Source organism: Ovis canadensis, chromosome 26 (genome assembly GCF_042477335.2).
Source record: "Ovis canadensis isolate MfBH-ARS-UI-01 breed Bighorn chromosome 26, ARS-UI_OviCan_v2, whole genome shotgun sequence".
NCBI lineage: Eukaryota > Metazoa > Chordata > Mammalia > Artiodactyla > Bovidae > Ovis > Ovis canadensis.
In genome coordinates this window covers 23,761,136-23,833,224 of record NC_091270.1, presented here as the reverse complement: position 1 = coordinate 23,833,224, position 72,089 = coordinate 23,761,136, and the positions used below count along the sequence as shown (strand labels likewise).

Here is a 72,089-nt window from a genome sequence, read left to right as displayed (position 1 = left end):
ACACGACTGAGCAACTAAACTGAACTGATTGTGGTAAAGTCAATATATTTCTCTTTCAGGAAATATGAGAGAGAAAAGACAAGGCATAAGCAAGATGTGTTGAATTTTCAAAATTTTGAAGGAATGAAAATACTTCTGCAGAAAGATAGGAAGCTGAGCATATAAATTTTAGATTTTTCATGCTTAAGTCACTATTACAGTTATCATCTTATTCTATTTATACCTTTCTTGTTTCCATTATTCACATCTTGTATATTTGGGCCTAAGTAATTTACATATTTGCTTATCAGTTAGGATGTTGTAATAATCTCAAACTGTTTTCTGAGGGAAATATTGACCTTGGCTTCAGGTACTCACTTTGACAAATTCTGTTGGGAATTAAAAAGTAATCTGTTCAGATACAAGTCAATTTGTCTTCTTAAATTAAATATAAATATAAACTCAAGTCCTTTAAAATCTTACCACTTTTCAAGTTCCATACCAAGGACAATAAATCTGTCCTTAATTTAAACCATAAAAAAGAACTCTATTGTAGGCACTTACTAAAAAAATATATCCTGAAATTTGCTGCTGCCTAAGTCTTAATAGGAGTTTGATAATACTCATAGAATACCAGTTGCAGAGTATATAAAATATTTTATAGGGTATTTCATAAATATTAAATTTATCCCTGGATGAAACTGATTAATTTGAGAACCAAGCAGACTACTGCCTTGACTCAACTTGTAATCAATTTTTACTAGAGAATTTCACCTTGACATAATGCCATGAAAAATGACTACATTTGGTCATGAAACTGTGTCTGAGGACACTACTATACAACGTAACTTTGGTTGTTTGAGGATTTCTCTTAAGATGTAGTGTCACAAGTACCTATTTTCTCCTAAGAGAAAAAAGTCTTACAAAAAAGTGCTCAATCTTATATCCAATATTCTTTTTTGTGTTACGTGGTAGCTCAGGGCCAGATCTGAATCCTATCGCTATATATGCATAAATTAATTTTACCTCTTACATTATCAGATTTTCTATTCAAATTTTACTTGTAACATGATAATACCTATTTGTCTTCCCTGACAATGTTTATTTTTGTCTGCCTTGGAAAATCTAGTGGTTGGCAGATCAGGGACACAGAGGGGTTAATGTGGGGAGAGCATTTAGAGCTAAAGATGATCTGGAACAAGTCAGTAAATACATTCATTGGGAAGCTGGATATGCAGAATGGGAATGGGGAGAGGCATCCTGGAGATAGAGTCACCATCCTATGATTAAGAATCAAAGTTATGTTAGTGAGGTTCTCCAGGGAGACAGAGTAGAATTAGAATTAGTGGAGGACTGTGTTTTGGGGGAAATTGATATTTAAGGGATTGGCAGACAGAGCTGACTTCATGATATAACTTAAAAAACAAAAAGACCAAAGAAGGAAAGTCTAGACAAAATCAAGTTTCAAGAAGAAAGGGGCTCTTAAAAATATCACCCAGTAGACAAAAGTTCAAGTAGGAGGAAAGGTGAATGGGGTCTATTGCACGATGAGAAGAATATGTATAACTTAGACCACAGTGGTTCCATGTATTGGTGACAAAAAATGCTGATTACATGAATGTGAAGATAAATTAGGTACTCAGTGCATTTATTTACAGAACCGCTTGAAGACAATTAAAAAACTAGACTGAGATCAACATAAAAAAGAAAACTTTTGACCACTATAACATGAAATCGATACAAAATTCTCCTAATAAGATATGATTTAAGATCCTTTAAAAGTATAATCTAGGTACCTATTACTCAAATACTGCATACAGTAGGCCAAAGGAGAAACATCATAACCACTTTAGTTTCAAGAAGACATTAATGTCACTAAGTTTCTCTCATAAAAATTCTGAGTAAATCTGAATGAACTTAGATTTGAAGGAAAATTCCTTAACACTGAAACAATAATTCAATCCCAAAGCCCGATAATTCAATACCATATTTAATAGCAAATATAACCTGGTTTTATAATATCAAACCACTGAAATAAAGTAATACATATTAACAGAAAGAAAGCTGAATATAATTCCACTTGCTGGAAACACAACTATTTTCTCAAATAAAGAAGACTGAGGGTTTACTTTCCATGGAGGCTTCATTTGGTTACCATTTAATGTTGGCGTAGATAATTCTGTTCCTGTTTTTCTGGCAAGGGCTGAAAGACTTAATATCATCTCTTCTATTATCATGCCAGCTTCAAGACTCTTTTTAATAAATAACTTACTTTAATCATTTAACATGCAAATGTTAACTATCTTGGAGAAACTCTCATACTGTAATTTACTCTCACATTATTGAAAATTTTATGGCCATATTTTGTAATATCTTTTCACGCAAGCAACATGTGTATGTGTCGGCAAACGGGGCTACCATGTAATTTTAATTTCTGAAATAAAGTTGTCATGAAGAACATCCCTTTCCAATATTGATTTTAGCCATATAAGAAAATACCTAAAATTACCCTTTCCTAAAATTACCCTTAGCTACTATTTCAGCGCGCTGCAAATCTATTTAGAGATAACTTTTTGAGTTCTTCTCCCACTTCCTTATATAAAGTTTTTCTAATCTCCAGGAGCACACAGTACATGACAAATGTACTCTATGAAGTCAGCATATTTTAAAATTAATTTTACTAATTAAGGCCAATATATAATTTGTAGAACAGACTATAGGATCGATCAGACTTTTATTAATAGCAAACTAATGTATTTAAACTTTGTTTACTGATTGAGAAAGTAAAATGCATACACATTGTGGTGAGGGGGGTCATTCTGGAAATGCAGACTTGGGTGTTGCCAGGATGTCACTATGAAATCTGAAAGGTATTTGTTTTGAATTCTGTCACAGTCAATTTAAAGATAGAAAAAAGTCTCCCAGATAGAAGGGAGATTTTTGACATAAATACTCTTTGCCCTTTGTACAGTATATGTTTTTGAAGACTTTAATAGAGCAGAATGTGAGAAAGATACAAGAAATGTGTCTTCTGGCCCTGAGGTCTAGGAATGTTTTAACAAATACATACACTTTAATTAGTTAAGAGTTTTCTCACTTTCTCAGTGTTAACATTTTTCTATTTGTAAGCTGCTCTGAAGATTCAAGACATGAGGATTTTTGCAAGAATACTGAGACAGGAAGCCAGGTATTTCTGCTGCCGGGATGGAGTGAGAGACATCACTGAGCTACCTGCATGAGTACACCTACTGAGAGTCTGTGGTCTGGGTGTGCAAATGCTGCTGTCTGACTGTATTAGCTGCAAGGTATCTGACTTTGAGCAAGTTGCTGCAACTTCCTCATCCATAAAATCGGGTGGTAGTATCTATGTTTCAGTATTACTGTGAAATTTGATTTATATATGCATTCTCAGTCGCTTCTTTGCCACCCTATGGACTGTAGCCTGCCTGGCTCCTGTGTCCATGAGATTCTCTAGGCAAGAATACTGGAGTGAGTTTCATTTCCTTCTCCACGGGATCTTCCCAAACGAGAGATCAAACCTGTGTCTCCTGCATCTCCTGAATGCAGGTAGATTCTTTACCCACTGAGCCACCTGGGAAGCTCCTTGAAACATATATAGTAATCTACATATTACATATAAAGTTAATTTACATATATAAGATTATATGTGTGTGTACACACACACATATATACATAGCTTTAAATATAGCCTTATAATTGTTGTTCAGTCACTAAGTCATTTCCAACTCTTTGTGACCCCATGGACTGCAGCATGCCAGGCCTCCCTATGCTTCTCTATCTCCTGGAGTTTGCTCAGATTAATGTTCACTGAGTTGGTGACGTTATCTAACCATTTCATCTTCTGTTGTCCCCTTCTCCTCCTGCCATCCATCTTTCCCAGCATCAGAGTCTTTTCCAATTAGTCAGCTCTTTGCATCAGGTGGCCAAATATAGGAGCTTCAACCTCAGCATTAGTCCTCCCAATGAATATTCAGGGTTGATTTCCTTTAGGAAGACTGATTGGATTTCCTTGCAGTACAACAGACTCTCAAGAGTCTTCTCCAGCACCACAATGTGTAAACATCAATTCTTCAGTGCTCATCCTTCTTTATGGCCTTATAATAAGCACTAATAAATTATCTGTTCTAAATGGTGTTGATTCAGTCTAACTTCAGATATTGGTTAGTGATGGAAGAAAAAAAAGAGTGAGTAAAATTTCTGGTGATCTAATAAGATAACCTGAATGGTCTAGTGGTTTTCCCCACTTCCTTCAATTTAAGCCAAAAACTGGCAATATGGAGTTCATGATCTGAGCCACAGTCAGCTCCCAGTCTTGTTTTTGCTGACTGCATAGAGCTTCTCCATCTTTGGTTGTAAAGAGTGTAATCAGTCTGATTTTGGTGTTGACCATCTGGTGATGTCCATGTGTAGTCTTTTCTTGTGTTGTTGGAAGAGGGTATTTGCTGTGACCAGTGCATTCTCTTGGCAAAACTCTATTAGCCTTTGCCCTGCTTCATTCCATACTCCAAGGCCAAATTTGCCTGTTACTCAAGGTGTTTCTTGACTTCCTACTTTTGCATTCCAGTCCCCTATAATGAAATGGACATCTTTTTGGGGTGTTAGTTCTAGAAGGTCTTCTAGGTCCTCATAGAACCATTCAATTTCAGCTTCTTCAACATTAATGGTCAGGGCATAGACTTGGATTACTGTGATACAGAATGGTTTGCCTTAGAAATGAACAGAGATCATTCTTTCTTTGAGATTGCATCCAAGTACTGCATTTCGGACTCTTTTGTTGACAATGATGGCTACTCCATTTATTCTAAGGGATTCTTGCCCACAGTAGTAGATATAATGGTCATCTGAGTTAAATTCACCCAATACAGTCCACTGTAGTTCACTGATTCCTAAAATGTCGATGTTCACTCTTGCCGTCTCTTGTTTGACCACATCCAATTTGCCTTGATTCATGGACCTAACATTCCAGATCCCTATGCAGTATTGCTCTTTACAGTATCAGACTTTACTTCCATCACCAGCGATATCCACAACTGGGTGTAGTTTTTGCATCTCTTCATTCTTTCTGGAGTTATTTCTTTACTGATCTCCAGTAGTATATATGGCACCTACTGACCTGGGAAATTCATCTTTCAGTGTCCTATCTTTTTGCCTTTTCATACTGTTCAAAGGGTTCTCAAGGCAAGAATATTGAAGTGGTTTGCCATTCCCTTCTCCAGTGGACCACATTTTGTCAGAACTCTCCACCACGACTCGTCTGTCTTGGGTGGCCCTACAAGGCATGGCTCATAGTTTCACTGAGTTAGACAAGGCTATGGTCCATGTGATCAGATTGGTTAGTTTTCTGTGACTGTGGTTTTCAGTCTGTCTGCCCTCTGATGGAGAAGGATAAGAGGCTTATGGAAGCTTCCTGACGGGAGCTTACTAATTGAAGCTTTCTGATGGCAGAGACTGACTGAAGGGGAAACTGGGTCTTGTTCTGATGGGTGGGGACATGCTCAGTAAATCTTTAATCCGTTTTCTGTTGATGGGTGGAGCTGTGTACCCTTCCTGTTATTTACCTGGGGCCAAACTATGGTGGAGGTAATGAAGATAATGGTGACCTCCTTCAAAAGGTCTCCTGCATGTACTGCTGCACTCAGTGCCCCCGACCCTGCAGCAGGCCACCACCGACCCGTGCCTCCACCAGAGACTCCTGGACACTCCCAGGCAAGTGTGGGTCAGTCTCTTGAGGGGTCACTGCTCCTTTATTCTAGGTCCTGGTGCACACAAGTTTCTGTTTCTGCCTGCAAGAGTCTATTTTCTCAGTTCTGTGTAAGTTCTGGCAGCTCTATGGTGGGGTTAATTGTGATCTCCTCCAAGAGCGCTTATGCCATATCCAAGTCTGCTGCAACCAGAGCCACTGCCTCTGCAGCAGTCCACTGCTGACCCATACCTCTACAGGAGATAAACACAGTTCTGTATCAGTCTCTGTGGGGAATTATACAGTGGAACTATACAGGATTATACAGTGGAAGTGACAAACAGATTCAAGGGAATAGATCTGATAGAGTATCTGAAGAACTAGGTGCAGAGGTTCATGACACTACAGGAGACAGGAATCAAGACCACCTCCAAGAAAAAGAAATGCAAAAAAGGCAAAATGGCTGTCTGAGGAGGCCTTACAAATAGCTGTGAAAAGAAAAGAAGTGAAAAGTAAAGGAGAAAAGGAAAAATATACCCATTTGAATGCAGAGTTCCAAAGAACAGCAAGGAGAGATAAGAAAGCCTTCCTCAGTGATCAGTACAAAGAAATAGAGGAAAACAATAGAATGGGAAAAACTAGGGATCTCTTCAAGAAAATTAGAGATACCAAGGGAACATTTCATGCAAAGATGGGTACAATAAAGGACAGAAATGGTATGGACCTAACAGAAACAGAAGATATTAAGAAGAGGTGGCAAGAATACACAGAGGAACTATCCAAAAAAGATCTTCATGACCCAGATCATCAAGATGATGTGATCACTCACCTAGAGCCAGACATCCTGGAATACAAAGTCAAGTGGGCCTTAGGAAGCATCACTGCAAACAAGGCTAGTGGAGGTGATGGAATTCCAGTTGAGCTATTTCAAATCCTAAAAGATGATGCTGTGAAAGTGCTGCACTCAATATGCCAGCAAATTTGGAAAACCCAGCAGTGTCCCAACGGGACTGGAAAAGGTCAGTTTTAGTCCCAATCCCAAAGAAAGGCAATGTCAAAGAATGCTCAAACTACCACACATTTGCACTTATCTCACACAGTAGCAAAGTACTGCTCAAAATTCTCCAAAGTCAGGCTTCAACAGTATGTGAAATGTGAACTTCCAGATATTCAAGCTGGATTTAGAAAAGGCAGAGGAACCAGAGATCAAATTGTCAACATCCTTTGGATCATCAAAAGAAGCAAAAGAGTTTCAGAAAAACATTTATTTCTGCTTTATTGACTATGCCAAAGCCTTTGACTGTGTGGATCACAATAAACTGTGGAAAATTCTGAAAGAGATGGGAATACCAGACCACCTGACCTGCCTCTTGAGAAACCTATATGCAGGTCAGGAAGTGACAGTTAGAACTGGACATGGAACAACAGACTGGTTCCAAATAGGAAAAGGAGTATGTCAAGGCTGTATATTGTCACCCTGCTTATTTAACTTCTATGCAGAGTACATCATGAGAAACGCTAGACTGGAAGAAACACAAGCTGGAATCAAGATTGCCGGGAGAAATATCAATAACCTCAGATGTGTAGATGATAGCAAATTTATGGAAGAAAGTGAAGAAGAACTAAACAGCCTCTTGATGAAAGGGAAAGAGGAGAGTGAAAAGTTGGCTTAAAACTCAACATTCAGAAAGCTAAGCTCATGGCATCTGGTCCCATCACTTCATGGCAAATATATGGGGAAACAATGAAAACAGTGACAGACTTTATTTTGGGGGGCTCCAAAATCACTGCAGATGGTGTCTTCAGCCATGAAATTAAAAGAAGCTTACTCTTTAGAAGAAAAGTTATGACCAACCTAGATAGCATATTAAAAAGCAGAGACATTACATTGCCAACAAAGGCAATGTATGGTTTTTCCAGTCAAAGCTATGGTTTTTCCAGTAGTCGTGTATGGATGTGAGAGTTGGACTATAAAGAAAGCTGAGCACCAAAGAATTGATGCTTTTGAACTGGGTGTTGGAGAACACTCTTGAGAGTCCCTTGGACTGCAAGGAGATCCAACCAGTCAATCCTAAAGGAGATCAGTCCTGAATATTCATTGGAAGGACTGATGCTGAAGCTGAAACTCCAATGCTTTGGCTGCCTGATGCAAAGAACTGACTCATTTGAAAAGATCCTGATGCTGGGAAAGATTGAAGGCAGGAGGAGAAGGGGATGACAGAGGATGAAATGGTTGGATGGCATCACCAACTCAATGGACATGAGTTTGAGTAAACTCTGGGAGTTGGTGTTAGACAAAGAGGCTTGGCATGGTGCAGTCCATGGGGTCGCAAGGAGTCGGATATGACTGAGCGACTGAACTGAACTGAATAAGATAACCAGCGCTTTGCCAGCTTCCCCAAGCATTGATTCCTTCATTATCATCCCATGGTAGCTTTCTCACAAAAGGCTTGTGATGCTGGGCATTTTCTTCAGATTTGAGTGTTAACAACTGACGTATGTATTTTGATAGTTACATGACCCCTTGGATGGGAATGAAGTCTTAGCACTGCATTCTTTTCTAGAGTTCCTCAAAATGTTTGTCTTCTGTGTTCTTTCTTTGTAAGTTACTCTCAAAATAATACCAATGTGACTTTCTGTCCCTTTGAAATTACTTCATGGATGTCTTGAAGCCTAAAGGATATTTATTTCTGCTACATATTTTAAAATCTATTAATTTTACTAAGATTAGTCTTGGAATTAATGCTTCCAGGTAACTTTTTCCAAGTGCATATTTTGCCCTTTTAGCATACACACTCTTGTCTTTATTTCTGAGGAATTATCTTAGGCTATAGGTTTAAAAGAATCTCCTCACTCTAAAAGGCCCATTGAGCCCCTCTGTAGTAAATTTCTCTCCCCATTTCCAGACACATGAAACGATTTCACTACACATTTGACATCTCTAGAAGTTTTTAAAATGACATGACAAAGTACATGACATTTTGTATTTGATTTTTCTCTTTTAACATAAATATTTTTGAGATTTATTGTTTATAGATAATAAAAGAGTGAAACAAAATGGGCAATATAATTTCAAGAAATGTTAAATGCTACAAAGAAAATAAGACAAGTCGAAAATTAGAGTATGTCTTTCTCACTGTACGAAAAGATCAAGGGTTTCTTCAAGTTGAAGATCTGGGGAAACTTTTCTGAGGAAGTGGCATTCAAGTGGAGACATAAATGTCAAGTAGAGAGTTGGACAGAATATTCCAGACACAAGTAATAATAAGCACAAAGATCAAAAGTCAAGGAAGAAAAATGACAAAGCTGCAATGGCTAGAGGGTAGTTACAGAAATAACTGCATTTGCCAAAACAAAAATACTTATAGAGAGGCACTATTTTACATTATGCAAATCTTGTTTGGCTAAAATTGAAGAAAGCTGGATCCTTACAACTGCTTCCATATTCAATTTTTATATCTGTTTCCATATTTTCCATATGCATAATTTCACAGTTCAAATAGTCTGAAAAACTCCCCAGAGTTTAAGAAGGAGTGAAAAAGCTTAAGGAAAAGAGTGAAAAAGGTAAATAATATCCTTATATTTTTATGAATATACTTTTGACTTTACAGAAGCCTAGAGAAATCTCATGGACAGCCACAGACTCCCAGGGCAATCTGTGTGAACCACTGAAGCAACCTGTGTTGACTATTCACAGTGTTAGATGTGCTTCCTATGAATCACCTCATGCAAACATGAAGATGGGAAAAGCATCTGAGAATGGTGAGAGGTCTCTGCAAGAGCTAAGCTCAGAAAGTATGCTCCCGAAGTCCACTCTGGCCACTGTCCCATTTCACTCTTCCTATTTAGACACAAATTGTAAGCAAAAGTTTTCCCTACTTGGTACTTTTATCTTTCACTTCCTACATATCGTTAAATACACTATAGTGTGAAGTGTGCATTTTACCACCACAAACACTAAAAGACATATAAAATGAATTTAATGCTAAATTTTATGCTAAGTGTAACACCTCTGAGTTTCACAAGCAAGGTTTTACTCATTTTTTGAGTTAATCATTTAAAAATATTTATTATTTAAGCAAATACTTTATATCTCTGTGATAACACAGTAAGTGGGGTCACAATTTCCACAATGTAAAATATGGGGACATGATACAACGCAGTTAAATGAAATACTTTTGGTCTGTATGAACTATGACCAACACCAAAACTAACGGTAGTAACATGCAAATGTGTATGACTTACATGAGAAAGAAGCATTAATACTATAAAAATTAGAAGTAGAAAAATACCTGAGGATGTTTCAATGATGATAATCCATTATGTTTTATCCCAACATGATATCAGAACCCAACTCATCATTGATAGTTTTTTTTTTTAGTTTTTTTTTTTTCTTAACACTTGTAGGCTTTGCCTCATTACATTCCTTACTGAAAGGTTTATAATGAATTTAGAGGAATAAGAATTTTTCATTAAAAAGTAGTGATTTCTGAGAGAACCTAATGAGGATATTTGGGAAACAGAATCTGCAGCCTCAGATAAAGAGTATATTATCATCTTACACGTAAGAAAAATGTAAACATATAAGGATGGTTTCTTGGAGTTCAAAAAGCTTGTCCACAATGATGCTGGGACAAGCTCCAGGCCTCTAACTCCTACTCAAATAAATTTTCTATCTACTAATGTTTGTTTCTATTTTTTTGCACATTCTCTTTCCTATCATGGTTACTGTTGTGTCTTCTTTTCTCTTGATAGATATTGATAGCTAGATAGATATAGATATATAACCATACACACGTACACACACATATGACCCACGACTCTGGGAAACTCACATGAAGGAAGTCTTACTTATTAGAAAATGAAGTTTCAACTTTTCTCAGATTTACAGGGCATGGAACAAATCAGGAAGAGGTCATTTTCCTACGACATAAATATAGTACTAGGGTCCCACACATTCTGAATATAGTTTGAATTAAAAGCACGCTTGGCAGGCTTCCAAAGTGTGAGAATATCATTTATTTGGTAACTTTCCATACACTTATTTCTTTACTCAATAAATAAAAATCTAAGATAAGATTGTCATTTTAATGCATCAATAATAGCATAAAAATAGAGGAATCAAGAAGGAAATAAACGTCTTTGTGGCATGATTTTAAAGGTTCTAATAGGAAAGATATTTTGAATCTGCTAGTCAAATGATTGGTTTTTTTAACAAATGAGAAAAGTGAAGTGAAAAAAATTATGATGTGTAAATTAAAAGTGATAGTTATTAAAGAGAAACAAATATGCTTTTTCATTACTATTGATATACAACTATATGATAATACATTTCAGTACAGTTAAGTTCACTGTTCACTCAGTCGTGTCCCACTCTTTGCGACTCCATGAATTGCAGCACGCCAGGCCTCCCTGTTCATACCAACTTCCGGAGTTCACTCAAACTCATGTCCATCAAGTCAGTGATGCCATCCAGCCATCTCATCCTCTGTCGTCCCCTTCTCTCCCTGCCCCCAATCCCTCCCAGCATTAGGATCTTTTCCAACGAGTCAACTCTTCACATGAGGTGGCCAAAGTATTGGAGTTTCAGCTTCAGCACCAGTCCTTCCAAAGAACACTCAGGACTGATCTCCTTTAGAATGGACTGGTTGGATCTCCTTGCAGACCAAGGGACTCTCAAGAGTCTTCTCCAACACCACAGTTCAAACGCATCAATTCTTCAGCGCTCAGCTTTCTTCACAGTCCAACTCTCACATCCATACATGACCACAGGAAAAACCATAGCCTTGACTAGACAGACCTTTGTTAGCAAACTAATGTCCCTGCTTTTGAATATGCCATCTAGGTTGGTCATAACTTTCCATCCAAGGAGTAAGCGTCTTTTAATTTCATGGCTGCAGTCACCGTCTGCAGTGATTTTGGAGCCCCCTAAAATAAAGTCTGACACTGTTTCCACTGTTTCCCCATCTATTTCCCATAAAGTGATAGGACCAGATGCCATGATCTTCATTTTCTGAATGCTGAGCTTTAAGCCAACCTTTTCACTCTCCTCTTTCAATTTCATCAAGAGGCTTTTTAGTTCCTCTTCACTTTCTGCCATAATGGTGGTGTCATCTGCATATCTGAGGTTATTGATATTTCTCCCAACAATCTTGATTCCAGCTTGTGCTTCTTCCAGCCCAGAATTTCTCATGATGTACTCTGCATAGAAGTTAAAAAAGCAGGGTGACAATATACAGCCTTGACGTACTCCTTTTCCTATTTGGAACCAGTCTGTTGTTCCATGTCCAGTTCTAACTGTTACTTCCTGACCTGCATATAGGTTTCTCAAGAGGCAGGTCAGCTGGTCTGGTATTCCCATCTCTTTCAGAATTTTCCACAGTTTCTTGTGATCCACACAGTCAAAGGCTTTGGCATAGTCAATAAAGCAGAAATAGATGTTTTCCTGGAACTCGCTTGCTTTTTTGACGATCCAGCGGATATTGGCAATTTGATCTCTGGTTCCTCTGCCTTTTCTAAATCCAGCTTGAACATCTGGAAGTTCAGGGTTCACATATTGCTGAAGCCTGGCTTGGAGAATTTTGAGCATTACTTTGCTAGCATGTGAGATGAGTGCAATTGTGTGGTGGTTTGAGCATTCTTTGGCATTGCCTTTCTTTAGGACTGGAATGAAAAGTGACCTTTTCCAGTCCTGTGGCCACTACTGAGTTGTCCAAATTTGCTGGCATATTGAGTGCAGCACTTTCACAGCATCATCTTTCAGGATTTGTAATAGCTCAACTGGAATTCCATCACCTCCACTAGCTTTGTTCATAGTGATGCTTTAGATTCCTCATAAATAGTCGGTGAAATAATTTATTTACCTGCTCCTATGACAACTGACAAGTAACAAGCACTAGTCTCTTCTCAAAGAGAAATTCATATTCTAATTCCAGAACCAATTATGTTATATGTTGAATTGTTATGTATAATTAATAGGGCTTTTTAAAATTTAGTCTCAAGGCATCCCCTAGGATACCTCAGGTCTAAAAATTCATGATGTAAGACTTCAGTGTGTGTAGATAATGCGTCAGTCAGTACTGACAGTGTTTACTCAGTGGAAATCAAGTATTTGGTGAAATAAAGAATTACTAGGACAGTAAGGTGTAATTAGGTGCCTGTGGAAACTTTCATACAAAGTTTATGGGATACTGGCAGCAATGGCGATGCCTTCAATAAATATTTAATGTCTTGGCTCCTGAGATTAATGACAACATGAGCATATTTCTACATGGGCAACTGATGTTAATTCAGAGAATTCAGCCAAAATGGTTACTATTCACTCTTATTGGTTGCCTAGTATTGACTGACCTAATGTACAGCATTTTACATTGTTCAACCCAGGTCTTAATTGCCCACATGACGAAATAGGACTTTGTCTAATTCATACTTACCTACCTTAAACAATACGCCAAACAAAATTGACATAATCCCAGACAAAGAATAATCCAAATTTATTCATAGATCCATTGTTGGTGCATGAATTCTTTTGGAAAATTTAGATCATATATATATACATATATATATATATATACACATATATATATATACTTCTTTTTTCTACATTAGCTAGAGTTTAATTTGAATGAAAACTTGATATTAAGATGTAAAATATTACATGTATTAAACTGCATACCTAGTTTTTAAATACTACTTTATTTTCATTGTATGAATATGATATGATTGTTATTCATGACTCAAAAATCAAAAGCATATTGGCACATGATATGTTAAGAATAACTGTGATTGGTACATAATCCTCTATAAATTCTAGGGAATAGGTCATATTTAATTAAAATATATTGCTGGGAAATGTACAGAGAATTTGAAGCCAGTAAAAGAAGACAAGTAATGTATTTACTAAAGCTAGTGATTTGAATCATTCTTTTCTCCTTTGCCAATGATTGGCAAATAGCAATGAATTCTGATCTTGTATTACTTTTCATTTTCTCCTTTGGGAATTACTTTAAAATGGTAATATAATAATATGATATATAATCATGACTGAAATATTTAAAATTAATTTCTGGATACACATACATTTATATTATTACCAAAATGGAGTATATTTCATTTAATTGTATAATACAAACTAACTCACAATGCTCAGGGTTTATTTATTACACTAAATTTGTAATGATGTTCTAGAGTTGTGTTTCCATTATGGCTGGGTGAAGTTCCGTGGGTGTATTAATTCATTCATAAGTAACATTATCCCCTTCACTTTACCCTCACTTATGTCTATAAATTCATGCTTTTAGCACTCACTGCATCCATGCCCAAATGTGTAAACCAGCCAGAAGTGAATAATCTACATAAAACATGTCTGACAAACTGGGCATTATTGACATTTAAAAAGTAAATAGGATGAACAACAGGGCTACATGGAAGAGATGAGTAGGATGACAGGCTCCTAACTTCCTTGACATTAAAAAGTTTTTTTTTTACATTGTCTTTTACATCTTTATATTTCACACCTTCTTTTATATCTGCTTCAAGACTGGGATATTGTGACACCATAAATGCTCTGAAAACAGGTTAAGAAGCCAGACTTTATACCCAGAGCCAAACTTCTCAGTCTGTTTATCAAATACCAATATGATTAGAATAGCTTTCTTATGCCTGAGGGCAATTGAGTGATCAAACACAAATATTCAAAATTACGAATGTTGTGGATTAAAGCATGGCCATCACTGGCTTTCATCTGTATTTTGTAACCAATATGATGGTTTCACACTGCAATAACGTGAACAGTTGGAAAGTACAGATTAATTTTCTGTTCTGAAGAGATATTATCTGGGTTGGTGGTCCAGAAGTATCACTTCATGAATTAATTTAAGCAGACGCTTTTTCTGTCAGTATCCAAGGCCCTTAATATATATGCTGGAATGGGCAACTCTATCTGTTGGATGACTGGAGTAATGATAACCATGTGTGTTTGTTTTTTGTCTATCTGCTGGGTGAATACTATTGTGACCATCCTATCTTAGCAACTAATAGCTTCTTATTAGTTGGAGACATCTCATTCAAAATTGAAACTCCCACTCAAAGCGAACCATTTGTTGGGCAAAAACCAAATTTAACTCGTGAAAGCAAAAGATGTGAAACACAGTTTAGTCAATAGGCCCTGACTTTGCTCCTCTTGACTGGCTGCTACATGCTATACTGATACTCAGCCACACTGAGGAATGCTACACTGACACTCTTGGCCACTGACCACAGTCACAAATCCAGCCATAAGAATAAATAGGAATGTCTAAAGAAAAAAAAATCAGTTCCATTTACAGAAGCAGATGCTGGGGAGTCAATACAAGGCAATGAGTAGTTCTGGTTCACCAGGTTAAGAGAATAATGAGCATTTCCAGACTTTTACAGCATTCATCACTGCTGTTTCCAAAAGCTAAATATGTAAGAGCTTTTGTAGACAGCTGTGCATATAATAATTTTTAAGTAAACTTTTAATGGAAGTATACAAAACTGCATGAATCACAACTCTATAACAGGAAGAATTTTGGCAAAATGCACCCACATAATTAGCACTCAGGTCAAGTAACAAAACTTTAATCTCACTTCAGAAATGGCCTGTAGGACAATTCACTCCCACCTCTCCCTGAAGGGTAACCATAATCCTGATTTCTAAGACCATAAATTGGCCAGTCTTGTGGATGTATTATTTACTAATTCAAGGGTATTTGGTGGGAGTCCATTTTATTTGATGTTGATGTATGTTAACTAATTTAGGCTTAACTAGCGTGACTTAGTTCACACTAGTTAAAAAGCATGCCAGCTGCGATGGACCATGCAGAAGTGTCGCCGAGAGGAGCTACCCCAGCCCAACGTCAGGGGTGGCGGGTGAGACCGAGCTACCCCACATCCAAGGAGCGGTGGCTGCATGGGTGCAGGAGGGCAAAGAGGTGCTACTCCACCTTCAAGGTTAGGAGGGGCGACCTCTTCCAAGGTAAGGAGCAGTGGCTGTGCTATGCTGGAGCAGCTGTGAAGAGATACTCCACATCCAAGGTAAGAGAAACCCAAGTAAGACAGTAGGTGTTGCAAGAGGGCATCAGAGGGCAGACACACTGAAACCATAATCACAGAAAACTAGCCTGTGTTTCATTGTCTAACTCAATGAAACTAAGCCAAGCTGTATGGGGCCACCCAAGATGGATGAGTCATGGTGGAGAGGTCTGACAGGATGTGGCCCTTTGGAGAAAGGAATGGCAAACCACTTCAATATTCTTGCCTTGGGAACTCCATGAACAGTATGAAAAGGCAAAATGATAGGATACTGAAAGAGGAAATCCCCAGGTCGGTAGCTGCACATATACTACAGGAGATCAGTGGAGAAATAACTCCAGAAACAATGAGGGAATGGAGCCAAAGCAAAAACAATACCCAGTTAAGGATGTGACTAGTGGTGGAAGCAAGGTTCGATACTGTAAAGAGCAATATTGCACAGGAACTAGGAATGTCAGGTCCACAAATCAAGGCAAACTGGAAGTGGTCAAACAGGAGATGGCAAGAGTGAACATCGACATTCTAGGAATCAGCAAACTAAAATGTACTGGAATGGGTGAATTAACTCAGATGACCATTATATCTACTACTGTGGGCAGGAATCCCTTAGAAGAAATGGAATAGCCATCACAGTCAACAAAAGAGTCCAAAATACAATACTTGGATGCAATCTCAAAAACAGCAGAATGATCTCTGTTCATTTCAAAGGCAAACCTTTCAATATCATGGTGATCCAAGCCTATGCCCCAATCAGTAATGCCAAAGAAGCTGAAGTTGAACGGTTCTATGAAGACCTACAAGACCTTTTACAGCTAACACCCAAAAAAGATGTCTTTTTCATTATAGGGGACTGGAATGCAAAAGTAGGAAGTCAAGAAGCACCTGGAGTAACAGGCAAATTTGGCCTTGGAGTACGGAATGAAGTAGGGCAAAGGCTAATAGAGTTTTGCCAAGAGAGTGCACTGGTCATAGCAAACACCATCTTCCAACAACACAAGAGAAGACTCTACACATGGACATCACCAGATGGTCAACACCAAAGTCAGATTGATTATATGCTTTGCAGCCAAAGATGGAGAAGCTGTATACAGTTAACAAAAACAAGACCGGGAGCTGACTGGCTCAGATCATGAACTCCTTATTACCAAATTCAGACTCAAATTGAAGAAAGTAGGGAAAACTGCTAGACCATTCAGGTATGACCTAAATCAAATCCCTTATGATTATACAGTGGAAATGAGAAATAGATTTAAGGGACTAGATCTGATAGACAGAGTGCTGGAGGAACTATGGATGGAGGTTAATGACATTGTAGAGGAGACAGGGATCAAGACCATCCCCATGGAAAAGAAATGCAAAAAAGCAAAATGGCTGTGTGAGGAGGCCTTACAAATAGCTGTGAAAAGAAGAGAAGCAAAAAGCAAAGGAGAAAAGAAAAGATATAAGCATCTCAAGGCAGAATTCCAAAGAATAGCAAGAACAGATAAGAAAGCCTTCCTCAGCAATCAATGCAAAGAAATAGAGGAAAAGAACAGAATGGGAAAGACTAGAGATCTCTTCAAGAAAATTAGAGATACCAAGGGACCATTTCATGCAAATATGGGCTCAATAAAGGACAGAAATTGTATGGACCTAACAGAAGCAGAAGATATTGAGAAGAGGTGGCAAGAATACACAGAAGAACTGTACAAAAATGATCTTCATGACCAAGATAATCAAGATGGTGTGATCACTCATCTAGGGCCAGACATCCTGGAATGGGAAGTCAAGTGGGCCTTAGGAAGCATCACTACAAACAAAGCTAGTGGAGGTGATGGAATTCCAGTTGAGCTATTTCAAATCCTGAAAGATGATTCTGTGAAAGTGCTTCACTCAATATGCCAGCAAATGTGGAAAACTCAGCAGTGGCCACAGGACTGGAAAAGGTCTGTTTTCATTCCAATCCCAAAGAAAGGAAATCTCAAAGAATGCTCAAACTACTGCATAATTGCACTGATCTCACACGCTAGTAAAGTAATGCTCAAAATTCTCCAAGCCAGGCTTCAGCAACATGAACCCTGAACTTCCAGATGTTCAAGCTGGTTTTAGAAAAGGCAGAGGAACCAGAGATCAAATTGCCAACGTCTGCTGGATCATCGAAAAAGCAAGAGAGTTCCAGGAAAACATCTATTTCTGCTTTATTGACTATGCCAAAGCCTTTGACTGTGTGGATCACAAGAAACTGTGGAAAATTCTGAAAGAGATGGGAATACCAGACCAGCTGACCTGCCTCTTGAGAAACCTATATGCAAGCCAGGAAGTAACAGTTAGAACTGGACATGGAAAAACAGACTGGTTCCAAGTACGAAAAGGAGTATGTCAAGGCTGTGTATTGTCACCCTGCTTATTTAATTTATATACAGAATACATCATGAGAAATTCTGGGCTGGAAGAAACCCAAACTGGAATCAAGATTGCCGGGAGAAGTATCAGTTACCTCAGAATAACCTTCACCCTTATTGCAGAAAGTGAAGAAGAACTAAAAAACCTCTTGATGAAAGTGAAAGAGGAGAGTGAAAAAGTTGGCTTAAAGCTCAACATTCAGAAAATGAAGATCATGGCATCTGGTCCCATCACTTCACGGCAGATAGATGGGCAAACAGTGGAAACAGTGTGAGACTTTATTTTGGGGGGCTCCAAAATCACTGCAGATGGTGACTGCAGCCATGAAATTAAAAAATGCAAGGAAAGTTATGACCAACCTAGATAGCATATTCAAAGCAGAGATATTACTTTGCCAATAAAGGTCCGTCTAGTCAAGGCTATGGTTTTTTGAGTGGTCATGTATGGATGTGGGAGTTGGACTATAAAGAAAGCTGAGCACTGAAGAATTGATGCTTTTGAATTGTGGTGTTGAAGAAGACTCTTGAGAGTCCCTTGGACTGCAAGGAGATCCAACCAGTCTGTCCTAAAGGAGACCAGTCCTGGGTGTTCATTGGAAGGAATGATGCTGAGGCTGAAACTCCAATACTTTGGCCACCTCATGCAAAGAGCTGACTCACTGGAAAAACCCTGATGCTGGGAAGGATTGGGGGCAGGAGGAGAAAGGGACGACACAGGATGAGATGGCTGGATGGCATCACTGACTCAATGCACATGAGTCTGGGTGAACTCCAGGAGTTGGTGATGGACAGGGAGGCCTGGTGTGCTGCGATTCATGGTGTCGCAAAGAGTTGGACACGACCGAGTGACTGAACTGAATTGAACTGAGTGTGACTTAATGGAGGATATATTTATCCTGTGGGAAAAAAAGTGAACGTGTTAGTCACTCAGTTGTGCCTGACTCTTTACAAGTTCATGGACTGAAGTGGGTAGCTGTTCCTTCTCCAGGGGATGTTCACAAACCAGGGATCAAACCCACTTTGCAGGCAGATTCTTTACCATCTGAGCTACCAGGGAAGCCTGCAGATATTCTAGCACTTCAGAAAACTGTGGAGGTTAACTCAAACTTACGATTTCATTAATATATAATCACATTGTTAGGCACATAATTGGAAAAAAGAAAATCTTGCCATCTTCATTTGAGACAATGTCCCATATAGTAGCACTGTATATATTGAATTGATTAAGAACTAGCAAAAAAACTTTAAGAATACAGTGCTAAAAACTAAGCACAAAAGAAATGACTTTCAATAGAGTAAGACTGAGGTAACAACCAGACATGGAAAAATGGACTGGTTTAAAATTGGGAAAGGAGTACGTCAAAGCTATATATTGTCACTCTGCTATTTTAACTTCTATGCAGAGTACATCATGCAAAATGCTAGGCTGGATGACTCACAAGCTGAAATCAAGATTGCCTGGAGAAATATCAGCCTCAGATATGCAGATGATAGTACTCTAAAGTCAGAAAGACAAGAGGAACTAAAGAGACTGTTGATGAAGGTGAAAGAGGAGAATGAAAAAGCTGGCTTAAAACTCAGAATTCAAAAAACTAAGATCATGGCATCCATTATAAATAGAAGGGGAAAAGTGGAAACTTTGGCAGATTTTATTTTCTTGGGCTCCAAAGCCACTGTTGACTGTGACTGCAGCCATGAATTTAAGACACTTGCCCCTTGGAAGAAAAGCTATGACAAACCTAGACAGCATATTAAAAAGCAAAGACATCACTTTTCCTACAAAGGTCCATCAAGTCAAAGCTACGGCTTTTCCAGTAGTCATGTATGGATATGAGAGGTGGACCACATAGAAGGCTCAGCACCAAAGTATTGATGCTTTCGAATCATGGTGCTGGAGAAGACTCTTGAGAGTCCCTTGGACTGCAAGGAGATCAAACCAGTCAATCCTAAAGGAAAATCAACCCTGAATATTCATTGGAAGGACTGATGCTAAAGCTGAAGCTTCAATACTTTGACCTCCTGATGTAAAGAGCCAACTCATTGAAAAAATACTGATGCTGTGAAAAATTGAAGGCAAAAGGAGAAGGAGGCTGCAGAGGATGAGATGGTTGGATAGCATCACTGACTCAGTGGACATGAATCTGAAAACTCTGGGAGATAGTAGAGGACAGAGGATCCTGGTGTGCTGCAGTCTATGGGGTTGCAAAGAGTTGAACATGACTGAACAACAATGAAGAAGACTTGAGGTAAGCATCTGTTTTAGATAAAGTAGCACATTTCCATGCACACAAAAAAAGAACTAGTGCTTGAAGTCAGCCATGACCTCAACGGTTGTTACCAACATGCTTGCATTTGGTCTTAAAGATTTTGATGTTAATTTTCTAACTTTGTGCTCATTTTTAGAAAATGGCAGAACAGAAAATTTTCAGTTGGCTCATTTTTTAAAATCTATGTGAAGGATTTTAATTTTTTATATTTTCCTTTATAGTCCTTCATACTATTTCTTCTCTCTTACAACCCTGACAATTTTGTAGTCTAATAGAAAGTGGTTTGTGTTATCAACTATACATTGAAAGAGTTACACTGAATAATTCCTTAGTTATTTGTGCTGGTCAAGCACAAAATACAAAAGTTCATAATTCAAGAGAAAATTATGATTGTTGTTTTTACCAGTGATTCATTCATTCTTCTAGCAAACACTGAAGGGCCATCATTTAATATAAGACTCTGGCCTAGATGGATGGATTAAAAACTAAGAAAATCGACATTCTGTCTTAGCAAGCCGAGCCCTGGGCTGTTTTTATACAGGATATAAAACCACTGCTTAGTGATTTAATGAGGCAGCACCTAAGTTACTGTCTAGATGTAAAGGCCTGCCTCCATAGCTGGCCAGAAGGCCATGTGGAAGTCAATCTAGCTATTTCGGTTGTATTAATGAACAACTTAGACACAACTCACTGCTTTGACACTGCATGTTATGATAAAAACAGAATTAAAATTCCCAAAGCTTGACTCAAAGTTCCATATTAGCTTTTCAGGGAAATACTATAACTATTTCAAGTCAGCCTTGGGGCAGTGCTACCATTTACATCCTAATTTCCCTTTCCCTTACTCCAAAATCCTTGACACTAAAGCACATTCTTAGAAAATTTACTTATATGAATTTTTAAGATAATATGTTTAGTAAACATTTTTACTAAGGTTGTCCTTATGTCAATAACAATATCAATAGAATATGATACCAGATCACTTTTTCAAATAGCAAAACTAGTGTTCTTTTAGTTTGATAAATACACTTCCAAGAATTCCGTGTCATTTTAATCAGATAAATTATAACTAAAAGTGACATCTAAATATCCTCTGTTAACAATAAAAGACAGAATTCTTAAAAACTGTCACATGTTAGCAGAAGATTCAAGAGAGAATGGATTACATGATCATAAAGGATAAAGCAGAACTTAGGCTTGAGGAGAATCAGCTAATTAAAAGGTTGACTATGAATTCTTAGGCTCTTCCCAAAAGCAGAATATAAAATGTCAGTCATTGAACTTTTCAAGTTTAGATATCTTTTGTCTTTCCCTTTTTATTGCAATTTCTTATTTTTTTTTTCAATTTGATACATAAAACAGGCTCATTATCTTTCTATAGGGCTCACCATCTGACTTGGGTGTCACTTTCTGTCTGATATCATCTTGTAATGATGGTGGGATATTTACCACGGTTTCCTTTTCCTTTTAGAGTATATCTAACTGCTGTATCAATTTGCTCTTAATTAAAACAGTGAATTATATGTACAAAGATTAATATGTGATGGTAACCATGTACACATTTACGTGGCATTAAAAATGGCTTAATAGCAATTAGAGAGCTGAAAAGCAAGAATAATGGGTAGAAATCACTGTCAGATAATGCAAACTGAGGCACTGGAAGCCGCAAAGACCATTATTCATTGGCAACTACTCATGAGAATGCATAACTTTTAAGTAGCTAGATACTGTAGTGGATAGCGGGGGAGCTTGTGCCTAGAGTTTGGTAAGAGCAACACTGGACAGCTGACACATTCAAGTTAATCTCTTAGGATGAAAACTGGAAGGAAGCATGGATTCTGCAAGAGCAGACTTTGCTGATTTGAGAGACAAGAAGTGGATTTGCCAACAGAGACAGCAATGGATATTCAGAAATAGACTGGGAGAATGAAAACAGAAGTTATGGAAGCAAGTCGGCTATTTTCCAGCTATGTGGTGTTGGGCTACCTCAAGCCTGTTTCTCCATCTGCAGAAGGAGGTGCTGGATGACTAGCCTCTGCAAGCACCTCCCAGCTCTACGAGCCCATTGTTATGCATTTCTGGGACACACATGGGAATCCTGTCTAACGACTGGGGCTCACCCTCGGGGGCAGCTTCCTCCCCCAACATCAGGACAAAACTCATCCTGTTTTCTGATCTTCCTTCTCAATTTTGCACCTGTTTCCTGCTTCATAGGAACTACACTTGCACTCTAGTACCACTGCTTTGTGTCTTCTGGGACCCTAATTCACACTGAAGAGCCCTTGAACAAACAAGTCACCACCCTGCCCACGCGCACTGACTTTTCCAGAGATGATCAGGTGGAAAGGCAGCATATAACACGAAGTGAGTGGTCGGTGCCAAAAATGCAGGTGTCAGAGGCAGATGGCAGGGAGAAGTTTTTGAGAGGGAACCCCAGACGACCAAGTCAACTACCATACATCCTTTTGCCTCTATTTTTTCTGCTTTCCATCTCAGAGACTGAATCACAGGATCCTCCATTGGTTTATCAGTGACCAATATTTATACAGCCATAATAAAGCAAACAGTAATTTATACATATATAATACATACATTAATATATATATTTATACATACTTAATGGGGGAGAATGGGGGAAAGCAGAGCACTGTCAAAGAGTTGAAGCTTCAGCTACTATATAAAAAAGTCACTAGGAGAAGTTTAAATTCGATAAATATAAAATAGCAGTACTTGTGAATTAATTTAACAGGTTTATTAAATATCTATCACATATCTAGCAATTACAGGCATCGGAGTTACAAGTGAATGACACAGATAAAAATCCCTGCCCTCATGAAGTATACACATAAGTACAGGAAAAACATTAATTAAAAAATAAAAAATCAAAAGATAAAATATACTGGTGTGCTAAAGATGGATAAATGCAGGAAGCATTATCCCAATAAATGCCAGCTGCAGTTTTAGCTATAAAGGGAAGTTTTCACTGAGATAGTGAATTTGGAGTAAAGACCTTATGGAGGTAAGCTAAGTTTAAAAAGAAACCACACACACACAAATTCTTATCTAGCTATCAGGATGTACTAGAATCTATATGTACAAAACATATGTGAAGACAGAACTTGAGAAATAAAAGTTCCTGGGAGCATCTCACACTTTGTTTATGATATAGAGTAACAAGAAAAGCATTTTATGCCAAGAAGGAGCCTAAAAAATAAAAAGGACACATAAAATTGATTTATTAATGAGAATAGGTATTGAGCTCAAAAACTTTGAAATAAATGTACATTGAGGTCTAATTTGATGAAAGAAAAGCTAGTATTTTCAAGCTGGAAAGCACAGTTTTAATATGTGTAAATAAACACAAAATGACTTCAAGCTGATATTTGCAAATAAAAACATCTAATATCCACATTTTGTCCTATCTTTCATGATATATGTGTAAATAAACACAAAATGACTTCAAGCTATTTGCAAATAAAAATATCTAATATTCATCCATATTTTGTCCTATCTTTCATGATATATGGAAAAATCTCTTTTCTCAGCCATCTTTGCAGATTGGGCAGTGTATTTTACTAGTTCTAAGTGCTGGTTCATGGGCAGAAACAAAATGTATCACGTTCAGGCTGTAGCACCAAATTGCCTCCTATGTTATTACTCTTTCCTGCCACCACAATTGGAGACACATAAAAAGATGGAGCCACTATCATCTTATATTATTAACTGTCCATGATAAATTGATTCCTCTGGTGTCCTATGTTAAACACATATCCTGAGAAATAAAAGTAAACCTTTGTTATTTTAGTCTACTAATATTTGTGGGTTACCTGTTCATGCAGTATCCCTGACCTGCTCTAACTGATCCAGCAAGCCAAACTGTGGGTTTCCATTATTTCTAAATTGTCAATGTAAATACTTAGAGGAAAGAAAAGATTCTTATCCTTTAGGAAATATTCTGCTATAATTTTGCTTGACTTTTTAAAATTTGAAGTAGGCAAATATTAAAATATATCAAAACACCTAATAACAGAACCAAAACATAGACATTGATGAGTTACTACTACATCAGTAATTTAATATCATGCATTGACATTTGTAAATAAATAATTAAAATGGACTCTTCAGATGAAATTGTCATATAGTCACTAATTTCTAAAGAACAGAATATTAAGGATTATCTCAGAAGTAATACTTAATTATAAAATAAATATGAAGAAATAAAAATGAAAGAAAGTAATGTAGATACCCCACATAAGTTATTTGTAAAGTCAAAGAAGAGAAAAATCCTGAAGAACTTATCATTCTTCAGAAAAATCCTGAAGAATCTTATCATATAAAGATTTTACTTATTAATCTGTATGCTTTTTAAAAGAAAGAAATGGAAAGTACTATGCTAATTTGAGGACTAAACTCCACATATTTCAAAGATTTCAAAAATGCTTATTGGAAAACAAATATTCTTTTTTATTTGGATGGAAATGAGAAATAATGATCTATAAAACCGACAAAGTCCAAGAGGATTTAATCAGCATAAGTTTTCCTTATTTAATATTGTCTATATTTTAAGCCCTTGTTGATGGCTATTTTCCAATAGTCCAATATTTTTAATATCCTAGAAAACAATTTCAAATGGATTTTGTGATTTAGGCCTATATTTCAGAAATGGACTATTTAACGGAGAAATAAAGTATTTAAAGACTACTATATACTGTATACTATAAACTGTATCCTATTTATCCTTCAGATTATTGAATGTTAAAAGTTTTTGGTTAGAGGTAGACTCTGGTATTCACAAGAAAGCATTCTTTTTCTTTTTGAATACTAGTTTTATTCAAATGGAAAGATAAGTAGGACAACTCTGGTGGATTTTTATTCCTCCTCTTTTCCATGCCACAGAACTAACATTTACCTACGAGTGCATTCAATCATTCTTTCATTTATTCATTGGAAAAGTAAGAACTGACTGAGTATATGATAAATGATACACCAAGTACAAGTGATACAGAAATAAAAAAGGCAGCTCTTGCCCTAAAGGAACTCACTCTTTAGGAAGTCTAAATATCAAACAGCAAATATCAAGGTGAATGGGGGTTCTAGAATCATATGGACATGACTGGGTTCCAATCCCTCTCGATTTGTCCATTATTAGCTATGTGACTTTCGGGAAAAATTCCCTTGTCAATGAAATGTGGCTTACATTATAGTCTATTGTTTGGATTAAATTAAATCATATACATATTTGGTCACATAGATTTATGAATTATTACACACTTGAATTTAAATATGGTAGTTATTATGATGGCTTTTAAAAAATGTTTAAATGTAAGAATTGCAACAAAAAAGGGTTGATGAGGAACCTTCCTTATTTAGCCAGAAGCTGTGGGAATGGGGTCGGTAATTCCATACAGACATTAAAAGCTGGACCACAGCTCAAAACATAAGGAAAACTGAGATAACTAAGCTGTGGAGAGAAGTCGGAGAGTATGACACACACACAGGTCAGAAAAGGGTACCTGGGAGGGTTTAAGGAGCTGTGAGTACTTAGTAAGAGAGTGTTCTTGGAAACCTAGTGGGAGATGTGGCTGGAAAAATGGAAAATAATGTAGATTTCATTGGGAATGATCCATAATTTATCCTGAAGATGGTATACTTTCAACCAATTTGCTTTATATTACTAGCAGAATCAAGCCCTCTTTGTGGTTCAGAGGTGTTGAGATGAATTAGAACATAGTTTACACTTCAATCTATGGTTTTTCCTGTGGTCATGTATGGATGTGAGAGTTGGACTGTAAAGAAGGCTGAGCACTGAAGAATTGATGCTTTTGAGCTGTGGTGTTGGAGAAGACTCTTGAGAGTCCCTTGGACTGCAAGGAGATCCAACCAATCCTGCCGGGAGCCAGCATGAGGAACTCCGCCCATGGCAAAGGTCATGAGGAAGGAGCCTTGGCATACGCAAAGGCGTGATCAAGCCTCAGGAAACCCCCTGTTCCCGAGCATCTACCCCCAAAACCAGAGTCTATCTACTTTACTGTTTCATGCTCTCGCCTACACCTCTGACTTTATAGGGGGCTGTTCCTCACCGATTCTCTTGGAGAAGGAGTAAACGTGCAGCTCCAAGTCAATAAAAATTCCTGGGCATGACAAAAGTGTTTCAACTTACGAACTCCTCTGAAGGTTATCTAGCCTGCCTGTATAGGTTCATCTGGCCACATGTGATTGTTTACAGCCTCCTAACCTGAGAGGCACGAGATGTTTTAGACTTACTAAAGGCAAATTCTTTGGGGAAGTTAGAAATTATTAGTATAGTGGGTTGGTTAGGAATTATATTGGTGAAGGGTTTTTCATTTGTTGTGCCAATAATTGCTGCTAATTCCCTGCCCTCGGTGTGACAAGGGTGTCTCAGGTCAAACCTCTCTGCTGACAAACTAGCTTGTGTGACAGGATTATCTATACTCCTGCCACTATGCACATGATTGTTTACTACCTCTCAACCATAAATAGCATAGAGAGTTTGGAGTATTTTGAGAGTCTTAATTAGCATAGGGCTTTTGTCATTGCTGAGTCAATGATTTGCTGCCAGGCCTCCATATCCTTAGGCACCTGGGAATATATTAATCAATGTATTTGGAATATAGAAAAGGAAATATAATAGTTTTTAAGGTTAGCAATACTAGACCTTTTGAGTTAATGAATTTTCTCTTTTGTAATAGATCACTGTACTTTGTTATAAATCACTGTGTCCTTGCTATGTAAAAATGTAACTTTATCACTATCTTAAGACTAAATAGATCTTAAGGGGAACATTGGTGAAAGGATTTTCATTTGTTGGGCTGATGTTTGCTGCTAAATCTCCATATTCCCTGCCCTTATAATGAATATAACTAGCATATAGGAGAAATAAGTATTAGCCTTTAAGCATATAGGAGAAATAAGTATTAACCTTTAAGATTAATCACGTTAACCTTGGGTTAAATAAATTCTTTTCTTGATTGTAACTCACTACACCCTCACCCTATAGGAATGCAACTTTATTTGGAGGGTGGTGCCTGGTTTAAGAAAAAACACCTTGGAAAAAATAAGTTTTTTGGTTATCAGAAAGAAAGGGTCGTAAAATGTCAGCAGGCCTCATGGCCAGAAGATGATGTAAAACCGCTAAGATCTTTTTTATGTAAAGCACCTGATTTTGATAAAGGTCAGGACTGCTGACCCCCGCGTGACTCTGTATTCATCCCTATGTGTAACGAAAGGTATATAAGCAAACCTAAAAATAAAGAAATCAGGATCAGTTTCCAGAAAGACTGATTCCCCCATGTCTTCCTTTCTTGCTCCCCGTTTCTCTGGCTGAATTCCCAGCCAGATGAATTCCCATCTGGAGTGTGGGTGCTCGCCATGTCTACTTACTTGTCCTGGCTTTCAAGCCCACGCAAGAAGGAGCCCAAGGAGGGGCACCTTCTGATATTCAAGTGGCACCGGTGGCCCAACGTAGATGGTGCAAATTCCTTGTCTTGGAATTTTATTGGTATCCCACGTAAACCAAGTTATTCAGCCTCTTTTTCTCTCCTACTATTTTCTGGCCGAATTCCCATCTGGTGCATGGGTACCCACCAAGCCTGCTAATTTTGCCTGGGCTTCTAAGATCGGACCAGGGGGCCTCAGTGCCTCCTCTCCTTCAGGAAAACGGGAAGACGCCTGCGGCCTACGTAGGTGGTGATTGGTATTCCATGTAAACCAAGTTATTCAGCATCTTTTTCTCTGCTAATTTTCTAATCCCGCTATATCTGTAATTAAGTAAGTTATTTCCAAGGACGCTGACTCCGTCCCCACCTTCGAATCACCCTGGATCCACCGGGGCTGGACCCCGGCACAATCCATTCTGAAGGAGATCAGCCCTGGGATTTCTTTGGAAGGAATGATGCTAAAGCTGAAACTCCAGTATTTTGGCCACTTCATGCGAAGAGTTGACTCATTGTAAAAGACTCTGATGCTGGGAGGGAGTGGGGGCAGGAGGAGAAGGGGACGACAGAGGATGAGAGGGCTGAATGGCATCACTGACTCGATGGATGTGAGTCTGAGTGAACTCTGGGAGTTGGTGATGGACAGGGAGGCCTGGCGTGCTGCAATTCATGGGGTTGCAAAGAGTCGGACACGACTGAGTGACTGAACAGAACAGAACAGATCAGAGTATTTATATCCATGCAGTCTTTATATAAGTGAGTGAGCAATTGAGGATACATTTTTCACTTTAGGAAATAACATGAGAGTTTAAAATATAAGTAAAATCTATGATATTTATTCAACATATATTTATGAAGATTACTCAGTGACAGGTACTATGCTAGTCTTCAGTGATAGACACAAAAGTCTGTTTCTTTCTTTAAAGGATATTACAGTCTGAGTGAGTGAAATAGATAGAAGAGTAGTAAATTTTAAGTTGTGTGTGCTCTCATAAAAGTTTATGAAAGGCATGAGTAGTATGGAGAATAAAGTGAAGTGAAAGTTGCTCAGTCGTGTCCAACTCTTTGTGATCCCATGGACCACACAATCCATGGAACTCTCCAGGCCAGAATACTGGGGTGGGTAGCCGTTCCCTGCTCCAGGGGATCTTCCCAACCCAGGCATCGAACCCAGGTCTCCCACATGGCAGGAGGATTCTTTACCAGCTGAGCTACCAGGGAAGCCCAGTATGGAGAATAGAATGGCTAAAAGCTCTTAGTAAGATCACCATCAGGAGGACCAGCAAGGAGGTTACCTCAATGGTTCAAGTTAGATTACGATGGCTTGAGGTGTAACAACTGCAGTGTTGATGGGGACAAGGGCTGATACCAGGTCTATAACATGTTCTTACCCTGAGAGTCCATATTTGAAGTACAATGAAATGACAGGTTTTTCTGTGAAAATGGTGTTACACACATGGGAACATACTCTAAAGAAATCCAAGTGCTCTGGGAAATGAAGGATAGACTATGAGGGTCCTGAACTTGTTCTCTCATAAATCTGGACTCACCCTCAAGTAGACCTGCTCCATGGCAGGGTTCAATGGGAGCGTCTGCCATTGGAGTTACCTCTGTGGTAGCTGAACCGTCACTTTGGTGATTTTGTTTTCCATGCAGAAAGTTTATTTCACTCAAAGACGAATGGGCAATGACGTCTCTTCCCACCTGGAAGTGTATAATCTCAGTGTGAACAGCTGGTGGAACAACTGCGGGTGGAAACTTTGCTCTGCAGAAAACAACCTTGAGGAGCCGCCATGGGCACCCTGCTCTCAGGACTCAGGCCCATCTGCAGGGCTGGCTGGGTGCCTGGTCACTTGCTAGTCAGAGTTTAGGACATACAGTGTCTCCATCAGCAAGTTCCTCTCCTTCCACACCACTGCCCCCTGGGTGTTGAATGCTCCTGTATCTCAGACAAGCTGCCAGTGGTTGCATCAGATATAAATCCCTCTTCTCACTGGCTCATCAGAAAAAAAAAAAAATCAAAATTTCCTGGAAGGTATATATTGAAGGCCAGAGTATATTAAGTCTGTTATTGACTTGATTTTTTTCTGCTTATTCTACTCCCTCCAAAGATGAGAGAAGGTTAGTGTGGCATGCCCTGATTGCACATAGGAATCATTGCATGTGGATGCTTATTTGGTTTTCATAAAGAAGAGCTTTCATACAGATTTCCTTTCTGCACACACATAAAAATCAAATAAAATACAGTATAGGAGTCTGAAAACAATTTTTTTCTGATTTTAATTTCTTTTATTTTCTTACTATTTAAAACTTCTTTCATTTCCTTATTCCTTTCTCTTCCTTCCTTTTCAGGCTTTTTTTTTTTTTAACTTTCTGCTCTACTTTTCTCATAACATTAGGATTCTGGTTTACTTTCTCCCTGGCCTGTTTTAGTTTCCCCTCAAGTCTTCAACCTTTCCAAACAGTGTCTTCCTCTAATTACTTCCTTCTCCCTTAACTCAGTCTTCCAGTTTGCCTGTCACTGATTCTGTGCATCTTCCAGAAGATGGAATTCTTCACAATCCTCGCCCTCTTGTGAGCTGTCTCATTTTAGTTGACCACTTTCTTCTGACTCTGAGAGCAACTAGGGGATAATGTCATGTGAGTCTCCTCTTCTGCTCTTCTACTGGGCTGCCTTCCATTCGACACTCAGCAAAGAGAGAAAGACTCAAAGGGAATATAACTCTAAACAAGGAGATTTCTTTGCAGGACACAGAAACACATCCGTGTCCTTTACATAAACCCATGGAACTGAGAGGCTGGTCTATGTAACCCACTGCCACTTGGGGACCATGAACAATCACAGGAACCTCAGGAAGAGTTGCTCAGCTTTGCGAGACTGATGACATGCAACGTGAAGTGTGACTACAGAGTGAGCGTATACTCAATACTGTTCTCTTCTGTCTAACTATGACTTTTTCTCTTCCAGCCCATAACCAGGATGGCAAAATCAAGAGATGGGGGAAATTCTGGGAGACAGTGAATGTAAAAATGAAGCAAAATGTGTCAGCTCCCTACTGTGTCCACACACAAGATATCTGGTCACCCTGGATTCACAGAAATCTATGAAGATTGTGTAATGGTGTTTTATTGTTTTTAACCAAATACATAGTAGCAAATGATATATTACATTCACTGTTTCTATAACTGTTTATTAAGTGGATCTGCTAATGACAGGTTATGTGTCAGAAGATGCAACTAAAGTTATATACATTTTTACTTAACATATTAAATTTAATAAATTCCTTAGTCAGAGTAGATTGAAACACACACACTTACCATGTGTAAAATAGATAGCTAATGGAAAGCTGATGTAAAACACAAGGAACTCAACCCAGTGCTCTGTGATGACCAACAGGGGTGGGATGGAATGGAGGGGTGGGAAGGAGGTTCAAGACAGAGCAGATACGTGTATACTTATGGCTGATTCATGTTGTTGCACAGAAAAAACAAACACAACATTGTAATTATTCTCCAATTAAAAATAAATTTTTAAAAATCCCTTAGTCACCAAATACTGAAAATGTTATTATATATAGAAATAATTAAGCTCTACTAAGAATAAAAATGATCTGTAAAAATTTTTGTAATAAGATATAACTGGCATATAACAATTATATAAGTATAAAGTATATATTATATTGGTTTGATATATTTATATCTTATAATGTGGTTACTGCTGTCAGTTCAGTTCAGTTACTCAGTCATGTTTGACTCTTTGCAACACCATGGACTGCAGTACGCCAGCCTTCCCTGTTCATCACCAACTTCTGGAGATGCTGAAACTCATGTCCATTGAGTCAGTGATGCCATCCAACCATCTTATCCTCTGTCATCCCCTTCTCCTCCTACCTTCAATCTTTCCCAGCATGAGAGTTTTTTCCAAGGAGTCAGTTCTTTGCATTAGGTGGTCAAAGTATTGGAGTTTCAGCTTCAACATCAGTCCTCCCAATGAATATTCAGGACTGATTTCCTTTAGGATGGACTGGTTGGATCTCCTTGCAGTCCAAGGGACTCTCAGGAGTCTTCTCCAACAACACAGTTCAAACGCATCAATTCTTCGGTGCTCAGCTTTCTTTATAGTGCTGCTCTCATATCCATACATGACTACTGGAAAACCCATAGCTTTGACTAGATGGACCTTTGGTGGCAAAGTAATGTCTCTGCTTTTTAATATGCTGTCTAGGTTGGTCATAGCTTTTCTTCCAAAGAGCAAGCGTCTTTTAATTTTGTGGCTGCAGTCATCATCTGCAGTGATTTTGGACCCCTAAAAATAAAGTCTATCTCTGTTTCCATTGTTTCCCCATCTATTTGCCATGAAGTGATGGGCCTGAATGACATGATCTTAGTTTTCTGAATGTTGAGTTTCAAGCCAACTTTTTCACTCTTCTCTTTCACCTTCATCAAGAGGCTCTTTAGTTCTTCTTCGCTTTCTGCCATAAGGGTGGTGTCATCTGCATATCTGAGGTTGTTGATATATCTCCCAGCAATCTTGATTCAGCTTGTGCTTCATCCAGCCTGGCATTTTGCATGATATACCCTGCATATAAGTTAAATAAGCAAGGTGACAATATACAACCTTGACGTACTCTTTTCCCAGTTTGGAACCAGTCTTTTGTTCCATGTCCAGTTCTAACTGTTGCTTCTTGACCTGCATACAGATTTCTCAGGATGGAGGTAATGTAGTCTGGTTTTTTCACCTCTTATAGAATTTTTCACTGTTTGTTGTGATCGACACAGTCAAAGGCTTTGGCGTCGTCAATAAAGCAGAAGTAGCTGTTTTTCTGGAACTCTCTCACTGTTCCGATGATCCAACGAATGCTGGCAATTTGATCTCTGGTTTCTCTGCCTTTTCTAAATTCAGCTTGAATTCTGGAAATTGCTGATTCACATACTGTTGAAGCCTAACTTGGAGAATTTTGAGCAGTACTTTGCTACCGTGTGAGATGAGTGCAATTGTGTGGTAGTTTGAGCATTCTTTCGCATTACCTTTCTTCGGGAGTGGGATGAAAACTGACCTTTTCCAGTCCCATGGACACTGCTAAGTTTTCCAAATTTGACGGCATATTGAGTGCAGCACTTTCAGAGTATTATCTTTTACAATCTGAAATAGCTCAACAAGGATTCCATCACCTCCACTAGCTTTCTTTGTAGTGATGTTTCCTAAGGCCCACTTGACTTCACATTCCAGGATGTCTGGCTCTAGGTGAGTGATCACATCATCTTGATGATCTGGGTTGTGAAGATCTTTTTTGTATAGTTCTTCTGTGTATTCTTGCCACCTCTTCTTAATATCTTATGCTTCTGTTAGGTCCATACTGTTTCTGTCCTTTATTGTGCCTGTCTTTGCATGAAATATTCCCTTGGTATCTCTAATTTTCTTGACGAGGTCTCTAATCTTTCCCATTCTATTGTTTTCCTCTGTTTCCTTGCACTGATCACTGAGGTAGGCTTTCTCATCTCTCTGTGCTATTCTTTGGAACTCTGCATTCAAATGGGTATATCTTTCCTTTTCTTTTGCCTTTTGCTTCTCTTCTTTTCTCAGCTAATTGTAAGGCCTCCTTAGACAACAATTTTGACTTTTTCCATTTTTTGTGTGTCGGGGGGATGGTCTCGATCACTGTCTCTTATACAATGTCACGAACCTCCATCCATAGTTCTTCAGGCACTCTGTCTAAGAGACCTAATCCCTTGAATCTATTCATCATTTCCATTGTAGAATCATAATGGATTTGATTTAGGTCATACCTGAATGGTCTAGCAGTTTTCCCTACTTTCTTCAGCTGAAGTCTGAATTTGGCAAATGAGGAGTTCGTGATTTGAGCCAAAGTCAGTTACCATCTTGAGTCTTCATCACTGGTGAAAGTAATGGCAAACTGCCTCAGTATTCTTGCCTTGAGAACCCCATGAACAGTATGAAAAGGCAAAAAGATAGGACACTGAAAGAGGAACTCCCCATGTTGGTAGGTGCCCAATATGGTACTGGAGAAGAATGAGAAATAACATCAGAAAAAATGACGAGACGGAGCCAAAGTGAAAACAACACCTAGCTGTGGATGTGACTGGTGATGGAAGTAAAGTCTGATGCTGTAAAGAGCAATATTGCTTAGGAATCTGGAGTGTTAGGTCCATGAATCAAGGCAAATTGGATGTAATCAAACAGGAGATGGCAAGAGTGAATGTCGACATTTTAGAAATCAGTGAACTAAAATGGACTGGAATGGGTGAATTTAACTCAGATGACCATTATATCTACTACTGTGGGCAAGAATCCCTTAGAAGAAATGGAATAGCCATCATAGTCAACAAAAGAGTCTGAAATGCAGTACTTGGATGCAATCTCAAAAACGACAGAATGATCTCTGTTCATTTCCAAGGCAAACGATTCAGTATCACAGTAATCCAAGTCTATGCCCCAACCAGTAATGCCAAAGAAGCTGAAGTTGAATGGTTCTATGAAGACCTAGAAGACCTTCTAGAACTAACACCCAAAAAAGATGTCCCTTTCATTATAGAGGACTGGAATGCAAAAGTAGGAAGTCAAGAGATACACTGAGTAACAGGCAAATTTGGCCTTGGAGTACAAAATGAAGCAGGACAAAGGTTAACAGAGTTTTGCCAAGAGAATGCACTGGTCAGAGCAAACACCCTCTTACAACAATACAAGAGAAGACTCTACACATGGACATCACCAGATGGTGAATACTGAAATCAAATTGATTACTGCTGCACCTTTAGCTAAATTCCTATCACATCACATAATTATCACTTCTTTTTAGTTATGAAAACACTTAAGATCTGGCGTCACAGCAATTTTGAAGTTTGCTATATAGCATTGTTGACTGTAGTCACTACTTTGTGCATTAGACCTCTAGAACTTCTCCATCTTCTCTCTGCCAGTTTATACAGTTTGGCAGCATCTCCCTGATTCCCCTACCCCTGGCACCTGTTAACCACCATTTTACTCTGTTTCTACAAGTTTGACTTTTTTAGATTCCACATGCAATATAATACAATATTTGTCTTTGTCCGGCTTATCTCGTTAAGCACAATGCCCTCACATGGCAAGATTTCCTTCTGTTTTATGGCTGAATAATATACTTGTGTGTGTGTGTGTGTGTGTGTGTGTGTTTGATGGACACTAAGTTTGTTTTCATATCTTGGCTATCATGACTAACGCTGTGAAAAACATGGGGGAGCAGAAATATCTGAGAGTCTGCTTCCATTTCCTTCCTGTTTACACCCAGAAGAGGGATTAATGGATCATACGGTAGTTGTATTAACAATGCTTAATATTTGTGAGGGCTAACTATTGGTGCTATGCTCAGAATAATACAGTGAGGTAGGCTGCTCTTTAATGTAACATTCTGAAAGAAAGGAACTCAGGAAGGTGAGTATTTGCTCACAGCTAATAAGTGGAAGAGCTGGGTTTGAGAATGCTCTACTTGGGGATAGCAGGGGAAAACTGTACGTGTATGTGTGTGTGTGTGTCCATGTGTGTATAATACATGTATATACACAGCCATATATAGCTTTGATCTCTCTTGGTATAGAAAAATCTTTGTGCAAATGTGAACATTAAAGTTTAATTTAAATCACTGTCATTCTAAAGTGGAACTGTCCATTAATCACATTCTGCAGAGTGTTGACTGCTTCAATACTCAACTTGGAAATTGCTGCAGGTATCTTTCTTCCCATTTCAAGCACCTGTTCTGCAAAAACATGCTACATTATCTCTCCCATCAGCATTTGGTGTGTTGCAGCAAAGTCAAAAGCATCTTAAACATTTCAAGAAGAATTTCTTTGAGATGTAAACTGAAAGTTCGTTCAGTCAGAAAGCTGAGCTCTATGACAATTCTCATAAAACTATATTAAGTGCTACATTTTGAGATATTCTACCTCTGTTTTCAGAATCCACTGGGCATCATTTCTTCTTCATTCCCCATTCACATTGTCCCATATCTAGCAATGAACTAAGAGCTTTGTCTTGTTTAAAAACAATAATTCCCATCTATTACCAAAGCAAAATCTGTTAAAACCTTCCAAGACTTGAGCATTATAATAGGAGGTATGATATGTAAAGTCAAATTTGATATCATATTATCATATACATATATATTATAACTCTATATAAATTGCACTCAGTGCAAAACAACATCCTTCTGCCTCTATTAGGAAGACCTCAAAAAATTAACATATAATAAAAAATGGGGCATAAATATCCTTTAATATAATCATATGCATATATATATGCATTATATGATAATATGTTCATATATGTGCAACAGATGTGAAATTACATTTTCATATTTGTCTTGCAATTGCTGTGAATTTATTAGTCTTTAGTAAATTCTAAAATTTATAGCTATAAAAGCTATTTTCATAACGTTTGCATCTGTAAAGTAAACAAAATTTAATACATGATCTCTGCAGGGATCTAATGATTTAAATTATATCACTGTAGCCTTCAAATAAAGTAAAACTTTCAAAATAGTGTTTTTTTTTAAAACGCATGGCCTCATCTACTCAAACTTAAAATACTTATGCAGTATTCTCTGCGCATTTGATAAGTTACAGAAAAAATTTATTTGGTGTGTTTTAACATATACCAAATCAAATAAGGCTACTCTCATATTTTCAGGCTAAAAAGTGTTGGACAGTAACTTGCAAAAAGAACAAACTAGTTTGAGAGAAAGGGTCACTCTGAGGTTATCAAGAAGCCCATCTTAAAAGGAGAGTGATGGATTATACTCACTCCCCTCGTGAGGGGGGAGGTTGATAACATCAAGATTAGAAGAAGTAGGATCAAGGCAATAAGTAACCTTGTTTATTTGGAATATAAAACTTATTTGGAATCTGTCTAAACAACTGATAGATAAATCAACATGAAAATGTTCTTCCCAAGAACATAAAAGTTAGAATAAGGGGTTTTTACAAGAGGAAATGCCAAAGGTCTTTCCACATAATAAAACTTTCTGCTAAATTTCACTCCATTCAGTTTAGAGTGATTACAGAATTTAGTTATGTGAGATGCTCCCATTCTGAATTTCTTCTGAAAACACAGACATGAATGTGTTAAATTTTTTTTTCAAAAAGCATTCTATCAGTGTTGACTATACATTAAACCAGTTTATTGCCTTAAGATGCCTCTTAAGATATCAGCAAAACAATTTTCATCTTTCTTGTATTTGTTGTTACACAACCAAAGCTTTGTTTCTGAGAACATGTGCTGCGTTCTAAGTCACTTCAGTCTTAAGATCCTATGGACTGTAGCCCACTAGGCTCCTCTGTCCACGGGATTCTCCAGGCAAGAAGAGTGGAATAGGTTGCCATGCCCCGTTCCAGGGGATCTTCTTCAAGGGATCAAACCCATGTCTCTTATGTCTCCTCTATTTGCCAGGCAGGTTCTTTACCAGGAATGCCACCTGTGAAGCCCTTCTGAGAACATACATACATGCAATCATATCTAAGGTTACTAGACTAAGCACATTCTTAAAAAATCATAAAAATAACTATTTTCTAAAAAGCATAGGAAGGCTGATGATATTCAAGTGTTTAAATTCTTTCAAGCAAAACTGAACTCTACCTCTTAATTTGTCTACATCTAAGAAACTCAATTTTTCTTGAAGAAATCTCTAGTCTTTCCCATTCTGTTCTTTTCCTCTATTTCTTTGCATTGAATACACAGAAGAACTGTACAAAAAAGATCTTCATGACCCAGATAATCATGATGGTGTGATCACTCATCTAGAGCCAGACATCTTGGAATGGGAAGTCAAGTGGACCATAGAAAGCATCACTACGAACAAAGCTAGTGGAGGTGATGGAATTCCAGTGGAGCTATTTCAAATCCTGAAAGATGATGCTGTGAAAGTGCTGCACTCAATATGCCAGCAAATTTGGAAAACCCAGCAGTGGCCACAGGACTGCAAAGGTCAGTTTTCATTCCAATCCCAAAGAAAGGCAATGCCAGAGAATGCTCAAACTACCACACAATTGCACTCATCTCACATGCTAGTAAAGTAATGCTCAAAATTCTCCAAGCCAGGCTTCAGCAATACGTGAATCATGAACTCCCTGATGTTCAAGCTGGTTTTAGAAAAGGCAGAGGAACCAGAGATCAAATTGCCAACATCCACTGGATCATGGAAAAAGCAAGAGAGTTCCAGAAAAACATCTATTTCTGCTTTATTGACTATGCCAAAGTCTTTGACTGTTTGGATCACAATAAACTATGGAAAATTCTGAGAGAGATGGGAACACCAGACCACCAGACCTGCCCCTTGAGAAATCTGTATGCAGGTCAAGGAGCAACAGTTAGAACTGGACATGGAACAACAGACTGGTTCCAAATAGGAAGAGGAGTATGTCAAGGCTGTATATTGTCACCCTGCTTTTTTAACTTATATGCAGAGTACATCATGAGAAACGCTGGACTGGAAGAAACACAAGCTGGAATCAAGATTGCTGGCAAAAATATCAATAACCTCAGATATGCAGATGACACCACCCTTATGGCAGAAAGTGAAGAGGAGCTAAAAAGCCTCTTGATGAAATTGAAAGAGGAGAGTGAAAAGGTTGGCTTAAAGATCAACATTCAGAAAACGAAGATCACGGCATCTGGTCCCATCACTTCATGGGAAATAGATGGGGAAACAGTGGAAACAGTGTCAGACTTTATTTTGGGGGGCTCCAAAATCACTGCAGATGGTTATTGCAGCCATGAAATTAAACGACGCTTACTCCTTGGAAGAAAAGTTATGACCAACCTAGATAACATATTCAAAAGCAGAGAGATTACTTTGCCAACTAAGGTCCCTCTAGTCAAGGCTATGGTTTTTCCTGTGGTCATATATGGATGTGAGTGTTGGACTGTGAAGAAGGCTGAGCACCAAAGAATTGATGCGTTTGAACTGTGGTGTTGGAGAAGACTCTTGAGAGTCCCTTGGACTGCAAGAAGATCCAACCAGTCCATTCTAAAGGAGATCAGCCCTGGGATTTCTTAGGAAGGAATGATGCTAAAGCTGAAACTCCAGTACTTTGGCCACCTCATGCAAAGTTGACTCTTTGGAAAAGACTCTGATGCTGGGAGGGATTGGGGGCAGGAGAAGAAGGGGACGACAGAGGATGAGATGGCTGGATGGCATCACGGACTCGATGGACGTGAGTCTGAGTGAACTCCGGGAGATGGTGATGGACAGGGAGGCCTGGTGTGCTGTGATTCATGGGATCGCAAAGAGTCGGACACGACTGAGCGACTTAACTGAACTGAACTGAAGAAGCTCAGAACAAAATGTCATCTGTAGAATCTTTTTCAATATATTATGAGGGAATAAAATACTATACTTAATCTATGTGTAAACTCACTAAGTTACAAAATTAGTTTCTAAAATGTATCAACACTTCACTCACTCATTGAATTGTTTGCTTTAAATGTGTTAGTCTCAGAGGAGCTTTGAGGATGGATGTCCATGAAATTTTGTGTTTTCTCTATAAAAACATAACCTGCATGGTATTAATGAATAGCTACTACATGCTTCTTAACAATCTGTATATAAATGGTATATTTCTTCCTACAAGGTTTTATCTCAGGCCGAGTTTGTTACAAGCAGAAGATTTGTCGAAGTCAATAGCTCTGGGGAACCTGGCTAACAGAAGCCAACTACTCTCAAGGAACACCACTTCAAGCCAAGCTTGTCCTGCCCAGTGAAGCATGTAGTGAAGAGCCAGGAACCAGCTGGAAAGCGGCCTGGGGGTGTGCGCAATGAAAGGACTCACGGTTCCCCTTCCACGATGCTTCCACAGTGAGGGCAGGAGCGTGGCACTGAGGGAGATGTGTGGGCTTTGGATTTAGGAAATCTTCAGTTTAACAGTGCTTCCCTCATGGCTCAGCTGGTGAAGAATCCACTTGCAACTCAGGAGACCTGGGATCGATCCCTGGGTTAGGAAGATCCCCTGGAGAAGGGAAAGGCTACCCACTCCAGTATTCTGACCTGGAGAATTCCATGGACTGTATAGTCCATGGGGTTGCAAAGAGTCAGACATGACTGAGTGACTTTCACTTTCAGCTTAAAAGCAGGCAAATTAGCCTTTAAGAGCCTCAATAAATGGGGATGTGACTATCTTGTTCATGGTGTGCTTTAAAGGGATTAAATGAGATAAAGGATGTACAATGGTTGGCACACTGATTTTGCTTGAAAACTAGTGGTGAACATCATCACCTTTTTAACATGGATCCTTCAATACAAAATAGAGGTTTGATTTTTGGTTGTATATCTGTGCCTGTCTTTGTAATCATGGAGGGTAAGCATCATTATAAATGATGCTTTTATATATATATATATATATATATAAGCTTATATATATATAGTATATAAGCTTATATATATAGTATTATAAATACTAACTATCCCCAAAACTTAAGCCATAAAATTTGAATTTATTTTATGTAGGATTCCTTCACGTAGCCAAGCGTGAAAGTGAAAAGTACTTTGACAGCCTTCTTCCCATTTAATTCCTCACATGTAAAAATCAGAAAGATTCACAACCATATTATGTTAATGATCAGTTTCAAATGCCCTAGAACCACAATAAATGACCTCCGATGTCCATAACCATTTTGTGACTCATCGTTCATAACCACAGGACTTCCCTGACATTTATCTACTCTGTTAAACCACCACCCATGTCTGTGTAAAAAAGAAAAAGGGGGCATGAGCAGGTATATGTTAAAGTCATCTGAACAAGGCCATTCAAGCTTATGACCCAAAGCATATCAGAAGACTCAGTTATTCAATTATGGAGAAACCAACCTATCATTGCACATTAATTAAGTGTAAAATATGAACTGTCTCTATATATCTTCATCCTGACACCGCAAGCAATATTAGCTGAAGTATTATTTTTATATGCTTTAACAACTTAATATATTTAAGGGTGGCATAAATGTCTCTTGACTATCTTTTATTCTGATAGAACATTGTCAGGTAATTGTGCGCTGTGGGTTATGAACTGCAGTCACCTGACTCTAATCTTGTGCTCAGGCCTGCACTGGAAGCATCCATCAGGAGAAAGTGCACCCAGCATTCAGACAGCATCCAGCAAGCATACCACCTCCATCAAAGCTCCTGCTCCCCAAGAGGGGAGGGACCACTATGCAGAAGAGGCATGGAAGGGCAGGGAAGTGATTCCCAATAAGATGATTTTAGACCTCGACTTCTTAAAGTCATGTGGCCCTTTGCATTTATTATTAAAGTACAAATAACTCTGGGAGGGCTAACACCTTAATCCATTATCAGACCACAACTGGAGTGTCATTTACACACACCAAGCTGATCAGAAATATGAACTGTCAAAAAGAGTGGGGCATAACCAGAGAAAAGCAAGAGAAAGACAAAATACTTCTACTTAACTTCTCAAGTTTCAGTTCAAATTCATGCCGGTTCTATGCTTGTGAGATAACAGAAAAGGAAATAATTCTGCTTATAGATGATCCTTGCATGACTTTTTCTTCCCTCAGAAACTTAAGGTGAATGAAAATAATGTCAACCTTGTGATATTATAAAAACTGCAACTGATTTTAAGTACATCTTGAATGCTGGAATATATTACAGAATCATTAATGCATAGAGGTATTTGTATAATAGCCAACTTAAATTTAACTAGAATTGCATCCTGCTAAAGTCTTTGGGATAATATTAACCACTTGATAATAATAACATCTTTTATAGAAGTCTCTTCAGAAAAGTGAGAAACATTTTGAACTAAAAACAGTGGACTACTTCTCCATCTGATAATGCCAAGTGGAAATTAAAGGCTAATGTCAGGGTACAAAAGACAGGACCATTAATCTAACAGAGGCATAAAGCAAATGCAAGTTTAAAAGACAAAACAGAGTGATGACAGGACCCTGCTGGCCCACAGGAAGGAAGGAAGAAAGGGAGGGAGGCCGGGAGGGAAGCAAGGAAGGAGGGAAGGGAGGAAGGAGGGGATGCCTGGAGAAGTTGTCTGAGATTGTGGAGAGAAACTGAGGCTTTCAGAAGGCACATGTTTCCTTGACCTTGATAAAGAGAAACCTGCCATGGATATAAGCCAGTTTAAATGCAATTTATATAACATCTGTATTTTTAATGAGCATCACGGTCATAATAGAACTTCAAAATGGTAAACTGAGTTTACATGTATTTTGGCATATTAATTTACATGACACCTTGAAAATGTGCCTTAAGTATGTCTCCAAGTTGTGTAGGGAAACAAGGAAGCTGGAGTGAGTGGATATGGCTATCTAGAACATACCGACAAGTTAGAAATCACTGAACTCCAGAGTTCACCAAAGGGCCAGTCCCCAGATGTCAATATAAGCTTGTCAACATAAGCAAATATATAATTCCTGCATGCTCAGTCACTTCAGTCATGTCTCTCTGTGTGACCCTGTGGACTGCAGCTTGCCAGGCTCCTCTGTCTATGGGATTCTCCAGGCAAGAACACTGGAGTGGGTTGCCATGTTTCCTTCCAGGGAACTTTCCTGACCCAGGGATCGGATTTATGTCTCCTGTGTTGCAGGTGGATTCATTACCTACTGAGCCACCTGGGAAGCCCCCAAGATAAGCCTAGGGCGCTCACATAGAAATAAACAATCATCCAAAGAACTTGCTAGTAAAATTTTTTAATTTAACTAGTCTAATAAGGGATCAAGTAATCACTTTATCTGAAAAGTTCCCTAGAAGATACTGATGTATAGAGAACCATTAGCCGGTCTTTTCAGAAACAACTGACTACTGTTAGCCTTAATTGCAGTTAGGTGGTTCTCAGGCTGGTTGTCCAGACTCACAGCAGACAACCATGACTGTCCCTTACACCTGTGCCCTATAATGCAGAAAGGGCTGTAAAGCACAAACTCAAAGAACTCCTCAAATTTACCCCAGCTCTCCATCTATTAAAACAGTAGAAGATGCTTCCCTGATCCCATATCTCCCACTTCCTAGTCCTTCGAGAAGCAGGAAAATCCAGTCCATGGTTACTTGCTTTTTTTATTTTTTTATGTATTTGGAATAAATCCTCTGCTCCTGCTTATGACTGTATAAAATTCACTTATTAGGAAAAGAAAGAAAAGAGGAAAGAAGCAGATTTATTTTCAAAGATGCTCCAGGGTTTAGTTAGAGTAGAATGATGATTATAAGTAATGAAGAGCCTAGAACTTTTTGTTCTTGGCAATAAAACTAGATACTCTGATGGATTTTCTTTTCAGTGCCTTGGAAGGATGACTGAGGAAATCATGCATCTTACAACTCATGTCTTACACACCCTGCATGTTGCCTTAATGTTGATAACTCTTCAGTCAGTTCAGTTCAGTCACTCAGTCGTGTCTGACTCTTTGCAACCCCATGAATCACAGTACACCAGGCCTCCCTGTCCATCACCAACTCCTGGAGTTCACTCAGACTCACGTCCATCGAGTCCGTGATGCCATCCAGCCATCTCATCCTCTGTCGTCCCCTTCTCCTCCTGCCCCCAATTCCTCCCAGCATCAGAGTCTTTTCCAAAGAGTCAACTCTTCGCATGAGGTGGCCAAAGTACTGGAGTTTCAGCTTTAGCATCATTCCTTCTAAAGAAACCCCAGGAACGCATGTACACCCGTGGTGGATTCATGTCAATGTATGGCAAAACCAATACAGTATTGCAAAGTAAAATAAAGTAAAAATAAAAATTAAAAAAAAAAAAAAAGAAATCCCAGGGCTGATCTCCTTTAGAGTGGACTGGTTGGATCTTCCTGCAGTCCAAGGGACTCTCAAGAGTCTTCTCCAACACCACAGTTCAAAAGCATCAGTTCTTTGGTGCTCAGCTTTCTTCACAGTCCAATTCTCACATCCATACATGACCATTGGAAAAACCATAGCCTTGACTAGATGGACCTTTGTTGGCAAAGTGAAAGTGAAGTCTCTCAGTCATGTCCGACTCTTTGCAACCCCATGGACTGTAGCCTATCACACTCTTCCATGTATGGGATTTTCCAGGCAAGAGTACTGGAGAGGGTTGCCATTTCCTTCTCCAGAGGATCTTCCCAACCCAGGGATTGAACCCAAGTCTCCCACATTGTAGGCAGAGGCTTTACCATCTGAGCCACCAGGGAAGACTTGGCAAAGGTCCCCACATAACTGTTCAAATCCAGTTTTATTCTTATTACTTCTTTTGCAGGTTTGAGTCTTATTATATTTAATAAACAGACTTATTTAGAAACATACTAAGCGACTAATATCAAGTTGGCTGGGGTAAAAATGTTAAGTAGCAGCTATTCAGTTCAGTTCAGTTCAGTCGCTCAGTCATGTCTGACTCTTTGCGACCCCCTGAATCACAGCATGCCAGGCCTCCCTGTCCATCACCATCACCCGGAGTTCACTCAGACTCACGTCCATTGAGTCCGTGATGCCATCCAGCCATCTCATCCTGGGTCGTCCCCTTCTCCTCCTGCCCCCAATCTCTCCCAGCATCAGTCTTTTCCAATGAGTCAACTCTTCGCATGAGGTGGCCGAAGTACTGGGAGCTTCAGCTTTAGCATCATTCCTTCCAAAGAAATCCCAGGGATTGATCTCCTTCAGAATGGACTGGTTGGATCTCCTTGCAATCCAAGGGATCCCTCAAGAGTCTTCTCCAACACCACAGTTCAAACGCATCAATTCTTCAGCGCTCAGCCTTCTTCACAGTCCAACTCTCACATCCATACATGACCACAGGAAAAACCATAGCCTTGACTAAAGGGACCTTAGTCAGCAAGGTAATGTCTCTGCTTTTGAATATGTTATCTAGGTTGGTCATAACTTTTCTTCCAAGGAATAAGCGTCTTTTAATTTCATGGCTGCAGTCACCATCTGCAGTGATTTTGGAGCCCCCCAAAATAAAGTCTGACACTGCTTCTACTGTTTCCCCATCTATTTCCCATGAAGTGGTAACCAGTAATGACACAATTCAAGGAGCTGAAGTTTGAGAGAAGAAAGTGTTTTATCTTCTAGGGTCCTCAAAGAAAAAAAAAAAAGGTGAGAGGTCAAAAAAATTGAGAAAATATGTGGTGAAAGGAAATAAGCAAAGTCTTTCAAGTCCGGTAATGATTCCTTTAGAATAAATAGATAAGAAAGTGTTCTAGGTGACAATAACAAATAATTTTAAACCTTAGTGATTTGGGCAAGAAAGCAATGACTTATTTCTCTTCTACCACACATCCATTATGGGGGTGAGTTGAAGCTCCTCTCACTGTGGTCCTCACTCAGACCAATACAACAGTCACCTGTGAAGTACTATAATTGTGACAGAAAAAAGAGGAGTGGCAAATTGTGCCTTGATACATAAAATCTTCCATCCTGAAGTGATAGAACTCAGTTGATGTTTCAGTGACTAGAGCAATTTCAAGTTGGTCAGAAAGTATAATGTGATCCTTGTGCCCAAAAGGGAGGAAAACACTAGGCCTCATCATGAATCACTACATCATCACTAGTGACTTTCTGGTCACTAACTATTTGAGTTCCCCTCTCTTGAACAATAAAATATACAGTAACTCATTGCTGAAGTAGAGTCCTATAAAGTCATCAGTCATGACTCTCCTTGGAATAAGTCTTAATAATCCCATGACCATTAATAAAACACATTGGGATGCTGTGACAAAACAATATAGAGTCTACAAATTCAAGGACTTGTGGAGGTGGGAAAAATTCTTTTGAGCAACAAAAGGCTGATTAAAATTTACCCTTGAAGAGAAGATCAAATCCAGGGTAAAGCCGTTTATTCCCATTATTAAAAGTCAAGATGGATCCAATGTCCATGCTCTCCAAGCATCTACCCATACAGGCGTATTTCTCTGTCTGGAGATCTCTGTACTAAACAGACAAGTTCTCGTCCACCACCAACCGCCACCTGTCAATCCCTGTTCTCTGCATTGGTAGGACAGGGACAGATGCTTCTCATCACCAGAAGAGGTGAGACATGGGAAACATAGTGAAGTTACTGGGCTGTACAAATCATGCTAGCAAATGTTACAGAGCACTTATGTTGGGGGAATGGAGCATATTTTTAGTTTAGACCGTAATTCTGGTTCCTAGAAGGGCCCCTCCTTCTACTTTTTCTCCATAGCTCTTGGCTACTCCTTTTGATTATTCTTTTTTTATTACTCTCCTTGGACAAAATGTATCCTTGGAAATAAGACTGGGATGCTATTTTCTCTTTGGTTGCTAAGCAGCTACCAGAAAGTTAGGGACCAAAAGTCACTTTAATTCTTGCATTTATGTATTTGAGTGTGTGTGTGTGTGTGTCTATGCACATGGGCAACACACTCATTAAAACCTTAGTAGTTTTTCAAATGTTTGACTTAGTCAGTTACAAGTGCCAATAGCCACATTCAAAATTCTTTCTAGACACATTTCTTAGATTTACAGTATTTCTTTGTTTCCTGCCCTATGCTTCCTTTTTCTCAACTTAATTACAAGCCTTAGGCAATCAGGCCAAGGTGAGTGATCCATACCTTTTATCTCTTTTCCCTGAACTGGTTTATCCAATTGAAAGGATTCACTGTGTGCTACTTTAACCCATTCAAGGTTTGTTTATTTTTTTTCTCTTTATTTTTTATGTTTTAAACTATGGAAGTAAAATAATACATTTACAAGAGACTTGAAAAATACAGAAGAAAGTAATATATAGTTCAACTATATATTGCAATTATTTTTTAAGTAGATAAATTAAGATTTTTAGTTGAAGATTCAATATCAAACTCTCAAAAATTAATAGAGGGAATATACAGAAAAGTAGAAGGATACAGTAGACTTGAAAAGCACTACGAACCAGTTCAACATGATTAAGATTTATACAATTTTCACACAACAGTAGGATACAAATTCTATTCAAGTTCCCATAGACTATAAACTAGGAGACACTGAAACATATCCAGGGACATAAAATAAGGTGCAAAAATTTCATGGTCTAAAGGTACTGAAATCAAACAGAGTCTGTTCTCTTATTAATGTAGAATTGTGTTAGAAATCAATATCAACAGATGTATTGTGCTGTGCTTAGTCGCTCAGTCATGCCCAACGCTTTGTGACCCCAGGGACTGTAGCCTGCCAGGCTCTTCTGTCCATGGGGATTCTCCAGGCAAGAATACTGGAGAGGGTCACCATGCCCTGCTCCAGAGGATCTTCCCAATTCAGGGATCAAACCCAGGTCTCCCACATTGCAGGCAGAATTTTAACATCTGAGCCACCAGGGAAGCCTAATCAAAATGTACTTGAAAATAATCCAAGTATTTACCAAGAGAGATCTTTGACTTAGCCTTTGAAAGCCTCAATAAAGCTAGAAGGCTGAAAAAAAGGAAAAAAAAAAGAGGAGAGAACATTTAAATGAGAAACTAATATCAAAATGAGAAATTAATATCAAAGATACTTTCAAAACCCCAAGTATTTGGGAAATTAAATGTTTACTTTTAAACTATGGGTGTATCTAGACATCTTGGAATGTGAAGTCAAGTGGGCCTTAGAAAGCATCACTACGAACAAAGCTAGTGGAGGTGATGGAATTCCAGTGGAGCTGTTTCAAATCCTGAAAGATGATGCTGTGAAAGTGCTGCACTCAATATGCCAGCAAATTTGGAAAACTCAGCAGTGGCCACAGGACTGGAAAGGTCAGTTTTCATTCCAATCCCAAAGAAAGGCAATGCCAGAGAATGCTCAAACTACCGCACAATTGCACTCATCTCACATGCTAGTAAAGTAATGCTCAAAATTCTCCAAGCCAGGCTTCAGCAATACGTGAATCATGAACTCCCTGATGTTCAAGCTGGTTTTAGAAAAGGCAGAGGAACCAGAGATCAAATTGCCAACATCCGATGGATCATGGAAAAAGCAATAGCGTTCCAGAAAAACATCTATTTCTGCTTTATTGACGATGCCAAAGCCTTTGACTGTGTGGATCACAGTAAACTGTGGAAAATTCTGAAAGAGATGGGAATACCAGACCACCTAACCTGCCTCTTGAGAAATGTGTATGCAGGTCAGGAAGCAAGAGTTAGAACTGGACATGGAACAACAGACTGGTTCCAAAGATGAAAAGGAGTACGTCAAGGCTGTATATTATCACCCTGCTTTTTTAACTTATATGCAGAGTACATCATGAGAAACGCTGGACTGGAAGAAACACAAGCTGGAATCAAGACTGCCGGGAGAAATATCAATAACCTCAGATATGCAGATGACACCACCCTTATGGCAGAAAGTGAAGAGGAGCTAAAAAGCATCTTGAGGAAAGTGAAAGAGGAGAGTGAAAAAGTTGGCTTAAAGCTCAACATTCAGAAAACGAAGATCATGGCATCTGGTCCCATCACTTCATGGCAAATAGATGGGGAAACAGTAGAAATAGTGTCAGACTTTATTTTAGGGGGCTCCAAAATCACTGCAGATGGTGACTGCAGCCATGAAATTAAAAGACGTTTTACTCCTTGGAAGAAAAGTTATGACCAACCTAGATGGTATATTCAAAAGCAGAGACATTACTTTGCCGACTAAGGTCCATCTAGCCAAGGCTATGGTTTTTCCTGTGGTCATGTATGGATGTGAGAGTTGGACTGTGAAGAAGGCTGAGCACCGAAGAATTGATGCGTTTGAACTGTGGTGTTGGAGAAGACTCTTGAGAGTCCCTTGGACTGCAAGGAGATCCAACCAGTCCATTCTGAAGGAGATCAACCCCTGGGATTTCTTTGGAAGGAATGATGCTAAAGCTGAAACTCCAGTACTTCGGACGCCTCATGCGAAGAGTTGACTCATTGGAAAAAACTCTGATGCTGGGAGGGATTGGGGGCAGGAGGAGAAGAGGACGACCCAGGATGAGATGGCTGGATGGCATCACGGACTCAATGGACGTGAGTCTGAGTGAACTCCGGGAGATGGTGATGGACAGGGAGGCCTGGCGTGCTGCGATTCATGGGGTCACAAAGAGTCGGACACGACTGAGCGACTGAACTGAACTGATGGGTGTATCTAAAAGCCAAAACAAGGAAAATCAGAAAATATTTGTTACAGAATAAAAATGCGAAGAGAATTTACCAGAATTTATTGCATGCAGCTGAAGCTGCTCAGTGCAACTAAATACAATATGGGATCTTGAATAAGGTATGAAAACAAATAATGGACATTAGCATAAAATTTTGTGAAATTTGAAGAAACTCTGTACTTTACTTAATAATACTGTATCACATGTTAACTTTCTGCTTTTCATTTATTTATTTTATTTTTATTTTGTTACAGCATAGTATTTCTTTATATTCTCCTAATTGGATTAATGTTTCAAGCCTCATTCAATTCTTTAAAAATCACTAATAAACTTTCAAAACCTTAAGTAGTAATACTAGATGCCAAAATATATGGAACTATATCAAACTTTGTTTCAAGAGGTTTTAATAATGGGGAAAAAAAGCTTTAGCTTTGATTCAATCTTCACTTCAAGTCTAAATTTTAATCAGCCTTTGTTACTCAAAGGAATTTTTTCTCTTACTCCTAGAAGTCCCTGAATTTGTAGACTCTGTTTTGTTTTGCCACAGCCTTCCATGGTCATGGGACTGTTAAGAGTTACTACAAAGAATAGTAGATTTCAGATGTGAAACTGTTCACTCACTTTGTAAAGCAGCAGCCAACTTCCTTAACAGAAATCAATCTCTGCCCCTCTGTTCACTGGGAAAAGAAGTATTAAATGGCTGAGAAGCAATCTTAGCTCTTACACTGATGAACTATGATTTTATCCCTTGTAGAAAGGGCAGGAAGCAGATATTTTGTAAATCCTTAGCAGGATACTTTTGCACAAAATACCACAATAGAGAAATCTTTAAAGGGGTCAAGCAATGCTAGCAGAAGCTGTGCAGACAAAGAAAGCTAATTTTTTATATGTAATATGTACCCATTTCCATGAGGACAAATTTGCTGTCCTCATGGTGGAAAGGGGGTATAATCAAAGTATTCAACTTGCCACTAGATGAGTAGATAATAACTGATCTCTCCTGATAATCCCCAAGCCTCCCTGGGAAACTCCCAAATATTCACAGGCAAGTCTGTCTTAGTCTGTTGTCCCATCACCGCTCCTTTTCCTTGGGTCCTGGTGTGCAGACGGTTTTGTTTGTGCCCTCCCAGAGTCTATTTCTCCAGCCCTGTAGAAGTTCGGTAATCAAATCATACTGGCCTTCAAAATGTGAATCACCACACGGTCAATATGGAAACAAGATTGATACATTCTTTGCAGCCAAACATGGAGAAGTTCTATACAGTAAGCAAAACCAAGACCAGGAGCTCACTGTCGCTCAGATCATGAAATCCTTATTGCCAAATTCAGAATTAAATTGAAGAAAGAAGGGAAAACCACTAGACCATTCAGGTATGACCTATATCAAATCCCTTATGATTACACAGCAGAAGTGACAAATAGATTCAAGAGACTAGATCTGAAGATAGAATATCTAAAGAACTATGGACAGAGGTTCATAACATTGTATAGGGGGCACTGATCAAAACCATACCTAAGAAAAAGAAATGCAAAAAGGCAAAATGGTTGTCTGAAGAAGACTTACAAATAGCTGAGAAGAGAGGCAAAAAGCAAAGGAGAAAAGGAAAGATATATCCATCTGAATGCAGAGTTTCAAAGAAGAGCAAGGAGAGATCAGAAAGTCTTCTTAAATGAACAATGTAAGAAAACAGGAAAACAATAAAATGGGAAAGACAAGAGATCTCTTCAAGAAAATTAGAGATAACAAGGTAACATTTCATGCAAAGATGGGCAAACTGAAGGACAGAAATGGTATTGACCTAACAGAAGCAAAAGATATTAAGAAGAGGTGGCAAGAATGCACAGACTAAATATACAAGAAAGATTGTAATAGCCTGGATAATCATGATGGTGTGATCACTCACCTAGAGCCAGACATCCTGGAGTGCAAAGTCAGATGGGCCTTAGGAAGCCTCACTATGAACAAAGCTAGTGGAGGTGATGGAGTTCTAGCTGAGCTATTTCAAATCCTAAAAGTTGATGCTGTGAAAGTGCTGCACTCAATATACCAACAAATTTGGAAAACTCAGCAATGGCCACAGGACTGGAAAAGGTGTTTTCATTACAATCCCAAAGAAAGACAGTGTCAAAGGATGTCCATACTACTGCACATTTGCACTCATTTCACATGCTAGAAAATTAATGCTTAAAATCCTTCAAGCTTGACTTCAGCAGTATATGAACTAAGAACTTCCAGATGTACAAGCAGATTTAGAAAAGGCAGAGGAATCAGAGATCAAATTACCAACATCGTTGGATCACAGAAAAAGCTAGAGAATTCCAAAAAATCATCTACTTCTGTTTCATTGACTATGCTAAAGCCATTCTATATATGGATCACAGCAAACCATGAAAAATCTTAAAGAGATGGGAATACCAGGACACCTTACCTGCCTCCTGAGAAACCTGTATACACGTCAAGAAGCAACAGTTAGAATCAGAAATGGAACAATGGACTGATTCAAATTTTGGAAAGGAGTATGTCAAGGCTGTATATTGTACCTCTGCTTAAATGCAGAGTATATCAAGAGAAATGCTAGACTGACTGGATGAAGTACAAGCTGGAATCAAGACTGTTGGGACAAATATTAATAACCTCAGATATGCATATGATACCACCCTTACAGCAGAAAGTGAAGAGAAACTAAGCCTCTTGATGAAGCTGAAAGAGGACAGTAAAAAAGCTAGCTTAAAACTCAATATTCAAAAAACTAACATCATGGCATCCAGTTCCCTCACTTCATGACAAACAGGGAAACAATGGAAACAGTGACAGACTTCACTTTCTTGGCCTACAAAATCACTGTGGACAGTGACTACAGCCACGAAATTAAAAGATTCTTGCTCCTTGCAAGCTGATAAACCTAGACAGCGTATTAAAAAGCAGAGACATTACTTTGCCAACAAAGTTACGTATAGTCAAAACTATGATTTTTCCAGTAGTCATGTACAGATGTGGCAGTTGGACCATAAAGAATGCTGAGCACTGAAGAACTGATGCTATTCAACCGTGGTGTTGGAGGAGACTCTTGAAAGTCCCTTGGACTTCAAGGATATCAAACCCATCAATCCTAAAGGAAATGAACTCTGAATATTCACTGTAAGGACTGGTGCTGAAGCTGAATCCCCAGTCCTTGGCCATCCGATGTGAAGAGCTGAGTCACTGAAAAATACCTTGACGCTGGAAAAGACTGAAGGCAGAAGGAAGGAGGAGAAGGGCACAACAGAGGATGAGATGGTTGGATAGCATCACCAACTCAGCAGACATGAGTTTGAGCAAGCTCCAGGTGATGGTGAAGGACAGGGAAGACTGGCGTGCTGTAGTCCAACTCACAAAATGTCAGGCACAACTGAGTGACTAAACAACAAAGCTTCATCCATATCAGCCCTGAAGAGGGTAATTTTCCACAGGTGAGCCTACTTATAGCATTCACTGAGCATGTTGAGAGCATCTTCTGCAGTTGGTGCCCCTTGTGGGCATTCACGTACCAGAAAGACTATGGATACACCATGTGCCCATCCTAACACCCTTTCAAAAGATCACCTTGTCACCAACCTTATTTTTTTTAACTGGCCAAAAACATTACCCAAAGTTCCTTATTTGGTATAAATGCATACCTCAAATTATTTTTCTAAAAAACCACATGGACTACCAGATATATGCCCATAATGATTACTACTGGGAAACTTTCACTTCAGAGACATCTAACAAAGACATTTTTGAATGGCCTATAAAATATTACATCTACTTCTAGTCAACCACAGCTTATGATGCTCAAGAACAACAACAGAAAACTATGCCTGAACTTTGCCCTCTTTGGATAACTAATTTATACTGGTCATGAGGAATTTCCCACTAAGTCACAGATGGGAACTGAGGAAAAGACCACAAAGCAGCAAGAGTGGGTCTGGGACACTCGCTCATGCAATTTTCTCATATTTTCTGCACCTACTTAGGACAGTCTCATACACAGTACCTCTCTTCAGAAACAGAATATTGATGCTTATAATTTGCTGGCTCGAATAATATCCAGTAAGCAGAAGATTACTGCTTGAGCTGAATCATAGGCAGAGAATCCAGCAGAAGTGGGCAGAAGTCTACCAGGACGGCCATAGTAGTAATTCACAACCTTTCACCCACTTTTTAGAATTGAGCCAGTTCATGGATCCAGAGCCTACTGATTAAGGGATAAACTGTGTTTGTGTGAGTTTTATTCAATCAACCCTAAATGAGACAACTATTTTATTCTGAATTTTGCATATGATTTGGGGACTAAATGCCCTCCATCTCCCCACATCTTACTTTTCCTGCAGACTTGCATCATGAAGTTTTAAAGATATTTTTTATTTATTTTAGATAGCTTGTAGAACAGAAGCCTGCCTGAAATTCCATTTTGGCCCAGATTTTGATTGGAAAAATCTAGTATATATTGTACTTTTTCTTGGATCTAGCTTCTTTCTCTTCTTGCTTGGACTTAGCAATTTGGAAAGTAAACTTTTGCTCTTTTCTCTTGAAAAAGAAAATGTAAATACCTAAAGAAAGATTCTTGGTTTTTTTTTTCTTCAAACAGAGGAGCCATGTCTAATTTATTTAATTTGTTTACTTTTATTATAGCTGAATATCCCTTCTTTTTCAAAGCACTTCTTTATTTTCTGTTTCAGTTGTGTAAGAACAATCTTGGGACAATAAAATCCTTAAAGCCATAGTTCCCTTTATATTCACATTCCTTAATACACTTTTTTACTTCAGTGCTCAGAGATACAGAAGATAAAAGAACTGGGGAATATGCTTCTTCAACATATTATATATAAGGATCAAATTGTTAATAAATACTTCTATATCTGTAAAACCACCTCAGAACTTAATTTATTTTCATATAAATCATATGGAGATAATCTTTACATTTTTGTGATTTACAAGGCAGGGGAAAGAGGTTCATGGCGATGTTTTGGTCAACTGTAATCTCCGGGGTTCTATATTAAATTAAAAACAAATATGTTCCTAGCCAGGAAAACTCTTAAATTAATCCTGTCATGGGAACCCACATTCAAGATGTGTCTTGGGAGGAGATTGATTGGAATTAGAGCAGAAGTTATACTTTGGTCAAACTGTGGCTCCCAAGATGCCCAAATGATAAACCTAACAATGTCTACAGAACATTCTGTAGAAGTCAGGTGCTTTACTATGAAGAATAGAGAAAACATTCCAGAATTTTCCCTTGAGATTGACCAAAGCTTCCTGGGGCACTGCAAGAACTCAGCATGCCTTTGCTTCTTAGTTAAAAACATCTGGGGTAAGAATTTTGAGAAATGCTTCTGGTGACAGAATGTAACAAAGTGAGAAAAACAAAGTCAGAAGATACAGGCTTAAGAAAGGTCCTGCCCTTACCAGCTGTTCTTAAGTCTCCAAGCCTTGTTTTCCTATTTGTGCCCTCTGAAAAGAAGACCGACCTCTCTGGCAGTTTGTTTATTTTGGTTATCATCAAAAACAATGAGTTCACTGAGAAATGCATTATAAACTGAATACACTATAGAAGTAACGCACGCTTTTGTTTATAAATAAGAAACAAAGGGTAGGATTTTGTGTGGACAATGCTTAGCTTCTACTACAAATGGAGAGACAGAGAGTCAAGAGGCTGATTCCACTGCTCAGGGTTACACAGGAGGAACCAGAATTAAAAACTAAAGTTCTCTGGAAAATCAGCCATCTATAAAACTTAGGGAGATCCAAGAAGACAGTAGGTCAGCATTAGTCAAAATGTGGTCTCTGAAAGGCCTGTCTTAGCACATGTGTTTATTTGTTAAAAATGCAAATTCAGGGGCTTCACCCAAGACTGAGTCAGTCACCGGCAATGGACTAGCTCTATCCACACCCCTGTGGTGACCGTGTGCACGGGGGTCACTGAAGGTGGCTGTGCACAGAGGCTGCCAGGGCCGACGCTGGTGCCTGAATAGCTGCATGTCCGTCCTGCTTTCTTGATCTTCAAAGGAAGGTCAAAGGTTGCTGCCATTTACCAGTCAGTGATGTCATACAGGTAAAAATGTGATAGAGGGAGTGACACATAATTTAAAAAAAAAAAGCACTCACTTGACCACTGGCTCCTGCACAGCAGTGAGTTCACCCACTGACTCAGCAGAGGCAGAAGGCAGAGGGCTTGGCTGTCTCAGCTCCTGCTACAGCTGAGGCCAAGAGCATCTGAGACTCAGTCCCCTAAGCAGGAAGGAGAGACACATGGCCTGCAGGGCATTTATTACTGGATGAAGGAACCACCGTGTTTTTAAAAAATCTTATTTGGTTTATTTTCCAGAACAAATACTACACTCTTCCTAGACCTTCTAAAAATTATGCTTGCACTTGGAACCATGCCTGTGACCAGGTGCTGACAGCTCCGTCACAGGCCTGTGTTCCTTTTACCTCTCCCAGGACCGTATGCCACCGTGGACAACAGACCAGTTTGACTGTGTAACTTCCCCTTCAAAGGGTTTGGTGGCAAATGGGCAAAGAAAGAATAGAGAAGGGGGGAAGTACACCTCCCAGCGTGGTGACTGTCAGCTTGGCTTTGTTGTCAATAAGGACTCAGTTCCTATTAAGGGCCTGCTGGCTGTACACCGTGGGAAAGCCCCTTAACACAATATAGACCGAAGACACATAATATGTGTTATTGATCAGAGATATAGTAATACATTTTTAGAGAGTAATACAATGAATATTCCTGAATGTTAGTTCTCTTATTAGTTGAATTCACAACAAAAGCATTGGGTTCAAACAAAACTAAAATCAGAAAATGCATATAAACTTGCCCGGCACAAAGCAATTTATAAATTAATATTTCCTTCCTTGCAGATGTGTGTCCTTTCCTGCCCTTCACCACATCCCTCTCATTATTAGATTCACTTAAATTTAACAAACATTTATTTGACGCCAGGAGTACAGAAACACAGATGCACTAATATATCTGCTCTCCAACAACCAGGAAGAATTTCACCTGGATTTCATGTAGGAACATCATCACCAAGGTAACGATGGTAACAACCATTAGTGAGTGAGACAGTTAGGCTCTTACATGCAAGTTTGGAAAAACTGCTTCTACAAGGAATAAACAGTGGTGCTCCTTTTAGAGATGGATTCACTGCTCAGGAAGGTGAAGGGAAGAAGCAAGGCCACAGAGCTCCTGCCCTGCAGAACTGGGGCTTGAAGGCAACTCTGTCTCCCTCCAAATGCACCTCTGCACTGTAGCACATCCTTGCCCAGCCTAAAGCCAGGTTGAAAACCTTTCTCCCTCAAACTTACTCCTCTCTATTTCCAGTTTCAGAGAAGAGAATCACAATCAATTCAGCATTCCAAAAAGAAATTTGGTACTTTTCCTTGGAACTGCCTTTTTCTTATCTCCTGCTTCTCATCATTAGCTAAAGTTTCTTCATTTATGCTCTTCATATTTTAAAAATTTGCTCTTATTTTCAAACACATAACTTCTACTTTTAGAAGTTTATTGTCCCATGATCTCAAACTTGGATGGCAAAAATAAATCATTTCTCTTTGCCCAGTGAGAGATCTCATGTCTGAGGTGGAGTGCCCCTCATTAAGGAAAAGCCAAAGATGTTTGCCAAGGGAACTAAAATCACCCACGCTGTTGTCATCAAGAAACTGAATGAGCTCCTATAGGCACGAGGCAAGAAAAGAACTGATCATGCAGCCCAAATTGAGCCACTTCAGTTGCTGGTTCAGATTACCTCTGAAAACAACCTAGGAGAGGGCATCATTATCAAGATCAAGTTCAATATCACCACTTCTCTTTATGACTACAACCCCAACCTGGCCACATACATGAAGCCTGAGATGTGGCAGAAGAGAATGGACTGCATCAATGAGCTGATGAACATCCTGTTTGCAAATCCCAACATCTTTGTCAGAGAGAACATTCTGGAAGAGAGTGAGAACATGCATAACAGACCAGTCACTGTGTGTCTGTGGCTGCATCTTCACTCCGGTGGAACGAATGGATGAAGAATTTACCAAAATAATGCAGAACACGGATCCTCACTCCCAAGAGTACGTGGAGCACCTGAAGGACGAGGCCCAGGTGTGTACCATCATTGAGCGTGTGCAGCGCTACCTGGAGGAGAAGAGCACCACTGAGGAGATCTGCTGTGTCTACCTGAGGCCCATTCTCCACATCTACTACAAGTTTGATTACAAGGCCCTTCAGCGGTCGCTTACCCCCGCTGAGGGCTGAGCAAGATCAGGCCAAAAATAAGGGTGAGGACTCAGCTGTGCAAGTACATCTATGCCAAGGACCACACAGACCGAAACCGCACGTGCACCATCCTCTGCCATATCTCCCATCACGCCTTGCACTCCCGCTGGTAGCAGGCCCGGGACCTCATGCTCATGAGCCACCTGCAGGACATCTAGCATGCAGACCCAGCAGTCCAGATCCCGTACAACCACACCATGGTGCAGCTGGGCATCTGTGCCTTCCGCCAAGGCCTGACCAAGGATGAGCACAACGCCCTGCTGGACATCCAGTCAAGCGGCCGGGCCAAGGAGCTTCTGGGCCAGGGTCTGCTGCTGCGCAGCCTGCAGGAGCACAACCAGGAGCAGGAGAAGGTGGAGCGGCGCCAGCAGGTGCCCTTCCACCTGCACATAAATCTGGGACTGCCGGAAGGTATTTACCTGGTGTCAGCCATGCTCCTGGAGATCCCCTACATGGCCCCCCATGAGAGTGACACCCCTTGACGCATGATCAGCAAGCAGCTCCATCACCAGCTGTGGGTGGGCGAATGGCAGCCCTTGCTGGGCCCCCTGGAGTCCATGAGGGAACATGTGGTTGCTGCTTCCAAGGCCATGAAGATGGGTGACTGGAAAACCTGCTGCAGTTTTATCATCAATGAGAAGATGAATGAATGGCAAAGTGCGGGGCCTTTCCCCAGAGGCTGACAGACTCAGAACCATGCTGGTTAGGAAGATCCAGAAGAGTCACTGTGGACCTACCTGTTCACCTATAGCCGTGTCTACGGTTCCATCAGCATGGAGATGCTGTCCGACATGTTTGAGCTAGACCCGCCCATGGTACACTCCGTCATTAGCAAGATGATCATTAACGAGGAGTTGATGGCTCTCTGGACCAGCCATCGCAGACCATGGTGATGCACTGCACAGAGCCCACTGCCCAGCAGAACCTGGCCCTGTAGCTGGCTGAGAAGCTGGGCAGCCTGGTGGAGAACAAGCGGGTGTTTGACCACAAGCAGGGTACCTATGGTGGCTACTTCCAAGACTAGAAATATAGCTACCAGATAAATGAGGGCTACATGCGCCGGGGTGGCTACCACCAGTAGCAGTCTCAGACGGCCTACTGATGGCTTGACTTCTGTCCCCAGTGCCCTAGACCATTCACCCTTTAGGTCCAACCACACTGCATTAAAGGTCTGTTTAGATTCACTTAAAAAAAAAAAAAAAGCACTTCTAAAATGTCAATGCTTCTAAAATGACCCTTCTCTTTTTTTTTTGCCCTGTGGCATGTGGGATCTTGGGGCTTCTCTGGTGGCTCAGTGAGAAAAGAATTGGTCTGCCAATGCAGGAGAAGCAGGTTTGATTCCTGGGTTGGGACCATCCCCTGGAGAAGGAAATGACAACCCATGCTAGTATTCTTACCTGGGAAATCCCATGGACAGAGGAGCCTGGTAGACTTCAGTCTATAGGCTCCCAAAGAGTTGGATATGACTGAGCAACAAAGCAACAACAACATGCTGGGTCTTAGTTTCCTGACTAGAGATCAAACACATGCCCCCTGCTTTGGAAGCACGGAGTCCTAAGCACTGGACTGTCAGGTAAGTCCTAGAATGATCCTTCTAACACCTAGATTTGCATCTGATCATGTCCCTGTTTCCTGTGTCTGTGGCTCCTCATCTCCATCCAAGCAGCCTCAGCTCCTTCCTCTCATGCCATGTTCGATTCCCAACTGGGTGGCTCTCTGCGCCTGATGTGAACCTTCTTCTCTGTCCCTGTGGCAAACACTGAGGCACACCCAGGACTCACTCAAGCACCATATCCTCAACGGACACTTTGCTAATCTCCAACTAGAGCCTCCCACCTCTCCTCCCGGTCCTGCTGCACTGTGCAGGGGTTTGTGTAAAGAGTGGCTTGTTAAATGCCGCCCCCCACCCGCCAGAACACTGTCCCTTCCTTGGAGTCAGGGATGGGGACTTTTTCGTCTTTGATTTCTAAGTCAGTCCAATGTGAACAACTAGTACAGGCACTTAGTGAGTGTTTAGTGAAACAAGAACCATGTGAGTGAGTGAAGAGTATTACGCATGAATCCTGTTCTATACTGGATTAGGGAGGTGGGAAGGCAGAGGCTTCACGCAGGGTCTGTAAGACTCCAAGAATAAGACTAGGTCTTTGAAACAGCCTGTCTACATGACTGAACAACAGGTCAAGTTTAATTGGTAAGTTAAGCCTTGTCTTCTTTTTTTCCTTTTTATTACTTTGTGGAAATGAGAGAGTTTATTTATCTGAATAAATTAAACTTGCTTTGATTCTCCCTTTGTGACAGTGAAAACTGTTAATGGCCAGGGCTCTGAAAGGGACCGAATGATTCTACAAATACTTCTGGAGACAGATTAACCCAGCTTCACAGAGGACCCTGAGGATATCACCCTGAATGTTTACCTTACAAAGCTCTTCCCGGAAAACTGAGGTGGATCTCCATGTGTTCAATGAGAGATCATTCATTATACTCCTTCAGTGGGAAGAGCTAATGGGCTTCCCTGGTGGCTCAGATGGTAAAGAATCTGCCCACAATGTGGGAGACCTGGGTTTGTTTGAACCCTGGGCTGGGAAGATCCCCTGGAGAAGGAAATAGCAACTCATTCCAGTATTTTTGCCTGGAGAACTCCATGAACAGAGGAGCTTGGTGGGCTACAGTCCATGGGGTCACAAAGAGTCGGACATGACTGAGGGACTAAACACACACACACACTACTCCAATAAAAAAGGAAATTAAAAAGGAACACCAGAGGGTTCTGTTAAATGGCAAAGAAAACGGCTGGTTTAGTTATGGCTGTTTTCAGCTGAATGTCAAAGAAACTGACTGCAAGGACTTATTCAAACAAACGCTGATTTTTCTCTCATTAGAGCCACCCTTGCAAGAGACAGAGGGGACTAGTGAGGCAGTTTCATTAAGTCAGCAGTGACTCAGCTTCCATCATCATCATCACCACCACTGGGGTTTTATTTCCAGGTCTTAAGGTGGCTGTTCCACCTCCAGGCAGTGTGTGCACTTTACAGACAGGAAGGAGCCTCACGAGCAGAGGGAAAACAATGTGTGGCTTTTTTTTTCCCCCTGGCTCTTCTCTTTTTAACTCCACCAAGTAGACGGACCTCTCCCTGGCTAGAATACATCACAGGGCCACATAGACTGCAAGGAAATCTGCAAGAAGAAGCATAGTGGGCACTTGGCCTCTCTGAACAAATCATGTTTCATGAGAAAGAAGGGAGACAGGAAATTGTCACCAATCTATTTTCCAGTTGTGCAACCAATAAGGAAGAAGGACAGCTGACTCTGCTCTGACCTCATGGCATATGTTCCTGTTTGGGTGACAGACAGGGACACTGAAAGAAGCGTGTGCCACTCTTTAGGCTGACTGCACAGAGGCCTGGTGCTTCAGGCGCTGGAAGTGATACGTGGGCTCTGGCATAGCCCTGCTCTCTGCCTCTCCCTGCCAGCCGGCTCAGACTGTAGAGACTGTAGCCTGGATCCTCTTACTGAGGCCCCATTTCTCTGCTCTGAGGTCCCTCCCCCGCAATTTCTTCTCTATACTCATCTGAGAATAAACATTCTAAAATACCAACTGGTTGTGTCACTACGTGAGTCTTTCTTATAAAGCTCAGCTCATTAGAGAACTGGCTCCTCATTCCCAGCTCTCCTCCAAAACCTCCCTTTCAGGATGGGGCACCTTGTATGTTAGCAAATCTGGCCAGATGGGACAGCTTTCAGATTCAGCACCTTCCTAGTCTGGGCCTTCGGTCACCCACTTCCTTCACTCGAACCATTCTTCATCCTTCTCCAACTTTCTTGCCTGCACAGTCCCAGAAAGATGTGACTTTCTGCAAGAAAACCTCTAGTTCCTGGGGTATGAAACTTCGATACCCTTCTTGGACATCCAGGAGTGTGAAGTCAAGTGGGCCTTAGGGAAGTATCACTATGAACAAAGCAAGTGTAGGTGATGGAATTCCAGCTGAGCTATTTCAAATACCAACATAGGATTCTGTTAAAGTGCTGCACTCAATATGTCAACAAATTTGGAAAATGCAGCAGTGGCCACAGGACTGGAAAAGGTCAGTTTTCATTCCAATCCCAAATAAGGATAATGCCAAAGAATGTTCAAACTACCATACAATTGTACTCATTTCACACGCTAGCAAGGTAATTCTCAAAATCCTTCAAACTAGGTTTTAATAGTATGTGAACTGACAACTTTCAGATTTACAAGTTGGATTTAGAAAAGCCAGAGGAAACAGAGATTAAATTGCCAACATCCATTGGCTCACAGACAAAACAAGGGAATTTCAGAAAAACACCTACTTCTGCTTCATTGACTACACTAAAGCCTTTGACTGTGTGGATAACAACAAACTGGGAAATTCTTAAAGAGATGGGAATACCAGACTACCTTATCTGCCCCCTGAGAAACCTATACGCAGGTCAAGAGGCAACAGTTAGAATGGACATGGAACAATGGACTGATTCAAATTTGGGAAAGGAGTGCATCAAGGCTACATATTGTCACTCTGCTTATTTAACTTCTATGTAGAGTACATCTTGTGAAATGCCGGGCTGGATGAAGCATAAGCTGGAATCAAGATTGCCGGGGGAAATATCAATAACCTCAGACATTCAGATGACTCCACCCTTATGGTAGAAAGCAAAGAGGAACTAAACAGCCTCTTGATGAAAGAGGAGAGTGAAAAAGATGGCTTAAAACTCAACATTCGAAAAATGAAGATGATGGCATCTGGTCCCATCACCTCATGGCAAATAGAAGGGGAAAAAGTTTAAACAGTGACAGATTTTATATTCTTGGGCTCCAAATTCATTGCAGACAATTACTGCTGCCATTAAATTAAAAGATGCTTTCTCCTTGGAAAAAAAGCTATGATAAACCTAGACAACATACTGAAAAGCAGAGATATCACTTTGTCCATAAAGGTGCATATAGCCAAAGCTGTAGTTTTTTTCAGTAGTTGTGTAAGGATGTGAGAGTTGGACCATAAAGAAGGCTGAATGCCGAAGAATTGATGCTTTGGAATTGTCATGCTGGAGAAGACTCTTGAGAGTCCCTTGGACTGCAAGGAGTTCAAGCCAGTCAATCCTAAAGGAAGTCAATCCTGTATATTCATTGGAAGGATGGAGGTTGAAGCTGAAACTGCAATACTTTGGCCACTTGACGTGAAGAGCCAACTAACTGGAAAAGACCCTGATGCTGGGAAAGATTGAGGCCGGAGAAGAAGAGGGTGACAGAGGATGAGATGGTTGGATGGCATCACCAACTCAATGAATATGAGTTTGGGCAAACTCTGGAAGATAGTGAAGGACAGGGATGCCTGGCATGCTGTTTTCCACCGGATTGTAAAGAGTTAGACATGTCTTAGACATTGAACAAAAACAACAAAGCAGCTTATTGTTTTCCAACTAAAATTTAAGCTACTTTAAAAAGCAGAACCTTATATATAATAGATACCAAATTACTTGTTGATATTGAACATAGGAAAGGCAACATCGTCCAAATAGCACTGAAGTCTGTGCACATGGCTTTGGGCCCTGTTCTCAGATCTGTGCCTAATTAGCAGGATGATGTTGAGTGATTTCACCTCCTCTGTTTGGTTTTCTCATCTACTTAACACATGGTATTACCAATTTCAGTGGATGTCAGGTTTGCATGTCCAGTACCTACTCCTTCTTCTTATGATGAGAGCATCCTTGTTTGTATTATGACACAAACTCCTCTCAGGTGCTCAGTCACGTTTTTTGAGTGAGGTGAGATATCCAAGCCTTGTAGATCAGTATGCAACTCTTATGGCACTAAGGTCTGTTCCAAAATCAACAAGGACCAAGCCAAGTCAATAAAAGTTGATTGTGGGACATTTGGTAAGACTATTGAAATGCACAAATAGCTCTCTTATTGCTACATTTGAGGAGGAGGAAACCTGGAATATCTGTGCTCACAAATGGACAGAGCCTCCTTGAGTGAAGCCATAACAGAAAAAAAGAGAGCAGTGAAATGAAAAAACAACTCAGATGCCCTTGTTTGAGCCATTGGATCTCTTGACACCCAAAGCCAACATGATCCAATCATTATCCAGCTATTTGGGCTTCTATCAATATTCCCATTCCCCTCACCACCACTTATCCCAGTTCGAGTCGGTTTGATGTCAGTCATAATGTAAACAATCTGGACATCATGACAACAAGAAATATACTTCTTTCATATATATTTTGGAAGAACTGGTAGACTCTTTTAAGAGTCTTTACTACGTCCATATGTTTTCCCTCCACATTTGGAAATTCATCCTAAATATGAAAAGGACTTTTTGACAAAGGTAGTAAACTCCTTAAAATCAATTTTTGTTTCTTAAAAATCATTGTATATACACAGCACTTGACACAATGTTTAACATAAATTACTTGTTATATCAATCAACCAACTAGATAATACTAACTAAAATTGTTTATCGTAATGTAAAAAACCCAAATGTAAAATCTGCAGGGAAACAGTTAACACACACACACACACATACACACACTTTATGGTCTACTCTACTGTCATTAAGATATAAAGGATTTGTAGTACCATGGACAACTAAGTATGACATAACGTTAAGAGAAACAAATTTAGAAGCCTATATTTAAAGCATAAGCACATCAATTTTATTAAAGGTGTATTCTAAAAGCATAATCCAAAAATGATAACGGAACAGCATGAATATTTTTTCTCTCTCCCACTTTTCTATGACTACCAAAATGTATTAACATGTTAACATATGACAGTTTTAATACTGAAAAAAAATAAGCACCTAAAATATCTGATTTCAACCATCTGCTCACCACCTTTATGATTCTATCATTCTATGATTCCAAAAACTGCTCAGTTATCATGGTTTGCACAAACCTCATTGTTCTTCATAAGTGGGGAAAATTTAGTACCAAAATTAAAGGACAAAGCTGACAGAGTTATTAGTCTCAAGGAACTTGCATGTCCTTTGTTTTTGTTTTTTTAGTGGTTGTTTCTGATGCTTTCCATTCTTGTGAAATCAAACAGAAATGAAGTTGCTACAGAGACAAGGAAGGGGTCATGTGCTTTCTTAGAGGGATCCTTTCACTTGATTCAAATGACTACAAATGGTGCCCACTGTCTTCATATTCTCTGGCCTGACCAGAATCCCTCTGCATTTCCCTGGTCAGTTTTCTCTCCCCTTCTTTCTAGCAGCCATCTCTTGCCTGCGCTTACTTATCCTTTCTTACTGTGTGTATCCAACCCCTGCCATGCTGCTCCCTTGCTGCCCTGACTTTGTGATAAACACCTCCTCTGTGACACATCCATGCTGGACTTCATTCAGTCTTCCCCAGCCCTGTGTCCTCTTGCTTTTGGAGCATTTTTTTCTCTGCCTGCTTCCCTGGTAAAATTTATACTTATTATTCTATTTCCAATAGTAGTAGTTCCCAAACTTTTTGGCACTGGGGACCAGTTTTGTGGGAGATGGTTTTTCTATGGATGGGTGGGGTGATGGTTTGGAGATGATTCAAGCACATTACATTTATTGTACACTTTATTTCTATTATTATTACATCAGCATCACCTCAAATCATCAGGCATTAGATCCTGAAGGTTGGAGACCCCTGAAGTATAGGATGTCTTTCTCTAAAAAGCCTTTCTTGACCCCTTCAATGGCAAGTGTTGCCTTACAATTGTTCCTTTCAGGTCCTTGGGCTCCCTGTCCATAACTCTGACCACATGTTATTACTTAATACTAGCAGGTCATCCTTGATGGAATTCAACCCTGGTGATCACAAACATAATCTGTATTTCTGTCTTGCATGTAGTCATTGTATTTGGTGCAGAGCTTGGCATGTATTAATTACAGTACTTCGTAAAATTAGAAAGAAAGGGTGGTTATCATACACTAGTTTAACAGCAAAACCATAATTTAAAAATTGACAAGCAAGTCTTCTGGTCCCCAACTTATTCCATTCAGTGTCACTCTGCCTTCCTTGATTTCTCAAGTGGGCTGTTTTCAACTTTTCAAAGTAGGTCATATAACATTATGCTTCTTTTGCTTTAAACTACAGACTTCTGGGATATGCGTCATTTGTTTCTACAAGTGGAAAAGAAGAGACAGTGGGGGAAAAAAGGACAAAGGACAAAAGGAAGAGAAAAATAAAACAATATATTTAGAAAGATCATGTCTTTGGAAAATCAGTATTTCCTTGTTGACCATATTTCTTTGGTAGCAGAAGGGTATGGTACAAAGCCCCTTTTATTAAAAGAAAAAACTATAATATACAAACATACTTATTACTGACTTCAAATCACAGGATCGGAAGTTTCAGAGAGGAATTTATGAAAATATTTTGTTTTAAAACCATTTTTGTTATGATGTTAGTAAACTGTGGTCATTTATGAACTTTTGTAGAAAAGAGTAATATTCGGAAACTAAAACAAACAGAAGAAACAGGAAAACTAAAAACCAGAGTTCTTTCATGTTCGTCCTTTTGGTGCCCTTCATATACACAGATGATAAGACAAGAGCTTCTAGACTGAGGAGTCAACTGTTTCAAAAATTAACAAGGGATTCATGAAAAACAGCAGAAAACAGGTGATATGAAAAATCTCTATAATGATCCAGCATTGAATCACAACAGATGGTAACTCCCCATGAAATTGTAGACTAAAAATAGGAAAAACAAAATAAACTTGAACAAGTTTAAGGAAAGCTGAGAATCTTTAAACTCCATTAAAAAAAAAGTAACAATAATCAGACTTCAATCCAATGTGAGTTTATTTATAAGAGATTTGGTTATCTCAATAAATAACTTATTTTAAAGTTTCATATCATTTGACTGGATCTCTGCTATAGTATTTTATTTTAGGGAAAGAAAAAATGTACAAGCTGCAAGATATGATGAAACTATTTCACTTAACATTTACTTTCTAAACAACTTGATGAAAATAATGATAAATTTTACTTCAGGGATTTCTGGTGAGCAGTTGTGAGGCTGAGCTCAGCAAATCAAATGGTCTGTAATTGGGCCATGACCCTATATGCTCTTGCTTCACTGGAGGGAGGAAAACAAGTTGAGATCAATATTTACACATAGAGAAAATTTCCTAAATACTTGGAGGTTTTTTTTTTTTAAAACAATGGTTAATTTGACCACACAATGCTTTTTTATGTTCTAGAAGTTGTAGAATAAAAATGTATGAATCCGCAGATACTTGAAGAAACATATCAAATTAAAAACAACCTGTATCTTCAATGACTGATTTTATCGCCCAGATTATATTGTATAATCACTGTCAATAAATGAATACTAGTCATCATGGAGATCAGCAGTGTACTCAGTCAGACCTTGAGGGAGTTCTTTGAAGATGGTCTCTAGAGAGAAACGGATCACCCTAAAGAACTGGCTAGAAAACCACGTGGTTGAAAAATACCCATTTTAGAGTCAAGTATAAATCATTCTTTAACTTAAATAAAGGATTGTTTTCAATTTTATTGTTTTTATAGGGATGCAGAAATATCGAAACCATTTTTGGAGCAAGCTATATCAGTGGTCAAACTCATCTAGTTATAACAAATCCCTTAATGATCCAGTTAACAAACATTCATAAGGCATTTTTATGTGTTAGGTGGCATGCTAGAAGTAGAAATGTAAGACATGGGTTCTGTTCTCAAAGAATGTATATTTTAGTTAGGTGAAAAAGAAGAACTAGGTAAAAAGCTAAATAAAGATATGCATTTAGCAGTAACATATGCAATTATGACACTTTTGAATTTTTGGCACTACAGTGGTTTAATGCTAGAATCAAAGATACTTTCTCCTTCCTTCTCAGTGTTTCATCTTTCACAGTGTCAGTTTCTTCCTAAAGTGGTTTCCCCTCATGGTGGCAAGAAGGCTGCAGAAGTACCAAATGTCTTACTTGCTTAGTGCATCATCCAAAAGGAGACAGAGCTATGGTGTCTGCAGGTTTGGCCAGGAGAATGAGGAACATTCTAGTCCAGAAGACCCTCAGATACCATTGGTCTGAATCAATTCAAGTTTATTTCTGAAGTAATCACCTTGCCTAGAGTAATATGCACTGATTGGCTTAGACGTCAATTTTCTGAATTTATCTCTGTGGCAAGGGGGTTGTAATCAGCCTAGAGACAGGAGGTGGCTGAATCCTGTGCCTCATTCTATCCCTAAGACCACGGAGACTTGGATGGAAAAGATGTTCCAACAATAACCAACAAAATGCCTACTTCTTTTTTTCTCCAACTCTCTCTCTTTCACTCACTGCCCCCTGCCCACACATAGAAGCACACAATCTTACAGACACTTTTCAAAAACCCCTACAACCTACAGGGAAATGTTTAACTGTTCCCATAGGATAACACATTTTTGTTTGCTGCATAAAGATCCATTTGCAAGATCTCTTGGTGATATGCCATCCTCTTCCTTGTGCTGTCTGAAACTTTCTAAGGTCCAGTAATCTATGGGTAAGAGATTTTTTTTCCATCCCTGTTTTTTCAAATATAATCATGGTGAAAGAACAGGAAATCCCAAAGAAAATTCTCCTTTGAAAAAGGAGAAAATGAGAAATAACATATTCAATATTCCATGGCCCAAAACATACACTGCTGTCCAGAAAAAGCAAGGATTCCCCTTTCCTTGAAATGGAGTAAGTCTTTCGATCAGACAGTGGCTACTCAAGAAGCTGCGTTCTGGGACAGTCCTCCTTGTCCATGGTCCTACATGACTACACCAGGGGACAATGTCTTTTCCAGGCAATGTACCACCTTAGAAGTCCAGTGGAACTATGTCAGGTTTTGGGGAGACTGCTTAGGGGGATGAAGAAAGCAATGATTGTAGAAGGAGAATAAGATGGCAGAGGAGTAGGTGGCTGTGGAGTGCATCTCTCTCCATGGATACATCAGAAATACACCTTCAGACACAGAAGTGCATGCAGAACACCAACTGCAAGCAGACAGGAGTACCTGACCAGTGGAAAAGAATATATAGAACCACACAAAACTTGGTAGGATGAAGGAACTAGGGGGAAAAACAGGAGTGTTACTAGGACGGGACCTGCCCTCAGTGGGTAGGGGAACTGAATCAGGGGTCCAATTCCCACATCGGGGCAACAGTCTGAGTCAGAGAAGAAACATTTAAGGATGAGAGTGAAACAGCTGATCTGTGGCAGCCTAAATGGAATGAGAATCAGACAGTCCTTGCTGCAGCCATACATATGCTAGACAGGGACACAGGTCCCCTAGAAGGTACAGCAGCTGAGAGCTGGAGTTTAGGGATTGTGGAGCAACACCAGGGTGAGGGCTGCTGTTGACCAGGTCCTCATTGGGACAGAAGCAAGTCCTCCAGGGCAGCCTCAAGAGAAAAACCCAAAGGACAACCCACATGCAGAGGTGGAAATAAAACCACAATTGAAACCCAGGGGCAGTGCGGCTAAGGAAGAAGACCCCAAACCTTCCCACCAGCTGTACAAGCTTCAGATTAAAACCACATGATAAACTAGGCAGACTCCATGTCTCTGGAATATATAAAAGACAGTGAGATCTCCCACAAAAGAAAATGCACTAGTTCTGATAGCTGTGGACATTGGAGGCAAGAACACACAGGAGTAGAACCAGATCAGAATCTGAGCTGTCCCCACAGCAGATCCAGAGACCAGCAGAGTGTTGGAGGGCATCCTAGGGAGGTGAGGTGGACTGTGACTCCCAGTGAGGGAAAGGACTCTGACGGCAGTGACTCAGGAAAAACATTTATTATTCTTATGTTTTGACTTGTTCTGTAGATTTACTGGATTTTTTTTCTTTTTCTTTTTCCCTTTTCCTTTTTTTACCCCCTGTGTTGTAGCTGTCAATTTTATTGGCACTATGAAATCTAATTAAGCTCTTGAGTTTTTTTTTCAGTCACACTTTTTATTGTTGTTACAAAACTCTGCCTCTTCATTGGGCTTTTGTAGTTCTGTGGAGTCTTCCTTCCTTTCTTTCTTCTTCCTTTTTTATCTCTTTTTTAATTTTAATTTTTAATTTTTTAAACCTATTATTATTTCTACATTTATTCCTTTGCTTGCTTTTCCTACTGTTCTTTTCCCCTTGCAGATAATCTTTAATGTATATAAATCTTCTTTATCTACCTCTATATAACTTTGCATATCTATTCTTTCTTTCCTTTCCTCTCAACATATTTTTTATTTTAGTTTGCATTGCTTTATTCCCCACTTGGCCCCTTGTTTTAGTTTTGTTTTCCAATTTGTGCTTTACCTAGTTTTGTTCTAAACCGGTACATATAATTTTTGGTTTCCTTTGCTCACTGGGTCAATCTATTGTACTTTATTTTTGTTTGACTGTTTTGATTTTGCTTATGGGTATATATGCATATGTGTATATTCCACTATTTTAATTATAATTTGCCTGGTTTTGTAACTGCCATTTGCTGGGGGTTCATCTTTGGTTTCTCATTTTTGGTATTTGTTTTAATCTCATTTAATGTCATAACAAACCACTTGTGGAATATTTGTTCCTGACCAGAGATCAAGCTCTGAGCCTTTGGAGTGGGAGCACTGACTTCAAGAACCTAGATTACCAGAGAATTAAGCCTGGGGAATATCAAATAGTGAGAACTCACACAAAGGAAACCACCTGAATACAAGACATAGCACAAACAGAACAAAAATACAAACTCAATCATCAGCAGACAGGATTACCACCTCACTCAACCTTGCCCATCAGAGAAAAAACAAACAAACAAAAAACTCAGCACAAATTTCACCCTATATGAAGCTTACACAAACCATTGGACCAAAAACCAAAAGGAAGAAAAAATTCAACTTTGAAGTCTAGGAAAAGAAGATCTCAAACACAATAAGTTAAAAAAAAATGATGAAAAGGCAGAGAAATACTACACAAATGAAGGAACAAACTAGAAACACAGAAGTCCAAATAAATGAAGAGGAAATAGGCAAACTACCTGAAAAAGAATTCAGAATAATGATAGTAAAGATGATCAAAAATCTTGAAAACAGAATGGAGAAATGCAAGAATCAAAGACCTAGACAAATTAAAGGATAAACATACAGAGGCAAACAACACAATTACTGAAATTCAAAACACTCTAGAAGGAGAAGGAGATGACAGAGGATGAGATGGCTGGATGGCATCACTGACTCGATGGACGTGAATCTGAGCGAACTCCAGGAGTTGGTGATGGACAGGAAGGCCTGGTGTGCTGCAATTCATGGGGTTGCAAAGAGTCAGACACGACTGAGCGACTGAACTGAACTGAACTAGAAGGAATCAATAGCAGAATATCTGAAGCAGAAAAATGAATCAGTGAGCTGGAAGATAAAATGTTGGAAATAACTTCTGAAGAGCAGAATAAAGTAAAACAAATGAAAAGAACTGAGGATAGTCTCAGAGACCTCTGGGACAATATCAGACACACGAAATTTGAATTATAGGGGCCCCAGAAGAAGAGAAAAAGAAAGGGTATGAGAAAAATTTTTAAGAGATTATAGTTGAAAATTTCCCAAACATGGAAAAGGAAATAGTCAATCAAGTCCAAGAGGCACAAAGAGTCCCATACAGGTTAAACCCATGGAGAAACACACCAAGACACATACTAATCAAACTATCAAAAACTAAACACAAAGAAAGAATAATAAAAACAGCAAGGGAAAAGCAACAAGTAACATACAAGGGAAACCCCATACGTTTAACAGCTGATCTTTCAGCAGAAACTCTCCAGGCCAGAGGGAATGGCAGGATATATTTTAGATACTGAAAGGGAAAACTCTACAACCAAGATTACTGTACCTGGCAAGGATCTCATTCAAAATTGATGGAGAAGTAAAAAGCTTTTCAGACAAGCAAAAATTAAGAGAATCCAGGATCACCAAACCAACTTTACCACAAATGTTAAAGGGGCTTATATGGTCAAGAAATACAAGAGAAGAAAAAGACCTATAAAACCAACCCCAAACAATTAAGAAAATGGCAATAGGAACATATATATATCAATAATTACTTTAAATGTAAATTGGATTAAATGCTCCAACCAAAAGACACAGACTGGCTGAATGGATACAAAAATAAGACCCATATACTTGCTTTATGTCTAAAGACACATATAGACTGAAAGTGAGAGGATAGAAAAATATTTTCCATGAAAATGGGAAGCAAAATAAAGCTAGAGTAGCAATCCTCATATAAGACAAAATAGACTTTAAAATGAAGATTACAAGAGATAGGGAGGGACACTACATAATGATCAAGGGATCAATCCAAGAGGAAAACATAGCAATTGTTAATATCTATGAACCCAACATAGGAGCGCCTCAATACATAAGACAAACACTAACAGACATAAAAGGAGAAATTGACAGTAACACAATAATAATAGGAGACTTTAATACCCCATTCACACCAATGGACAGATCATCAAAACAGAAAATTAATAAGGAAACACAAGTCTTAAATGATACATTAGATGAGATGGATCTCATTGATATCTTCAGGACATTGCATCCAAATGCAGAATACAACTTCTTCTCAAGTGCACATGGAACATTCTCCACAATAGACCACATCTTGGGTCACAAATGAAACCTCAGTAAATTTAAGAAAATTGAAATTGTATCAAGCATCTTCTCTGACCACAGTGCTATGAGACTAGCTATCAATTACAAGAAAAAAACTGTAAAAAAAACTTAAACACATGGAGATTAAACAATACTTTCTAAATAACCAACAGGTTACTGAAGAAGTCAAAAGGGAAATCAAAATTTTCTAGAAACAAATAACAATGAAGATATGACAAATCAAAACCTATGGGTTGCAGCAAAAGCAATTCGAAGATGGAAGTTTATAGCAATACAA

At 39.2% G+C, this 72,089-nt stretch overlaps 1 pseudogene; it reads left to right on the top strand.

Moving 5' to 3' along the window:
* Nucleotides 1-15,511: 15,511 nt before the first annotated feature.
* On the top strand, nt 15,512-58,291 carry LOC138430808 (eukaryotic translation initiation factor 3 subunit C pseudogene; annotated as a pseudogene).
* Nucleotides 58,292-72,089: the final 13,798 nt, after the last annotated feature.